This window comes from Cornus florida, unplaced genomic scaffold (assembly GCF_030987335.1).
Source record: "Cornus florida cultivar Cherokee Brave unplaced genomic scaffold, ASM3098733v1 CherokeeBrave_3.0.0_Hap2_Chr01, whole genome shotgun sequence".
Taxonomy (NCBI): domain Eukaryota; kingdom Viridiplantae; phylum Streptophyta; class Magnoliopsida; order Cornales; family Cornaceae; genus Cornus; species Cornus florida.
The window spans coordinates 74,171,361-74,243,449 of NW_026775571.1; the positions used below are offsets into that span (position 1 = coordinate 74,171,361).

At 35.6% G+C, this 72,089-nt stretch overlaps 2 protein-coding genes, 1 long non-coding RNA gene and 2 pseudogenes across 3 annotated transcripts in view; 2 read left to right on the forward strand and 3 right to left on the reverse strand.

The window, feature by feature from the left end:
- The first annotated feature begins 39,864 nt into the window (after positions 1 to 39,864).
- Positions 39,865 to 47,010, forward strand: LOC132301044 (probable methyltransferase PMT19; annotated as a pseudogene).
- Positions 47,011 to 47,213: 203 nt separating this feature from the next.
- LOC132274868 (NAC domain-containing protein 58-like) lies at positions 47,214 to 48,155 on the reverse strand. The gene has a single exon (XM_059776218.1). The coding sequence runs from the start codon at positions 48,153 to 48,155 to the stop codon at positions 47,214 to 47,216; it is 942 nt and encodes a 313-aa protein (XP_059632201.1).
- Positions 48,156 to 49,970: 1,815 nt separating this feature from the next.
- On the reverse strand, positions 49,971 to 53,118 carry LOC132301907 (uncharacterized). Its single transcript, XR_009480692.1, has 2 exons — positions 52,992 to 53,118; positions 49,971 to 50,370 (listed from the first exon to the last, which is right to left on the reverse strand). It is a non-coding gene; the product is annotated as an uncharacterized LOC132301907 (long non-coding RNA).
- A 7,672-nt stretch (positions 53,119 to 60,790) lies between these two features.
- Positions 60,791 to 67,244, forward strand: LOC132274878 (probable methyltransferase PMT19; annotated as a pseudogene).
- A 4,702-nt stretch (positions 67,245 to 71,946) lies between these two features.
- Positions 71,947 to 72,089, reverse strand: part of LOC132301052 (isoleucine--tRNA ligase, cytoplasmic-like) — a 14,003-nt gene continuing 13,860 nt past the window's right edge. Inside the window, exon 5 of the transcript XR_009480624.1 lies at positions 71,947 to 72,089. This exon is cut by the window's right edge and continues 59 nt beyond it. The gene's annotated coding sequence lies outside the window, so the exon portion shown is untranslated.

The following is a 72,089-nucleotide window of genomic DNA, read 5'->3' on the forward strand; positions in this document are numbered from 1 at the left end:
CCTTAAAGTAAATGTGTTCATGAATGTAATACCGATTTTGCATGGAAATTGTGTCTTCAATTTAGGATATTGTTTTTCGGATTTAAATTGCACAAAATCTTTAATTTCACTAGATCATGAAATTGAGACTTTTGAGTTAAAAATAACCTTATTCAAAGTACTTTTAAAGTCAGTAAAATGTTTTAATGTCCGAACAAGAAAATTCATTTTAAGTTACAAGGACAACAAGTGAGTGATGATATTTAGTCCATTTTAAGTTACAAGGATAACAAGTTACAAGGGAATGAAAGGTCACTTTGCCCAGAATGCTCTTCACCCCCCCTCCCCCCCAACTGTTTCATTCATTCTACTGTGTTAAAAACCCATCCTAGGTAAAACTTATTATTATAATAATTTTATAGATCCAAATAATCACCATAATTAAGCCATTAGCTTAATACTAATCCTATATTAATTAGAAATAGAGGAAATATTTTTGTTTTAGGAACCATAAAAAGTATATTGTTTTAGTTCATGCACACCATATAATTTAAGGAAATGTTAAACGCGTCATGCAACATCTCATGCATCAATATTAGGCCTTTCTCTAGTTTCATGCATCGAATCATCTATATCATCTTTAGGGCTTGTTACTTCAAATGCGTCATGCAACATCTCATGCACGCCATCCTATTCGTCTATGTCCTCATTCTCTATCGTTTGATTAGTAACACCATAAGATTCTCTCCCCATGAAGCACCCAATATGTGTAAATTTTAAGAAACCCGTCAACAATAATATCATCTAATGTATCTTGACGGCACTTCCACAAGCAATTGCAAAATGTAACACATGGGCACAATATCATCTTGACTATGCCTACATTGTCAAATGCAAAATCCAAAAAGATTCTAACTCCTCTTAGGTGTTCTCTGCTCACTCTATTTATCAAGCACAAAAAAATTTTAACTATTAAAGAAATGAACTAGCTAATTTCAATAGGACATCGTTAATTTTGTCAATGAAGCCAAAACTTGGTTTCATCATTATCCTGATAATCAAGCTAATAAATTGAATTGAAGAGAATGGTGAACAATTGGCTATTTAAAACTATTAAAGAAATGACCTAGCTACCAAAAAAAACTATAAAGGAAATGGGATATTAAGATGCCAAGAGACCAGCTCATCCGTAGTGTCATTAGCAAGTAAAACAATAAACAACTCTTTGAGTAAAAACTATACCATGTGTCATACTGATCATAGAAATTCATAATGGATTGTATATAATTTTCGGTAAATAAAATGGCTTATAGGACCTGAGTATCTAACCAACCACTACATGGAAGGCTTGTCTCTCCTCCCTTGGACCTAATTAACAGTAATTAAACCTGTGACATCAACTCTTTATGACTAGAACAGTGAGTCAGGAACAAGAATAAACATGTGAACCTTAACAGCAGATCGCTATAAACAAATTAAATGGAAGTTAGTTAAAGAGACCATGAGGGAATACTAATAAAAGGGGAAGTCTTTAGCAATTATTGCGAGTATGAGGTTTCCTGAGTGGAAAAACAACATTTGATGTTAGTAATTTTCTAGTATTAGATTGACAACTGATTTTGAGGTCATAGTGAAAATTTATGATGTTAACCACCTTAAGTCCTATTACTTTTGTAAATAAGCACTTATTGAAGAAAGGAACCACAAAGCAAGACTAAGTGCAACAAGGTGATGACTGAAGAGAAAAGTTAAAAGACAGCCATAATGCCAGCTATGAAAATTGTAATACCCCCTAATTTCGGAACACGGATTGATCAAGTCCGCGCACAAAATTAGGGAATATCAAAACAATTAAAGTATTTAAACAGGCACAGATTACAAAATGAAATAAAGAATAAAATAAAACGCTGAAGAAATCTAATTAATAGTAAATCCATTAATAACTTCCAAATGGTTACAGTTCGGGAATCCCGTAACTCAAGGACCCCTTAACCAAAAGTTACTATGTAGAATTCTAACCAAATAAATACTAATCTCAACTGTAACAATAATAATATCCTACTTGTAAATAAATAGAAAGAATGGATAAGTCCTCCAGCTGCGGATCCTCAACCTTGAGACTTGACCTTCTAACAACCTGAAAAATAAATCGCGGGTTAAACCCTACGAACAAGTTCCCTCTACCAAACCTCTGAAAGCCAATAAACAAATCATCTATATCAAAACAAACCCTAGTAAAGTTTAAACTTTAATATACCATGCTATAAATATATATAAATACTTTTATACAATACAATAATCCTATCTATTAATAGGTGCAATTAAATTGTTAAATCCATTTACCAACGATTAATTAATAATCAGACCTAGACCAAAACCATCAGTTATAAGTTTCCTATAAAATAAACTCCACTCACCTTAAGTCCAACCTAACCAGTAATTTAACATTTTAGCTATAAATTACATTTAAATGAATAATCCACTGAAATCCAAAACCTAGTAATACTTTTGATTGTTTAAATTACATGTTCAGAAATTTAAACTTTCACAAATCATTCATGTCTCCACCCACAATATTTTATTAATATATACCAAGTAACACACTAATATGTAACCACTAGATTAGTCTAATTTAAGAATATCTAACTTAAATCCAACTCATACCTACCGTACACATAGATGAATTTAATCATCTAACATACATAGCAATTTAATTTTGCTATAGCAATTCAACCATGCTATTATGAATATATTTATCTATATATTGGCAACTCAACCATGCCTCCTCAAGTATATATATTTATACTTTTAATTAGCAATTCATCCATGCTTTCCACGTATGTATTTTATCTATACGAATAATAAGGCAATATATTTAAGCCTTTGGCAACTCATCCATGCCTACAATTCAATCATGTACCACCCTTAAACTTAACTAATAAGCTAAATCACACATACACATCTCATGCATATAATAAGCATGTCAATAATGAATAACCCACATATTCAGATACACCAAATAAGACTTATAATAATAATTATCTTAAATGATATCCATATACAAATATATTATGTAATATATACGTATATAATATCTTCCATACTATATATACATATACAGATGTATATATATATAACTACTTCCTTCCATCCTAATCGCAAGTTAAATAAACCATATACTCATGTACGATTATAGATAAATAACTAAATAAATATATATATATATATATATATTCATTTCCTTCTATAATAATCATTAATTTATTCTGTTACACACGCTAAAGGCTACCACATATCTTAGCAACACTCTACAGCCTTTAGAAAAACTAGAACACATCGAGACTTATTCTAGAACCTCTCCGGACTTTACCGGACCTTTTTGAGACACCAAATACCTTACCACGCGCCTCTACACTCTCCGAAGCACCTTACACGCGCTTCCACACATCTTTCCACGCACGCACGCGCTCACACGCGCCCTCACACGCGCTAGAGAGTAAGCGCACGCTCACACGTGCTGCCACGCGCGCGCACGCGCGGCCACGCGCTGCCACGCACGCTGGCTATTCCTCTTGCTGACGCGGCGCGCTCCTATTGGTTAGTTGTACCGCGTCCCTGCTGGTGCGCTGCAGCGAATCAATCCACCATCATCCACCTCATCCCACGGTCTAGATCAGCGTAGCCATCAACATATTATACACCCTAATGCACTGAATCAATCTATTATGTATTTCAAAATTCAATGCCCCAGATTCACATGCACATACTTTTAGCATAGGCCGCACCACACTGGAATATCGCCTTTCTAAACTACCATCAGTGCGTAAACATATACAGTATATATATATATATAATTAATTTGCACATATATAATTATATATATATAATTCTAAATATCCGAATTTTTCTAAAAAAAAATATCAAATCAGTCCAGAAAATTCTAGGAAAAATCCACAAGCTTAATTTATTAATTTTGGCCATAACTAAATATATGTAATTATATTTTGGTCCATTTAATTTAATTAATCACGCTACATAAAGTTAAAACAAACTATAAGAAAATTTCAGAAATAATATTTAATTAACCTTCCCTCACATACAATATTTAAACTATCCGAACAATTCATACATATATTCACATGTTTAAATCTATAAAAAAAAATTTCAAAAAAATAAACATGCTCATCTAATTCGATTAATAATTTAATTCAATACAATACAATTATTATTTCAATAATCAAGGTGATAAGTTTATGAGTTCTAAGAGGAGAAGTAGAGAAGAACTCGCCTTTTCTTTTCCAGATCCGGTCTCCTCTTACGTTCTTTGATCCGGCCTCCTCCTCGTTAGCCCTTCTTCTTCTCTCTCTAATTCTCGTATTTTTCTAACGTAGAAAAACTCCTAACCCTAAAGTCTTATATCTCTATTTATACACATCCAAAAACCTAAATCCTTTTCCCATTAGGATTATCATATAAAATAAATAATATTTATCTTTTAAATAATATATATACATACATATATTTTAATATAAATATATATATATTACCTTCCATATATAACCATTAGTTAAATAAATTATATATACCTATATATATCAATATATAATTATATTGACATATATGCCCCTACACATGATTTAATGATGAATTAATATACACATGTAATTATATAGGTATAATTATGCAAAGATAATTGTTAAATATCCTCCCAACCACGGGCCTTTACCAATTAACCCAACAAGGCTTCCTTCAAGCCCAATACCACATCCGTTGGTCCAACTTCCTTTAATCCCAATCCAAATAACTTAAATACCTAAAATAATGAAATTAAATTTAATAGCTACCAATAATTAACAATAAAGTTACACCAACATAAAATCACGCAAAACAAATAAACACTTCACTAACTAGCATTCCACAAATCAAACACCATATAAATTTAACAATTAAAATTACAAAATATATAATTTAATTAAAACAATACTATTTACCTACGCACTTAATTAAATAAAACAAATCACAACTATCAAGCACCTAATTAAATAAAACAAATCACTTAAGAATAATAATAATAATATAATATAAATTAATTAAATTAATAAATCCTTTTTAAAATATCGGGGTATTACAAAAATTGTCCAATTCGCAATGCTAAAAACCAGTAAAGACAAGGATCAAAAGGCAAGTCAACTTATACCTTTTGCATTTTCCACTTTGCTGCTAAGGTACTTGTTCTTGTGTACTGTGGATTTGTTTAGATCTGGTCTACACCGCTTGAAGCCTCGCCCAGATTATGTCCTGCCAAATGCTGTCTCAAATCAAAGATTTCAAATTAAAAAACCGGATTTGATATTTTAGAAAAACAATCATATACTCTCAATTTCAGAGTAAAAAAAAAAAAAAAAAATGGGAACAATCAAGCACCTGTATTTTCTTCCATCACTTCCTAAAAACAATATCATTCAGTCTTTTTGGCAAATTTTTTAGTGAATTTCTGGTTAAAAAAAAAGGATCAGTGAAAAGTCATATTGTTGCGCCAGGAATATGACATATTTAAGAAAATAAATAAAACAATTAGTGAATAGAACAGTCTAATTCATGGGTCAAATTCAAACTAGTGGAATGTTACTAGTCAAGGGAGGGTTTGTTAATCTAGATGTCTGAAAACCCAGGTTAATTGAAGAACACAGAAGGGTAGTATTAGCATGGTAACCACAGTTCATGTGCCTAAGTTTGAAATCAGATAATTAAGCCTCAAGTTCTTTGATAGAAAGCAACAATACGACAATGCAGTAGAATTCTTGTATATTCTGTTTAAACACGTTATAGATCTAGTCTTCAAGTATTCAATACCTCCACCGCTCCACACTTGACTGCCACCATAATTTCACACCCCGAACCCAACCAATGGCAACACCAGTTTATAATAACTCAGGCCCTCAACCTTATACCATGAATAACCACACCACCTTTGCTTGGGCTAAGCACAAATTAGAGCTTCTTAGTTCATGAATGATTCACAAATTTTTCGTATTGTGGGGGGAAAAAAACAGTATAATTAGAGATTCACAATAACCTACACATTTGAATACATGAGTAACTATGAAAAGGTAAGACGATAAATATTGAACTCAATTAACAACTAAAGCATAAATAGATTTAAACAAGCAGGGAAGCACTAAATCAGAAAACCAATTTCGTCACAATATTAACATGCTATCTATTTCCTCATGCAAACAAATAGTGTTTTTTTATCAATGATATATGCAGATAAAAGAATAAAAAGGGAAATTCAACTGCAAGCAAAATAAAAATACCATATTAATCAAATCTGGCAAAGAATAAATGAAAAAATAATATGAAACAAATAAAGAAAAACGAAATGCAAGGTAGATTTTGCTAACTGGATTTCAGAGACCCAAGGAGGAGGCGCTGATCATCTTTGTTAAACAAGTTGACCCAACATGCTTAAGCTTTTAGGGTAATTGCCTCGCACATTGCACAACCAAAGCTACACCAGAGAGAGGCCACAGATGACAACTACTACATAGAAACTGTAATCTATGAAAATAGCACGTATTATTTGGTGCAACACCAAACCCATCTCCAAGACATTCACTGCTCCAGCCCAATTATGCCCATTTTCTTGAGGAAACTGACTTTCGTCGTGGAAGTCCTAAAGGATTCATCACTCTGACTATACTATAGGTGAAGAGAAGGGAATTCACTGGACAGAAACAGAAATCATAACGATTAAAATCACAGAAATAGGCGATTATAACAAGGTAACTTCGTCCTTGCTCCCTCGCTGGTAGAACTGAACAACAGTGACTGGTCGTTGGCCTTCGTCACTCCCCTCTGATCGCTGCTCGCTGTTCATCGTCTTCTTTGTCACACGAAAGTCGTCATATGGCTAGGGCGCTGTTTTACAGAGAGGCGGAGAGAGAGGGCTGTTGCACTGAACGAATGGTTATGATATTAGGGCTTGCAATTAGGTCATTATAGGAAAGGGTATTTTAGGCAACACATAAAATAGGAAGAAGGGTATTTTAGGCAACAGAAATATGAAACAGTATTTTTTCATGTGCCACCTCAGCTCTTGGGTCAAACTCATTTTAGAGAAATATGGGACTTTGACTCAGCCTCTTAGTAAATATGGAGCCCTAACCCCATTTATATGTAATAATCCCTTGTTTTAACTTGCTAATATAACATCTCTTTATTTAATTATTAAATTAAAATTTTATTAAATGGCTTATTTGATTTTTTTAAATATCTCAAAAAATTGTATGGTCATATATAGGAGCTAATATGACATCTCTTTATTTAATTATTAAATTAAAAATTTTATTAAATGGCTTATTTGATTTTTTTAAATATCTTAAAAAATTGTATGGTCATATATAGGAGCCTGTACATGAAATTTAATTTTTCAAATATCTCAAAAAATTATCTGGTCATATATAGGAGCCTGTACCCCAGAACATTTTAGAATTTTTCGTGAGGTGAGGTAAGGTGAAACTAAAAGTCTTGGGCAAAGAAATCTTCCCTCTCGGATCAATATTCTACCACATTTATCTTTCTTTGTATCTGTAACGACCCAAAAGACACCAAAATAATAATAATAAAATAAAAAATAAAAAATAAAAAAAATTCGGCATGACCTCAGCAGAAAATGTTCCTCTATAACCTGTTGAAATACATTAAAAGATGTAATAGCCTCACTGGGCCTTAAAAATAACCTATCTTGTCCCAACGCACAATACAAGTATTGCATCACATTCCCAAAATAATTACATACATATCAAAAATTCCCTTCCTCCATCTCATCCAAACAAGGAACAGTCCTGTTACAACAAGTTACAGACCATAAATGTAGCTAAAGTTTTAAAGTCCATAACTTACAACATTATACTGATTAAACTAAAGTTTCTCAAAATAGTTAAGATTACGTTTACAAAATACTAGAGTCTAATACAAAAGATAACAAAATAAAATGAGTTTTCAAACTCGTCTAAACCTGTGGTGGATTGTCGTCCTCCACCCCTTTTTCGTGTCCTGAAAAATGTTTAAAAATAATAAGGTGAGCATAAGCTCAGTAGGAAGTGTCTAAGACACACTTCTTATATCCCCGTGAATTTCACACAAAGAATGGGCAAAAAGGAACGGGGTCATACCATGAGGAAAACATAATCTCAACCACAGCAACAAGAATCTAGCAAATGTCAACAAATTACAAATTTTCCCACAATGTCATGAAGTGCAATGTTGTGCAAATGTTGCTCCCCGTTTTCGAAACAATTCCGTTTTAATAATCAAACCGTTAGTGTAATCCGATCCAAGACACCTCCAAGGCGTAACGAATGGAGAGTTGACTAACTATCCACGACCATAAGGCACCTCCAAGGTGTCGCATCCGGCCTAGTTAGCTCAACCATACTCCCTTCTAGACTACACTAACATCACGGACCACTAGGCGCCTCCTAGGCGTCCGGTTTTCGCAAACTCCTTAAAAAAAAAGATTTTTTTTCCAAGAACAAATTCATTTATTTTAAAACATTTTCCCTCCTAGTTCTTTCCTTATGGATGCATAGCTTCATGCTACATTTCATCAATTCAACCATAAAGTTTCCACATACTTTTTCAAATAAATTAATAAGTTACTAAAAATGGACAACTCATATCTCATTCCATATTTTTACTAGTAATTTAAATCAACAATTCACAAATTTATTTCCATACTTATAACATAAATATTCATAATAATTGAAATCATGAAAACAAACCAACACTAAGCATGCTTCTGTACAAGTTAAAAATCATCATACTAATAAACCCAATTAATACATAACACACATTTATCACCATCAATATAAATAACCCTAACAAACATAATCACAAAAAATTAAAATTAAGCATGCTTAAAGTCAAATTAAAGGGAAAAATTCACAAGAAATGCAAGAATTAGTGGATTAGAGCACTCCTACCTCAAATTTGAGAAGAAGTCCCAAAATTGGTCTCAAATTCAAAATCCCTAGAGAGTACTAAAGCTAAAATTGTTGGTACTCACACGTAGATCTCGCGATGCTCTTTGATTTGCCGCAAATGGCACCCAAAAATTCCAAGAATGGAAGGAGCAATCAAAGCTTGAAATTGTAAAAGAAAAAGAAAAAAGAAAAAAGAAAAGGGAAGCTTCTAGATAGAGATACGCAGAGAGAGAGAAATGGATCTGGTAATGGCCATTAGGCCTTATATGGTGTTTAAATGTTAGTGGGGTCCACTACTTATTCTTTTTTTTTTTTTCTTTTTTTTTTTTTTAATTTTTAAATAAAAACTAAATAACTTTAACATATATATATATATATATATATATATATATATATATATATATATATATATATATCCGTAAAACATTACATTCTCCCTAACTTTAAAAGATTTCGTCCCCGAAATCAAGCCATACCTGAGGGAGAAAACAACTCTGGATACTTGGAGCGAACCTCCTGTTCGAGTTCCAAAGTAGCCTCCTCAACTCCGTGATACCTCCAAAGAACCTTTACCAATGGTGTCGTCTTTTTCCTCAACACCTTCTGCTGTGTGTCAATGATCTGAACTAGTCTCTCCTCGTAAAAAACATTCTCATCAATGTCCACATCAACCCAACTTAAAACGTGAGACGGATCTGGCTTGTACTTCCGTAGCATTGATACATGGAAAACATTATGGACCATGTCCATCTGCGGTGACAATGCTAGTCTATAGGCAACCTCTCCTACACGGTCCAAGATCTCAAAAGGTCCAATGAATCATGGCGACAATTTACCACTCTTCCCGAACCTCATCAACCCTTTCCGTGGAGAAACCTGATGAAAAACATGGTCTCCCACCTCATAGGATAGCGGTCATCTCCATCTATATGCATAGCACTTCTGTCATCTCTGAGCTGTAAGCAATCTCTGCCTGATCAGCTTAATCTTCTTGGTAGTATTGAGTACAATGTTGGGTCCTAAGGCGGCTGTCTCGCCCACCTCAGTCCAACAGACAAGAGACTTACAAGGTCTACCATACAACGCCTCAAATAGAGCCATCCGAATACTCGCCTGATAATTGTTATTGTAGGCAAACTCAATAAGTGGAAGGTGATCCTCCCAACTACCACCCAAGTCAAGTACACAGTCCCGAAGCATATCTTCCAAGATCTGGATAGTACGCTCCAACTGGCCGTCCGTTTGTGAATGGAATGCCGTACTAAGGTGCAACGCTGAGCCAAACACTGCTTGAAGTCCTTCCCAGAACTTCGAGGTGAACTTAGCATCCCTGTCTAATACAATAGCTACTGGAACTCCATGCAATCTTATAATCTCTTTCACATAAAGTACACCAAGTGCCTCTGCGTCATCTGTTGCCTTAATAGGTAAGAAGTAAGCTGTCTTGGTTAATCTATCAATAATAACCCATATGGCTTCATTTTCCCTTCGTGACTTAGGAAGACCTGTCACAAAATCCATGGCAATCTCCTCCCATTTCCACTGCGTTACCGGCAATGGCTGCAATAAACCAGCTTGTCTTTGGTGCTTGGCCTTCACCTGCTGACTGGTAAGGCACTTAGCCATAAACTGTGCAACGTCCTTCTTCATTCTATTCCACCAATACTGACATTTTAGATTATGATACATTTTGGTACCATCTGGATAAACTACAAAGCAGGAAGTGTGAAACTCCCGTAAGATGTCTTCACGATAAACTGTGGGAACAACCAACAAACCCTTGAACCGTAGACCTCCATCTACATGTAAGGTCCAATCCTTCACGGTCTCACAACTGGAGATCAAGGTGTGAATGTCATCAAAATCTGAATCTTGTCTCTTTGACTCAATCACCCATCTAACAAGAGTGGGTTGAGCCACGAGACTAAACAAGAATGCTGGCTCACTGTAATACCCCTGATTCTCAAAAGGATATAACTGGAATTTATTTATTTATTTTAGGTGTATTTTAATTGATTAATTGCTTTTTGGTTTGTGTGCATTTAAATATGATTATCTGGCTTTGTGTTTAATGGTTTTATTTGCTTAATGGGGAATTGTGCTTGTTTAAATTAATTATAATTGTTTTTAATTTAATTATTGGTTAATTTAAATTTGTGATTATTAGTGATTAAATTGACGTGTAAGTTTTGGTAGTTATATCATTTATGTGTGTTGTATTTATAGTTTAGGATTAGGGTTTTATTTTCACGTGGTAGCCGATTTGTAGTTGGGCTGGAGTTAGGATTAGTGTTTTGCATGGGTCTATATATATAGAACAATATAGGTGTCTGCAAGGGTTTTAAAAAACAAAACAAACCCTTTTTCCCGTAACTAGAGGAAAAGAGAAACAGAGAGGTTGAGGGGAAAACATGAAGGGAATTGGGAAAGGTTTTTGGCTATGGATTGAAGCTCATGTCAAGGAGGAAGGTATGGTTTACTGTGAGATAGAATTGAGCAGTAGGAAGGTTGCCGGTAGTCATCCGTTCGTCGGAAACTCCATAGACGGTGTTGTAAGGTTTCAAACCGAAACCTAAAAGCAAGTTTCATTCTATCTCCTTCCTGTAAACTTGTGTTCTGTGCATTCTATATAGTCTCTAGGAATTAATTCAATTTCTAAAACTGATGTTTGATGCTTGTTTGCCGAACTGTAAACTGATTAACGTAAAAATAACTAAAGTTTGCTTTCCTTGCATAAACTATTGGATTGTGTATTAAACCTTTGTAAATTAATTTACTATGGATTGAAAAGAGTTGCTAGGATGGTTAGGAAGTTAATTAAACTTTAAAACTGAATTTTGATGCATGGGATCAGACTTTAAACTGATCATTTGTTCAGTTAACTGTGATTGGTGTTCTTGCATAAACTGTTCTGTTTCTGTTTAGATTTTTGTCAATCAATTGGTAATGGGATCAAAGGAGTTTCTAGGAGTTTTAGGGCTTAGATTGAACCTTTATAATCCTTAAGAAACTTAGAACAGACAGTTGGAATTTTCGCCGGAAGCAAAGACGAAGAACAGAGGAAGCAGAGAGGGAAAACGGAGGCTGGGGAAGTGGAGATGGCTCCACCCTTCAATGGAGGCGGCTCCATTGAAGTGGAGCCGGCTCCATAAGGGGTTAAGGTGGCTCCAATGTGGGTGAAGCTGGCTTAACGCAAAATTGGAGGCGGCTCCCTTAGTTGTTAACACCTACGGGTGTTTTCAGATGGGTTTTGGGTTTCAGGGGCTTGTAAAAGGTTTCTGGAAAGTTGTGGGAAGTTTTCAAGGTTTAAAATTGATCTATTTAAACATGGAAAACAATTAGGATAAGTTAGTGTGCTAATCTTAAAAGGTAGATCATGAAAATTAAACATGTGATTATGCATACTGTTAAGGAAGGAGGAAGGATAAAGTTGTTAATTTGTTTAGCAACCTAAACGAACTGTGAAATTTCTTACTGGATGTTATACAACGGATGTATATAACTTAATAAAGACCAAAAAGATTGGTTTAGGATATGGTTATTGACCACATGAACTTTAGATGTTGAGTTGCATGCTGCCGGGAGTTGTAGAAGCTTTTAGTTGCTAGTGTTGATATAGTGATCTAAATGGACTGGTCTGGAATTTTATATAATGTGCTCAGCTCATATTTTTTGTGTATCATTATGTTATACTCTGGGTTTATTGGAGGATGAATTGGGCGTCATGAAATTTAAATGTTTTTTTGTATGCCGTTAAAGACTGAGGAGGATTTAAATTGCTAGGTTGTTCTGGTAAGTTAAATAAACTAATATGGAAGAACTGGTTGGGAATTTTAATATAATATACTCAGGTTAAAATTTTGAATATTATTATGTCATGCTATGGATGTTAATTGAGGAACTGCTAAAATTACTGTTTATTCAATTATGTGGATATAGATGATTTAAATTGTTGATTATGCTTTAGCAATTTAAATGGAAGTTTTATGATTATGATCATATACTGGATGCATGATGGGATCTTAATAAAATCTGTTTTCTACTATGCTGGTTTCTGGATATATTTGATGTTCATTTGAATGTGCATCATCTGTGGATCATATGCATGTATGTACCGGTATGGGACGGTGACATACGGAGGGACGGATTAGATCAAAACGCTAATTCCAACCCATTTATACATAAGGAATGGATTAACTAAAACAGTTAAATCTTACATGGATGCATGTCCTGTCAACTAAAACAGTTGAACGACACAATGGTTATTTGTTTTATCTTTCTGCACTAGGAATGAATTTATTTATATATTTATGGTGCTGTGATACGAGTTTGAGTCTCCTGATCACGGTTAGGGTGCGTATATCGCCTAGGATTGATAACCAGGCTTGATGATGTTTCCCTGGTTGTTCTACTCAGGTTGAGATGGATTATGTGGGCTGGTGAACGTCCTATAGTGTGTACTTATATTTATATGGACTACTTTAGCTATTGTTGAGCTATCTAGGATGTATCTGCGTATCGGGTTTATGTATGGATTGTAGTAGTATGGAACTTGCATGTAGGCCTGACCCACCCTTCTTTTTCAGGTGTTTGACAGTACTAGGTTTAGAGCTTGTTCGTGGGGATGCAGATACAGTTACTCACTCTTCCGACTAAATAGGATTTTCTTTCTGATTATCATTTGGGATTATTAGGGGTCCACTAGTTTGATTCCCGAGTTGTACGGAATTAAAGGTTTAAACTTTATTAAACTTTTAATTGGAGTTTTTTCATATTTAGATTTCCACTCAGCTTATTATTTATTTTCTTTTATTTCATTTTGTATTCCTGCTTGTTTACATATTGACAGTTGATATCCTTCGGATTTGTGCTCGGACTTGATCACCCGTGGCTCTAGAATCAAGGGGTATCATACTCACTGCCATCATCATCATCATCAAAGCAAATCAATTCCATTTCAGCCAAATCTTCAAGCATCTTCCACTTCCGAATGACTAAACTAGCCAAAGTCCCACGAGATTTCTGGCTTAAAGCATCGGTTACTACATTTGCCTTGCCAGGATGATACTGCAATTAAAGTTATAGTCTTCTAAGAATTCAACCCATCGCCTCCGTCTGTTGTTCAAGTCCTTTTGGGAGAAAAGGTACTTGAGACTCTTGTGGTCTGAGAACACCTCAAATCTCTCACCATACAAGTAGTGTCTCCAACACTTCAAGGCAAACATGACAGCCGCTAGCTCTAAGTCATGAGTAGGGTAGTTAAGCTCGTGAGTTTTCAACTGTCGAGACCCATAAGCCACTACTCTACCATCCTATATCAGTACACAACCCAAAGCCACGCTTGGGTATCACCAACACTGGAGCCGTAGTCAACCTTATTTTTAACTCTTGAAAGGATGACTCACATGCCTCACTCCATGCAAACTTGATCTCTTTCCGGGTCAATTTGGTCATAAGAGCTGCCAAACGGGAAAAATCCTTCACAAATCTCCAATAATAACCCGCTAGGCTAAGGAAAATTCGGATCTCAAAAACATTCTTGGGTCGCTCCCAATTCAAAACTGCCTCTATTTTTGAAGGATCAATTGAAACTCCACCTTCCGAGACAACATGTCCCAAAAACTTCACATCTTGTAGCCAAAACTCACACTTTTCATATTTGGCGTACAAATGGTGCTCTCGTAGAATCTGTAACACTATACTCAAATGGACCTCTTGCTCCTCCCGAGTCCGTGAATACATAAGAATGTCATCCACGAAAACCTGCAGAGAATGTAACACGAAGACTTAGTTTCCACTTTTAGTTTTTGTTCATCCTTCAAGAAAACACAAGTTCCTTTAGTGTATGACGAGAGGAGGAGAAAGGACCCCATCCCCCGTAACTGTTAAACCATTCATTACTTAACATAAAAAGGTTATTCCAAAGAACATCCATGAGAAAGAATCAACAAAAGGCTCCAAGAACAACGAGGAAGTTCTTATTGCTTTGAAGAGTTGTAATGGGGACAAAGCCCCAGGTCCTGATGGTTTTACCATGAGATTCTTTTTGGAGTGCTGGGAGGTGGTTAGAGGGGAGGTGATGGGTTCTTTTCATGCTTTCCATGCTCAGGGCTCTTTTGAGAAGAGCTTGAATGCCACTTTCATTTTTCTCATTCCGAAGAAAGGGGGGCAATGGATATTAGGGATTTTCACCCTATTAGTTTGGTGGGGTGTTTTTACAAGTTGATTGCCATGGTCCTTGCTTTAAGGTTACGGAAAGTCCTGGATGGCGTCATTTCTGATTCTCAGAATGCTTTTGTGGAGGTCGTAAGATTTTGGACTCAGTTCTTATTGCTAGTGAGTGTGTGGACTACCGCTTACGTAGTGGGGTCCCGGGAGTTTTGTGTAAGCTTGACCTGGAGAAAGCTTACGACTATGTAAGTTGGAGCTTCCTTCTTTACCTGATGGAGATGATGGGGTTTGGTGATCGGTGGAGGAGATTGATCTATTTTTGTATTTTCGGTTCTCGCTTTTCGATTTTTGTGAATGGTGCTCCTACCCTTTTTTTCTCTAACTCGAAGGGTTTGAGACAAGGGGATCCGCTTTCCCTTTTCTTGTTCCTGTTTGTGATGGAGGCCCTTAGCAGATTGATGAGCAAGGCTATTGAGTTGGGGTTTTTGAGAGGCTTTCGAATGGGCAGGGATGTTGCTCCCCAGTTGGAGGTCTCTCATTTGATGTTTGCCGATGACACTTTGGTTCTTTGTGATGCGAATGTGTCCCAGCTCAGATATCTAAGGTGTGTCTTGATCTGGTTCTAAGTTGTTTCTGGCCTTAAGGTGAATGTGGGTAAAAACGTTTTGGTGCCGGTGGGAGAGGTTCGCGAGATGGAGTTATTTACTGATATTCTTGGTTGTCGTACTGGCTCTTTTCCCATCTCTTACTTAAGGATGCCTTTGGGGGCCCTTCAAGATGTGTTGGGGTTTAGGAGCCTGTGGTGGATAGGTTTGAGAAGAGGTTGGCGGGTTGGAAAAAGCAGTATCTCTCCAAGGGAGGTCGGGTCACTCTAATTAAGAGTACCCTTTCTTGCCTTCCTACTTATTTTATCTCTCTGTTCCAAATTCCCTATTCAGTTGCGGAAAGGACTGAGAAATTGCAGTGTAATTTTCTGTGGGGGGGGGGGGGGGGGGTAGAGGAAAAGAGTTTAAGTTTCATATGGTTTGTTGGGATCAGGTGTGTAGGCCAAAAAGTTTTGGAAGTTTGGGTCTTAGAAGACTGGTGCCTTTTAATAAGGCTCTCCTTGGTAAATGGTTGTGGAGATTTGGTGTGGAGAGGCATTGGCTTTGGAGGAGGGTCGTTGCTTGTCGTTTTGGGAAGTCTAGAGGAGGGTGGTGTTCTCTGGAGGTGCGTAGCCCTCGGGGTGTGAGGGTTTGGAAAGTCATTCGGAAGGGTTGGGATGAGTTTTCCAAACACGTTCGTTTTCGAATCAGGGATGGTAGGAGGATCATTTTTTGGGAGGATGTTTGGTATGGGGATTCTCCTCTCGCCATCTCTTTTCCTCAATTTTTCAGGATTGCTACGGATAGGCAGGCCATGGTGGTTAACTGTTATCATCTTGATAGTGGGACTCTGGTTTGGGATGTTTGATTCAAGCAGTTATTTCAGGATTAGGAGATTGAGGTGGCCATTCATTTTTTGGAGTTGTTGTATCACCAGAGGATTGTGGATGGGGTTTCTGATTGTTGGTCCTGGGTTGCAACCTCTTATGGGCGCTTTGAGGTTAGATCATTTTTCAGATGCCTCACGGATGATACTAGAATTCGTTTCCCTTGGAAGGCTATTTGGCGCTCTAAGGCTCCTCTCAAGGTAGGTTTTTTTGCTTGGACCTCTGTTCTGGGAAGGATCTTAACCCAGGATAATTTGAGAAGGAGAAATCAGGAAGTGGTCAATCGTTGCTATATGTGTCTTCGGGATAAGGAAACTGTGGTTGCACCATAGTTAGAGACTGCTGGAATTTGATGTTTGGCTTGTTTGGGATTCTTTGGGTTATGCCTGGATCCGTTAGAGGGTTGATTGAGACTTGGAGAGGTTGCCATGTGGGGGCTCACATTCTGGATGCTTGGAGGGCTACGCCTCTTTGTGTGTGGTGGTGTATTTGGTTCGAGAGGAATAGAAGATATTTTGATGAGAAGGAGTTGTCAATTTTTACTCTTAAATTCTCTATTATTTCCACCCCTTTTTGTTGGGTTTCTGGGAGAGATCATAGATCTTTAGAGGAAATTGTCGATTTTTTGGCCTCTTTGAAAGCTTAAAGGTCCTTTGTGGCCTTGTGTATTTCTTCAGGGCTTTGCTCCCCTTTTGAGCGCTTTTATAAATTTTTTCTTACTTATCAATAAAAAAAGAACAACGAGATCAAGATATATGTTCACTATACGCTGGATGGAGACACCAAAAATAATATAGCCCAATTGTGATATATTATAAATTGTGTGTATGTTTATACGTTCAATCCTATTAAACACACACACACACACAAACACTTTTTAGTACAATATATAATTCTGAGCAGCGAGGAACAATCTAGTTCCTAAATGTATAACTTAACTCGACTAAGCCTCTTTCCCAACTATTTGCCTACAAGAATCCTACTTTCCTATTCCACTCTATCCAACCACTTGTTAGCATACCCTTGCAACTCAACCAATGTTAAGTTTGTTCTTCCCCTTCCCCTACCATATTCCCTCAAAGTGGACCATATCACTCTTCCTAACTGGTGCACTCAATGGTCTTCTTTGCATATGGCCAAACCATCATAATCAATTTTCTCTAATTTTACCTCCAATTCGTGCCAATCCAACTATCTCACGCATGTGTTCATTTCTAATTCTATCATTTCTTATCTTTACCCACATCCTTCTCAGCATTCACAATTCTGCCACAATCATGTTATGCATATTTGTTACTTAGTCGCTAACATTCTGTCCCACAAAGAATAGCTGGTCTAATAACTGTTTCACAGATCATCCCTTTAAATCTTAGAGGGCACGTTGACACACAAAATGTTAGACATACTCAATTGTGCATCCAATTTTTCTCCTTCGTCATGAATTATTGAGCCTAAATACCAGAAATGCTCAATTTGTTTGTAACTCTTGACCCTTGATCTGCACTACATCTCTATCTATATTTCTAAATAAACTAAAGTTACACTCCATCGTTGTATGCCTATCTTTTCTTAATATATTTCCAGTCGTTTTGGTAGACGGAGACTGAAGTGTTAGACCCGATGTTGACATCTATAGTGTCAACAATGCAATTGAAAAAACAAAATGTGCAATTGCAAAGTGCAAGCAAAAAACAACTCCTTTTAATGCAAAAAAAGTTGGGGGATATATATATAAATATATATATATAAGAAAAAATATATTGCTCCAAACAATAGTTGCACTTAATAAAAACACGGCTATTTCCACCCAAAATAAATAAAAAAGTTACCGCCATAATGCCACAAAATAACCATCAATTAATAACAACACAAAAAGTTGGTTCGCATATATAATTTTATTTTTTGATAAATAAAATGTATTAGAAAGCGTTCAAAAGGGTGGTTCACATATATAATTGCAATATATATAACAAATTGCAATATATTAGGTGTGATCCGGCACCTTAGTCGAAAATTTCAACAAGCTACCAATGGAAAGCTTTACTTCGCTGAGGCCTAAGGAAGCATTTTCATTTTTTCCTTCCAATTCAATATCGTTATTAGATTGTTCCTAGAAGATTTAAGGACGGATTGAATTGCTGCAAGGGCTGCAGTTTCTTCAACGAAGGGCGTGATGGACTAACATTGATGTTTCCTATTCAGGCTGATTCAAGTATACCTATTGCTGGAGAGGATATCACAGCTTTTGTATCCATAAGTTACTACTTAATTAAACTAAATTCAACTCTACAAAATGGTGGGTACAACTTGTTCAAGATGCTCTTTTAGTTTAAATGAAGCTTTAGTTCTTTCCAAATTGCTCAGACTATAAGTAATATGTTTATCTTGGGGGGGAACTTTCCTAAACATCTATGACAAAGTTGCTTTCGCCACTTTTGGCTACCTTAAACAAAATCAATTGCAAAACCTTAGCAGTTGACATTTGATGCCAAATTTGACTTGCCTATTCCAACTTCCGTTTATTCTTTTCCATTTAAGCAAGTTTTTACACACTTGTATGTCCTTGTTTTGATAAACCAAAAGATTCCACTCCAATAAATCCTGACAGTTTTGTTTGAAATAGCATCAAGATACCAAGGTTGTATAAAAATCACAGAATACATAAAAAAGAAAAAAAGAAGAAGATGATATTGGATATGTAAGCAAAAAAGTGCTATATTGTCCGGGCAACACAACTATGCCGTTGGTGTTCTTTCGATCTCTACACATTTCACCGCTATACTGGAAATTCCCTCTACCCCTACCGTACTCAAGTTGGTAGTTTCCACCACGTATCCAAAGTAAACGTCACATACAAAGAACACAAAGATTTACGTGGTTCGGCGCAACCCTACTCCATGGTGAAACATTAAGTACATGACATACATAGGTGGGAGCCTCATGCACTGAGCTAGCCCTTTTATATCCAGCCATTATTAGGTAAAACAATAAGTACATGACAGACATAGGCCCCCATAAAAATGCTACAATTTGTTAAGAGTAGCAAAATCTGGATTAATTGTTGAACTCGGTTCAGTGACATAAGAAGTAGGCTTGTCCTGTTACCAACTTGAGTCTTGGTCAAGCTCAATGCAAAAATCTTATGACCCACAAGGGCCACAATGAAGAAATGTAACTCAGTAGCGAAGGAAAAAAAAAAAAAACAAAACAAACCTCAATGGGTGGGTCCATCTTTTCCATATTGAATTTTTCGTCACATAAAAAAGGCCCAATAGAAGCCTCCAATCCTTCATCAGAAACCAAGAAGATAAGAATGTTGGAGAACAACAGCTCTGAAAACCAAAATAATAATATGCTATGGAGGAGCCAACCTCATAACAACTGCCCTCACCCATTTTTGAAGCAACTCCCTTCCGAGAGGAAGGGGAAGCAGAAACAAAAAAATAAAATAAAAGTAATGACTCTACTTAGGACTAATTTAATAGAGTCATGGTTATACCAAAACATCTTTTTGTCAGGTCTCCACCAACAATACCAGCCATCAATCCATCAATGCGACAGGATATCGATAGTTGCATGCCATGTTATCCTATTTGGTCCAAAAAATTGCTTCTAAATAAAACAAACTAAATTTAGGGAAAAAAGGAAAGGAAAAAAAAGGAAATCGAAAGAGCATGCATGTGATGCCAATGGAAGATAATCGACATGCAAAATGAGGTAAATATTGCAAAAAGATCAACATAACTGTGCACTGATGTTATCTTTCATTTTTTATCTTACAATCTGTTGAGACAATATTTTATGTTTTCTTTAAGTCAGATTATTGTTGCTTCAGATTCATTAATATTTTTCCACGTTAACCAGGGTATTTGATGATTATTAGACTTTTTAGACATGTAGTGACCATGGGATTTAATTTGCTAGTAGATGGGTTATCTAGTTGTGATCTTAGTAGTTCGAAGATAGGTCTTACCAATGAAATTTTGTACTTCATAAAATTGGAGTCCAGGACCTGCTAGAATAAGAAGTGGTTGTTAAAGCCTATAGACTGCTATGTGATTCTCTTAATGCAGTGTAGCACTTAAAAGCTCTTGGGATAGTGTGAATCTGCTATGCTTGAGGGAATCCTGCTAGAATAAGTAGTAGTTAATACCTATAGACTTCTACACAATTCCGTCAATCCAATGTAGCACTTAAAAGCTCTTTGGATAGAGTGAACTTGTAATGTTAGAGGAAATCAAGATGGGACACAAGCTTTTTCTACTTCTCGGTTTTAACTTTTCTGCACTTTTTGAGCCTTCAAAAAAGCAGCCAATATCTTAATTTCTATTCGAACCTTGAAAATCCCACTCAACAAGCCCAACTCCTTCCCTGATATATCAATTTTTGTATCAGAGCTCATAGAGAAGTGTTTTTGTGAGTTGTACGCAGTGAAAATTACTTAGAAAGTTTTAGTTTGTTCAAGAAAACAGATCTGTGTCCTTAACAACTTTGCTTATTTTATGTTTTAACAATTAAACAGTTAATCACAAGCAAATAAAATAATGCGAAGTATAAAGTTAGAGATGACACCAGGATTTTAGCGAGGAAACCTCAGTTGATAAAATACGTTAACTGTTATGGGAAAAACCTCGTGGACTGTGCAGTCCAAAGTAAACCAATTCACTATATTTGAAACAAAGTATACCGAACTTTGACTCTGCCTCACACCCTATCGTTCTACACCATACCAACCGCTGACGATCCTCTGGCTTTGCGACTTCTCGTCTAACAATAACTTGATCTCAGACTGACACATGATATTTGTAGAAGAGTAGTATGTAGATCAGACAACACTCCACGAATGCTTTAACCCTTTCAAAAGTGTAATTACATTTACCTCTGTTCTTTAACTGTCTGAATGATTTAGAAGAAGATCTGCTTTGTCTGATCGATGTTGATACAACTGTATGATCACAATCAGGATTCAAACTCCACAACTCTAACCTAACTAGGTGAATATGTGTTTGTTTAAGGAAGACTACAGAAAAATCAACTTTGATTTTCTGAGAGGGATTAACTTCCTAAGGCTTTAAAAATATTGAATCTGTATAACAAAAGCCGTTTTTTATAAACCTTGTGTATGACATGGTTTATATAGAGGTTTGCAAAGTCCTATTCCTTCATAAAATAAAGAAAATCTCGTGCATAGGACTTTAGAAAGAAAGTGGAATCAAAAAGGGATTCAGTAAAACAGGAAACTGAAAGTTCGAATGCTGTCAGGACTCTTGCTACCGGTTCCCAAATTTGCTACCGGTTCAAGAGCTACCGGTTCCCAAATTGGCTACCGGTTCAAGTAGGTCAGAAGATTTCCGACGTACTTTGCTACTGGTTCCCATTTCTCCAACCGGTTCCCACTAGACAGAATCCAACTGAAACTTGGATTTTCTGTATTTTGGTAACTCTGAACATATACCATATAGGTAATTGTGTCCTAAGTGGGAAACGATGTCCTAATGTGTTGTTCTTTCCTTTTTGATGATCAACAGTATTAGCCTCTTCTGTTCAACCTCTGAATTCCGCCGTCGATGTCAAGTCTGATATGGTAACTGAAATTACAACTCCACTAAGACTTATTTTGTTACCGAAATATGCCAATTTACAAAAATATATCTCACAATCTCCCCCTTTGGCAATTTTGTGACAAAACCCTAAAAACAATTTATAATCTACCCAAAGCAGAAAAATAAATTACAATTGTTTAACGAAACACGGAATTTGATTAACTCTGTTCTCTTCCGCACTTGACAATATTTCACCTGAATTCCTGCACATGGATCAAGCAAAACTACCAATGAAACCTTAATAAACCAATTAAAAACTCCCCCTGAATTAAAAACTTCTCCCCCTTAATGTAACCCTTGTTCTCCCCCTTTTTGGAACAAAATTGACAAAGTAATAACACAAAAATCAGAGAGAAATAACAGGAAAACAGAGTAAACAAAGTAAGAGTTTCATACATGTCAGAGAGCAAAAAAAAACATCCAAAAATATCGAGTCATGACAATGTATAAACTAAGCAAGAACGATATGTCATGATGTAGGACAAAATATCAGGCATTAGTATCTCCAGAAATAATGTCAGAAAGAAAATCAATGCTCTCCACCATCATTCTTATCATCATCCTCATCAGACTCTGCATCCATTGTGTTATCACACATCCATCATGATGACAATACTAGTTCTAGCTTGCTTGGGAGCTTCCAAAATCTCAATTCCTTTACCTTTGGCTTCTTTGAGTAATTAAGATGCCATGTTTTTCACATAATTCTTCACTTTGAAGCCTCCAACTTCTCTTGGGAATTCTATCAAACACTCAGTGTGAATTTCAACACTTGTTTTTAGACAAGCTTGATTTAATTCTTCAAAACCCCAACAATCAACCCAATATCAAAGCAAGCAATGCTTCAATCATAACCCAAACAAGTCTCAATCTCTAATTTTCTCAAACTCCTAAACTCCACAAATTCTCTTCAACGTCCAAGCTTCAATCTTCAATTCTTGATGTGGATACAAAGATCATAATATATTATTGAATGTAAGCAACAATATTATGAGAATAATGCATTTGAAGATGTGAATATATGTGAGCAATATAGAGAGAGAAAGTGGGTACTCTAGAAAGAGAATGGGTTTATGCAATATAACCCAACAAAGAACAAAATGGGTTTTATTTATGCATATCCTCGCTGCCAGGAACCGGTAGCCAAAATGGGAACCAGTTCCCACTAGGCAGTTAACAAATCCAAAGCATGAACCACTTTGGAACCGGTACCAACATTGAGGTACCAGTAGCCATGCTCCAGAAACTTAAACCTCGAAGATTTTAACTGAGAGCTGGTAGGAGCCATGGGGACCAGTAGGTAATGAATAGTATGGTTTCTTAACTTGAAAATTTTCGGAACTTTTTCCTTTGACTTTGTGAAACACTCAATGATCAAACCAAACCTTAACAAAACTAATCTAAAAACAAAAAAACTTTTTTTTTAAAATTTTTTTTCGAATTTTTTTTTTTTATTTTTCCTTTTTAAAAAAAAACAAAAATCATTGAGCAATTTAACCAAAGTTTTTCGAGTCCATACCTGATCCAATTTCCCAGAGAATTATAGAGATATCTATGAACACAAATTCTTGACACCACAGAGTAGTTAGTCAATTTGAATTCTCAGGAAGTAATCACAACATGAATTTTCACTTGCAAATATTAATAAAACAGTTAGAAATCAATCTAGCAAGTTCATGTGTGTGTGTGCAATCCATCTTGTCAATTTCCAATCAATTATCAATAAATCATTGTCTAAACCATATTGATCGAAAAACATTAGGATAAAATTGTCTTTGAGCAATTTTTCTAAGTTAGGTGACTTTCACTCTAAAGAGCAGACAATAATTCCCCAATTCAACTTGTCTCCGCCTTTCTTTTTACTCATTTAGCTCCTCTTCAAAGTCTAATGAGGGCTTTCGAACACATCTCAATAGGTAGCCTTTTCCTAAACAGAGAATTCAACATTTTTTCCTTTTTCTTTTTCAAGCTGAATTTTTCCATTTTGTTTTTAAAGCTCCTTTATTATTATTATTATTATTATTTTTTAAACAATAACCTTTATAGCTTTTATGATCAATATACCCTAGTCAACAAATTAAAGATTTTCAATCAAATTTTTTAGATTTGGACTAGTGCACAAAAGGTTATGAACTTAAGAGATTTAAATCTAAACATCCCTTAATCAATGCAAATGAACTTTCATTGTATAGATTACAAGCCAAGAATCTATTTTTAATCAAAAATTATGTGTCCAAATTTGCATTCAAGAGAGATCATAAATTCAATGAAAGAATTTTCACAGATATTTCATGAAGACTATGATCAGAAACTCAAAACCCTAACCAAACCCTAGCAAGTGATCCAATGGCAACAAAAATTTCTTTTAACCACAAGCCATGATCACTGAATTTCATAGGACTTAGTTTAAAGGTGAAGTCCGATTGGAAACTAGTTCCACGAACTCAACAGGCACATAATTGATCAAATCAAACTTTTTGATCCACATAACTTTCACTCTTACTTCCTGAAATTCTCTTTCATCCTTTACCTCTTTCTTAGGCAAATTTTCAACTTTAGAAAACTTAGGTGACTCAAAATCTTTTTTCTTTTTAGAAAACACCTTTTTCTTAGCATGAACATCATGAGAATGAATTTTAGAAAAATCTTTCTTTTTCTTGTGTGAATTCCTTTTAGCACAAAAATTTCTAGGTTTATTCCAATTTTGCTTTCTAGAATGAAACCTATTTTGTGCAAAGGAATTATAACCATGAAAATCATAAAAAGAATTATCCCTTTTCTTTTTATAACAATAGTGTTGACTGTGTCTAGTTCTACCACAATAAGAATAATAAAGCACCTTGGACACATTCTTAGCATGCACAGGCTCAACAAAAACTTTAGACTTAATAATAGGCACATTCAAGTTCATAGGTTTAACAAAAACAGTTTGACCCTTTTTACTAGATAAAGCCTCACTAAAACTTAATCCAGTTTTATCACCTATATGCTTACTGACACTAATAATCTTATCAAGCTCAATCTGCCCAGAAGTAAAAGCGATTAATTTCTCTTGAGATTTTTTCAATTCAAGTTCAAGAAAATTAAATTTGGCAATAATAGATTCTCTAGCAGAATTAGCTTGACTTACCTCGCTCTCAAGGAATTTTACCTTGTCATGAAGATTTTGAATTTCAGATTTGTTCTCCTCAAGCAATTTCTGTTTTTGCTCATCGTCATTCTTCAAGGATTCATTCTCCATCTTCAAGGTATCTCTTTCCTTTTTCAAGGCATCATTCATGCTTTCTATTTCTCTTAACTTCTTAGATTGCTCCTTGACATCCTTGCTCAATTACTCAAGTTGGGTAAGTTTTCCTACACACAAAGAAGAATTATTAGCAGTATCATTATCAACATGAGCAATAAAAGCAATAGAAGCATCTTTATTGTTTTCTTTATCTTTCAAATTAGAAGGATCTCCTTTATTACAATTTATATTATTTCTAGTTTTAAGGAACCTTCTAGAATTTTTAGACATGATGTTGAAAACAAATTTTGAAAAACACAACAAAACTAAACTTTCCAACAAGGATCAACTCAGTGTATAGAGATCTGCTCTGATACCAAATTGTGAGTTGTACGTAGCGGAAATTACTTAGAAAGTTTTAGTTTGTTCTAGAAAACAGATCTGTGTCCTTAACGACTTTGCTTATTTTATATTTTAACTATTAAACAGTTAATCACAAGCAAATAAAATAATGCAAAGTATAAAGTTAGAGATGACACCAGGATTTTAGCGAGGAAACCCCAGTTGATAAAATACGTCAACTGTTATGGGAAAACCTCGTAGACTGTGCAGTCCAAAGTAAACCAATCCACTATGCTTGAAACAAAGTATACCGAACTTTGACTCTGGCTCACACCCTATCGTTCTACACCATATTAATCGCTGACGATCCTCTGGCTTTGCGACTCCTCTTCCAACAGCAACTTGATCTCAGACTGACACTTGATATTTGTAGAAGAGTAGCATATAGATCAGACAACACTCCACGAATGCTCCAACCCTTTCAAAAGTGTGATTGTATTTACCTCTGTTCTTCAACTTTCTGAATGATTTAGAAGAAGATCTGCTTCGTCTGATCGATGTTGATACAACTGTATGATCATGATCAGGATTTGAACTCCACAACTCTAACCTAACTAGGTGAATATGTGTATGTTTAAGGAAGACTACAGAAAAATCAACTTTGATTTTCTGAGAGGGATTAACTTCCTAAGGCTTTAAAAATATTGAATCTGTATAACAAAAGCCGTTTTTTATAAACCTTGTGTATGACATGGTTTATATAGAGGTTTGCAAAGTCCTATTCCTTCATAAAATAAAGAAAATCTCGTGCATAGGACTTTAGAAGGAAAGTGGAATCAAAAAGGGATTCAGTAGAACAGGAAACTGAAAGTTCAAATACTGTCAGGGCTCTTGCTGCCGGTTCCCAAATTGGCTACCGGTTCAAGAAAGTCAGAAGATTTCTAACGTACTTTGCTACTGGTTCCCATTTCTCCAACCGGTTCCCACTAGACAGAATCCAACTGAAACTTGGATTTTCTGTATTTTGGTAACTCTGAACATATACATATAGGTAATTGTGTCCTAAGTGGGCAACGATGTCCTAATGTGTTGTTCTTTCCTTTTTGATGATCAACAGTACTTTCCTGTTCTGTTCAACCTCTGAATTCCGCAGTCGATGTCAAGTCTGATATGGTAACTGAAATTACAACTCAACTAGGACTTGTTTTGTTACCGAAATATGCCAATTTACAAAAATATATCTCACAGTTTTCACACCCTTGTCCCGTATCAAAGTTTCACATATGGATGATTCGTTATCGAATGGATATGAGACAACGGGAGTGGGTTCTGGTTATCCGAGACCACATTGGAGCTTTCGTAAAAGCAACTAAGAGAGTAGTGTTCAACATTTAGCAAGCAAATGAGAAGCTTATAAGATAGGGATGAGTATAAAATCAGACATACATTTGGTGGTTGAAATATAGTTCAAGGAGATCCTCTGAAAAGGCTTTAAAATCCCTTACTCCAGAAATTCCTCTAACATGTCGTCTCATTAAACACATCCATAATTTTAGCGTCCATTTTGATATATTGTGGGGAGCATTTTCCTATAAGAGTTATAAGGCAATGCATTCCATCTAGTGCATCCTCATGCAAATGTTAAGAATGATGTAAAAAGGTTGGATGGAAGAGATGCGCCCTCTCTCTCTCTCTCATAATCACAAGCACACAACACTCGGATTGGACCAAAACAGAAAATTCTTACTGTTGATGTTTTCATAGCCCCAAACCAAGACCGACAAAATGTCTTCTTGGTCCACATTTCCTTAAAATTCATCATAATTTCAGTTTCTTTCTAAAATTTGAACAAATCTAATTAATACCTAATTCAAATAATAGCACCAAACACTCAGAAACCCAATCACAGAACACCCATTATTGTCCAAGTCCTCAATCTTCCACAAATCGTATCAGAGTCGTAAATACTGAAGACCCACTAAAGATTTATGTAAAAGGGTATACATGAATAAAAATGAAAGTGACAATGAAAAGGAGAGTTAAATCTGACACCCTCAGTGAAAATCAATGGCTATGAGGAGTTCCCAGATTCTTTAGGGTTGTGTGTGCATTCTCAATCCGTTGAAATTGGAAAGTGAATAACATAAACTACATTATTTGTAGCTTTTGTCTCAGCCGTTGGGTAGTCAGATGACGGCAACAATTAAAAGCAAAAGCGTACAAATATTCTATGTGTACATAGTGTGTGTGTCTGTGTGTGTCTGCATCATGCATGTATTATTTTATTAGGTTTACAAGGGGAGATAACCAGAGAGGATCGCAGCATTTTTCTTTCCTGCGTTGGACTCGCAACTGTAAGGAGAGAGTGAGGTGGAAAGTGAAAATGACCAATAAAATAAGAATTTATCAGAATAATTTTTTTTTTTCCTTTAAATAAGGAGAATCACTTCTAACTTTGTTAACTTATATACTACTCACATAATATTCATCTATTTTTTAGAGATATTGTGAGAATGGAATTCAAAATGTCCACTCGTTATAGAAGATATGGATTCATTAGTAAAAGATTAAAAGAAAGGATTAACTCTATTTTGACTAAAAAATTTGTTGGACACTATCTATTAGAATTGTCTAAAAAAAAAAAAAAATTACTCTAATTAAAATTATAGTTTAAATTTACTTATGATTGGTAAGATTTTAAAAATTATAACATAAAAGAAATACTTGCTAAAAAAAAAGGAAATAATAAATACAATAAAAATGAAAAATGAATACATAAAAATTGGAAAAGTTGGAATTTAGGAGGGTAAGGTTTTTGTTAAAAAAAAAAAAATATTGCCCTATGAAAAATTTATGGAGTCAACTCATGCACCCATTCTACATCCAAATTTATCACTAAGAGTTAGGTCCTATTGAACAGAATTTTCAACTTTCTCATAAACTAATGAGTGATACTTAGTAATTAAAGTATGCCACAATCCAGTGTGGATGGCACTACATATTCAGTTAAGTACACCAATGGTATTATGTTAAAGTATAAGCAAATCCTTCTCCCACATGACATGGTGTGATGCCATTGGTCCAGCCTGCATCAGCAGGCGGCGCCTTTCACACAATACAAGCACTCACTTGTGTAAGGTTTATGTCAGCCACATAGTGTGGTATAATCCTTTTTATCCTTTTGACCTTTTGATTTATTGCGTTTTGTTCTTTTTATTTTTAACAAAAGAATGGTTTTGACCTAAATTGATTAATTAATAATTTGACAAATTCCAATGTTAGTTTGACCCTTCACAAAAAGCTAAGTTGAATGGATGCCGGACGCGATCGTACTTGTGGAATTTTCTTTTTTTTTGGGCAAACAGGCAAATTTCATAAAACCAAACAACATTACAATCCTCCTTGAGGGCATCCAACAATCAAAGGGGCCAAACATCCCAATCAAAATTCTCTTTCCTACATTGAGCAGCCCATTTGCTCAAACCATAGGCTACCTCATTACATTCTCTAGGACACCAATACAAAATGCATTGAGAGAATTGTTGCATTAGGAACTGAATATCACTACACACAGGAGCCGAAAAACCATTAGTGTGATTTAGAGACATTATCTGTTTACAGTCTCCTTCAATCTTAACTAAATCAGTGTAGCCCCATTTTTTTTTTTTTTTTTTTTTTTCCCTAATTGGGACTCAAACACACTGCTTCCACTGAGGTTCGAACCCCTGACCTCCCTTTGGGAAGTAGGAGTCTGGTACCACTAGACCACAAACATATTGGTTAGTGTAGCCCCATTTTAGCATGAGCTTCAAACCTTCCTTAAGAATAATGGCTTCCGTAGCTTCAACATTACCAATATTGTGGAAACAAATAGTAACGACTTTTAAAGCTCGCCTACCATAATCTCGTAACACCATACCACCCCCACGTACTTTAGACATTGGGCAATAAGATGTATCCACATTAAGCTTCAAAACACCCTTAGCAGGAGTTTTTCAATGCCCAAGAACCGGTTGAATAGCAAGATTAGTCAATTGGATAAAAGTTTCTGTATCACTAAGCACTAAAATTCATAATATTGTATCATAACTTTGTCCAAAATTGCAGAAGGGTTCCATGTTTTCCTGCTGTAATACTAATCATTCCTACACGTCCACGACTGCCAACAAATGAAAGATCCCAAAGAGAAATGGTCAGCGACATTCTCTAACCCGACCCACAAGTCATAGAAGAAAATCCATACCTGCTGCATTGTAAGTTGCCTATCACACCCGAAATCAACCTGTAATGGACATGTTTTCCATACAAATCTAGCAGTGGGACAAAAGTACAGCAAATGAGAAATCGATTCTGCTCGACCACCACAAAACGGGCACCAATCATTTGCAACCACACTTCTCACCTTTAAATTACTAAGAACCGGCAATCTTTTATGGCAGCACTGCCATATAAACAGTTGAATCTTCCTTGGGACTTTAAGCTTCCAAATAGTCTTCCATAAAGTAGAGAACTCTTGATCACAATTAACAGAAGTCTCCTCGGAAGCTAACGAAAGGCAATGATGCGTTTGCATTGCCAATCTGTAAGCACTTCGCACTGTGAATTTTCCATTAGGGGTAGCACCTTAGACTTTTTGGTCACCATCCATGAATTCTGAAATAGGAATCTATAAAATTAAATCAGTATCGCAATGGTTAAAAATACTTTTAATCAAAGGCTGATTCCAAGTCTTGTTGGATGAGATAATCAAATCAGAATCTTGCGGACACTATTACGATAACTGGGGGTGGTAACTCTAACGACCTACTTCACCACATGGTATGATATTGTCTGCTTTGGGCCAGAGCCTGCACGGTTTTGCTCTTGAGCTTGACCCCAAAAGGCCTCATACCAATTGAAGATGACACACTTACATATAAGCACTTTACCTTTCCTCTATCTAGGCGATGTGGGACTATGCACCCGTAGCTCGCTAGTGTGGTAGCTTGACAGTGTCTCTCGCACCCGCCCACGACACACCCGCCCACAGGGTCATCACAATCCACTACCCTTGGAGGCCCGACGTCCACGTCGGCACACTTCTGGCTGGGTCAGGCTCTGATACCATTTGTAACGACCCACTTCACCACATGGTATGATATTGTCCACTTTGGGTCTTAGCCCGTATGGTTTTGCTCTTGAGCTTTACCCCAAAAGGCCTCATACCAATTGAAGATGACACACTTATATATAAACACTTAACCTTTCCTCTACCCAGGTGATGTAGGACTATACACCCGTAGCTCGCCAATGTGGTAGCCTAACAGTGTCTCTCGCACCCGCCCACGACACACCCACCCACAGGGTCATCATAATATTTAATAACCAACCTATCCAAATAAATTAATCCTCCATAAGTCATTCAACTTGTTCAGCTGACCTGACTTGAATATAAGTAGGACTTAACATTTTAGTTAATCTATTCCCTTATATAATAAATTAATCCTCCATAAGTCATTCAACTTGTTCAGCTGACCTGACTTGAATATAAACAAATATATTCATAATGGCATGGTTGAATTGCTAAAGCATAATTAAATTGCTATTTGCTAGATGATATTGTGATGACCTTGTGGGCGGGTGTGTTGTGGGCGGGTGCGAGAGACACTAACAGGCTACCACACTGGCGAGCTACGGGTACACAGTCCCACATCGTTTGGGTAGAGGAAATGTGAAGTGCTTATATCTAAGTGTGTCATCTCTAATTGGTATGAGGCTTTTTGGGGTGAAGCTCAAGAGCAAAACCGTTCGGGCTTATGCCCAAAATGGACAATATCATACCATGTGGTAGAATGGATCGTTACAAATGGTATCAGAGCCTGACCCAGCCGGAAGTGTGCCGACGGGGACGTCTGGCCTCCAAGGGGGGTGGATTGTGATGACCTTGTGAGCGGGCGGTGTCGTGGGCGGGTGCGAGAGACACTGACAGGCTACCACACTGGCGAGTTACGGGTGCACAGTCCCACATCACCTGGGTAGAGGAAAGATGAAGTGCTTATATGTAAGTGTGTCATTTCCAATTGGTATGAGGCCTTTTGGGGTGAAGCCCATGAGCAAAACCGTACGGGCTCAGGCCCAAAGCGGACAATATCATACCATATGATGGAGTGGATTGTTACAGTAACGCTACAATTAAAAGGATCATGAAGCCAATTATGAGTCCAAACATTGATGTTTTACCCATTACCTATATGCCAACTTAAACCCTTGACAATAAGCTCCTTGGTTGACACAATACTTTGCCAAACCCAATTGGACCGAGAAGGAATCAAGGAAATCCACATAAGGAAAATATTTCTGTTTAAAAATCTTCACAAATAAAGAATCATCACCCATGTTTAATCGCTAAGCAATTTTTGTTAAGAATGCCAAATTGAACACCTCCAAATTTCTCAACCCCAAACCTCCATCATTCTTATGAGTGTTAATCCGATCCCATCTAATCTAGCAGATTTTCAACTTCTCCACTGAACCACTCCACCAAAATTTAATAAATTGGCTCCAAATCTATTCGCAAATATTTACTGGTAACTTGAAAAAATGCGCTGCATATAAAAGCAGCGAAGACAAAATAAATTTCAACAAAACTTCTCTACCTCCTTTGGAAAGGAGTTCTCTTTTAAGTGTCTGCATTTTGGCGCCAATTTTCTCAGACAAGAATTTCAGAGAGGTTGATTTAGATTAGTCAAAAACAGCAGGCACCCCCAAAAATTTATCCACCCATGCTAATTCTTGAATGTGTAGAATACTCCTTAGAGTCTCCTTTAGTGCTGGGTCAACATTAGAACTAAAAAGCAAACCCGATTTACCAAAATTCACCATTTGACCAGACAATTGTTCATACAGTGTTAGAATTGATTTCAGATGTGATGCTTCCCCTTGGTTAGCGATGCAAAAAAGTATGGCGTCATTTGCAAAAATAAATGAGTAAGTGGACTAACTCTTTGGCTAATACGGATACCATGGATATGCCTATAGGCGACTGCTTTCTGATGAGCACTGAATATTGCATATTTGATCCTCTGAATATACGTATGTTAAGGCCTAAAGTGAAACTTCTATCCATTGTTAGACTGATCGATTTATGTTTATTGTGTGTTTATAGGTACTTTTCCAGAGAAACGGTTAAAACCGGGACCCTATGATGAAAAGACTGATATCGAAGCTTACAAAATCGTTGCTGGTCATTTAAAGCAAGCCGAGAGCTTAAATGGTGAAGTTTGGAAGAATACAAGTCCCAAAGCTCGATCTTAAGTCATGAGACTTGAGTCTGCAAGAAGTAAAAGAAGAAAATCAACAAGGCATTAAAAGCTTGAGCCTTTTACCTTCAAAACTTAAGCCCTATTTCAATAGTGCTCGAGCCTTACCTCAGGGTGCTAGAGCCTTGGCCCTCAAGCTCGACCACATGAGGCGTTGAAATTTGAAGAGTTGATTTTAAAGAAGAACCAAGCTTCCAGGGCCTCGTGCCAGACCTTAAGGATCGAGCACTGTAATACCCCTAATTTTAAAAGGATAGTCCTGGCATTTATTTAATTGTTTAATCCTTTATTTAATTGTTTAATTGCATTTTTATTTTATTTGATTGGTTATTTTAATTGTGTGTTTATTTCATGGTTATTTAAATTTGATTTTGTTTTACTTTAATTGATTAATTGCTTAATTATTTTATTTTAATTGATGGATTATGTTAGTTAATTATTTTTTATTAATTATTTCAATTTTCGTGGGTTATTTTAATTGGATTAAGTTAAAGGTTTTATTTATTACATTAGGTTTTATTTAGCACATTAGGTTATAATGTTAACTATATAATGGAGTTCACAAGTGTAGCCGACACTGTTTTAAGACGTAGGTTTTGTTATGGGCCAACAAGGATTAGGATTAGGGCTCTGTCTCTACACCTACAAGGAATAGGGGTTTATTTTACGTCTCTATATAAATAGAACAGTGTGTGGATTTAGGGTTTTGGGAATACGAGAGCTCTATTTATGTCTTAAGTTTACAGAGTGAAAACAGAGAGGGGTTTTGTAAGAAAAGAGCATTGTAAGGTCTGTCAAGGGAAGAATAGAGAGGACCAAGGAGGTGTGGTGGTGAACTAACTAGAAGCAGAGGAGGCTTGACAGTGGTTTGTATTGCCGGAACAAGCAAAGTTTGAACAGGCAAGTTCTTTTCTTTTTTCTTTCCTTTGCCTGTGTTCTGTGTACCTAAATAGCCTTTAGGATTTAATTAAACATTTAACTGAGTTTCTTATGTATAATAGATGTTATATCGATGTTCTGTATGTGTAAAAATTTGTTCAATTACAGTTCGTACGTATCTGTTATCAGTTTGTTTCTTAAAGCATGAAAAATCTGTAGAACTTGTAGCCTCTGTTTTTGTATTCAACTGCTATAAACACATCTTGGGAATTATACTGGACTTAGATGGGACTTTTAGGATCATTTTAAAACCAACTAAACAGGTTGTGAATGGCCGAAAACACTGCAGAAAGTCGCATGAGTAACAGAGGTTGAAGGAGGCTCAAGGAGGAGGAGAGAGCCGGCTCTGGAATGCAAAGAGCCGGCTCCCCCATTGAAGAGCTGGCTCTAGGAGAGGTAGAGCCAGCTCTACCCTCCTAACAGGCAGCTCTAGGATTTCCAAGAGCCTACTCTTTCAGAATTAGAGCAGGCTCTCTCTCAAACTACTTCCTGAAGGTGAATTTAACGAGCTGTTTGGAGTTTTTGAGTGTCTGAACTATGTTTAAAAATTCTGGGACTTTCCAGTGTGACTAAGAAGCTAATTTTAAGTGTTAATAGGATCCTTGATTGATCAAAGCTTGCCCCTGAATTAACGGAACAAATTGTAGAAAAGTTATGCACATTGTACACGGTTGGATGGAAGGAGATTTGGTTGCTTAGGCTAAAGTTTGAGAATCCAGTGAATATTATGTGTTTATTAACTGATTTTAAATGCACGGTGAAGTCTTTTAATTAACAAATTGGACTTGCGGCATAGTACATGGCTCTGTGCTAAAAGATAAAACATAATACAAGTAAACAACTTAATACGCTATTACCGGATGGAAAGAACTAAATTGTTTAAATTAATTTAGCAATTTATTGGACTATAATATGATTATAGAATTTATTTTGAATGTAAAAAAGAGTCATTGATATATTAGATTTGGTCTATACATGCTTTGGATGCTAGTTGTTGAACTATTAAACCGTTTCCTTCAATTACAAGGTTTGACTCTTGGATTTAAATTGCTGAAACTTTAAACACTTTTCTTCAATTATTTGGATATTTGGTTTTGGACTATAAATTACTTGTTTATTATATATATGTTGTAATTTACATGGATTTGGAGGATTGTATGTACTGGTATGGGACGGTGACATACTAGGAATGGTTTAACTCAAAATGCTTAAACCTACCCTAATGGATTAAAGGAATGGATTGAACAATATTGAATCCTAATTGTGAATAAGTCAGATCAACTGCGACTAAGTTGAATGGCTTCCGGGATTGATGGATGGTAGTTAAGTCATATCAACTGAATAAGTTGAGTGATTAACTAGTTTGTATATAGTATGTCATCTAAATAGATAATTGGATGACATACCATGGTTTCTGACAGACTTTAGATATATGATTATGGTACCACGATATGAGCTTGAGTCTCAGAGTCGTTGGTTAGGGTGCGTATATGTAGTGGATGCGTAGCTGGATATAGTAAGTAGGTTTACTCTGTTAGGTCTAAGTACTCATGCCCACCTTTGGGTACGTTTTCGCATGTTGCCTTCTATTCAGGTTGAAACCTCTACTATAGTCCTGTGAATGTCCTTAGTGTGGATATATATGTATATTTATGGATTATCTAGTTATGTTGAGGGTATCTAGGGTGTATCTGCGTATCGGGCACTATATGGATTACAGTTGGATTAGGACTAGCATATGGGCCTGACCCACTCTTTTATTTTTCAGGTGCTCGTCAGTTCCAGGGTTAAAGCTTGGTCGTGCAGAGCGGATACGGACTTCCATTCCACCGACTACGTAGGATTCTCTCCATAGCTTATTCTCTGGATGTTTCTTTCAGTTGTTTTTAGTTTTCAGTATGGATTATTATTAGGGGTCCTCTAGAGATGGATTCCCGAGTTGTAATCATGGAGGTTTTAGTAATTGGATTTTATTAAGTTTTATCAGTTGAGGATTTTATATTAGTATTCTTTTCAGCTTTTAATATTTATTCTTATTTCGTTTTTGTAATCTGTATTCGTTATAAAATATTAATTGTTTGATATTTCCCTCGGGTTTGGGCCTAGGCCCGATCAACCCTTGTCTCGGATCCGAGGGGTATCACAAGCACCATCATTCAAAGCTCGAGCCTTGAGTACCAAAAGCTTGAGCTCAAGACCAAAAGCTCGAGCCCTATGAAGCTGAGATTGAGCAATGTTAAAAGAAGAGGTCCCCAAAATATTCTAAGTGTTGAAGGAAAAGACGCTTTGAAAAATAGTTGAAAAAATTTGACTAAATACAAAATTGAAGATCGAGCACCATCTTTTGAAGCTCGAGCAATAATTCCAGAAAGCTCGAGCTTTACTCTTAAAGCTCAAGCCTGAGCCCCAAAAGCTCAAACTCCACTTCTTAAGCTCGAGCTTTCCATGACAGATAAGATTTAAAGTTACGGAATTATTCTTTCTAAGTTGTATTTCACTCCATATGGGCCAGAAGACCTAAAAGCCCACAAGACCTTTATTTTCTTCTATAAAATAAAGGCATATGCCTTGATAAAAGGGGTTCTAAGTTCCTTGTTCTCGTATTATTCAGAAGGCAGTTATTGTGGTGGCAGCTTTTAGGGTTTCCATAACCTTAGAAGGTGAAGATCCTGAGAAGAGAAGTGTCATCCGTGACGATGAAGACGACAACGACACAGATGATATTCTATGTCGTCATGAATAGCTAATTCCTCTTTTAGGGCACTGATGTAGCCTATCTGATTACTATGGTTTGATTGTTTTAACTCTTGAATAATTTAAAATATATTATATTTCTTGATTATATGATTATGAGCAATTGAGACAACTCAATTGGTTCTTTACAGTTTTAATAGTTATTGAATTGTTATTAGCTTGTCTTAGATATAACTGATTCATTAACTATGCTCAACCCATTCTTATCGGATGGTATCTGGCGGAGCCCTGCCGAACATAAGAATGGAGATCATGTAATGGTGTTCCAATGTTTTTTATATATGAATGTTTTCATAGTTTATGCTTACGAAAGATGGATTGTTTACAAAATTAGTTAAAGTAAATAGATGGATAGTCCATGCTAACCATATATACGTTATAGTTAACTGCAATTTATAAAACTTCTTTCTTTAAAAACTCGAATTGAACGAATGTTATTGAGTTCAATTCATTTGAAATATAATTTGTTAAATTCCCAGAGTCGAAATAGTTAACCATAGTATGAAAGTTGTGGTGAAATCAAAGTCCTAAGACCTCTCTCTCTGATCACTTTAGTTTAATTTTATTTTATGTTCGTGACAACCAAAATCAATCAATTCAACTAAGTTACCTGTAAACCAAATATTAGTTAAAAACAAAGCAAAGAAAACTCTTATCCCTGTGAGATCGACACCCTCTATATAGTACTATCTTACAATGATTCGTGCTATTGCGAGTGGTAATAATCTGAGGACACGTCACTCTTTTCAATAACAAAGAAATCCTTCAGTGTAGAATAAGAAAAGATAGGGAGACTAAGGATCTCCTTGTCATAAGCCCTGAGAAGGAAAAATAAGGCCTCCGCTGTCACCATTGATAAGAATGGAGTATGAAACAGATCTCACACACCCCATAATAACTTTAATCCACCCTCTTGCAAACCCCAAATGCTCTATTATACCATGAATCAAATCCCATTCCACTCTGTCATATGCCTTAGCCATATCTAATTTGAGAGCCATAAAACTAGTATCTCATTTTTTCTTCTTCTTTAAATAATAGAGAACTTCTTGAGCCAACAAAACATTATCATGAATAAGTCTGTTAGGAACAAATGCACTATGATTTTCAGAAATCAGTGAAGAAAGTAAAGGCTTTAGCCTATTTGCAAGAACTTTAAAGTAAATCTAATATATGACATTATATAATGAAATAGGCCTGAATTGAGTCATCTTTAAAGGATTCCGCACTTTTGGAATAAGTGTGATATTGGTATGGTTGAGACTCTTTGTCAAGAAACCAGTTTATAAGAATAAATTAAAACCCTTTACCAAATCATTTTTCACCAAATCCCAGTTGCTTTAAAAGAAAAGGGGGGGTGAAGCCATCCGGCCCTGGAGCTTCGAAAGGACCCATACCTTGAACAACCGCCTTTAATTAGTCCATAGTGCTTGGCCGCATTAGAGACACATTTTCTTCATCTAACACTGAAGAATGAATTAAATCCCAAAAATCAGAGGTGAAGCCACCACTAGTTGATGTGAATAAAGATCTGAAATACTGTTTGACCACTAATCTGACTTCAGGTTTGGAATCCCTCTAAATCCCCTTAGCCACTATTTGTAGCTTTTGTTTTAGCTGTTGGGTAGTCAGATGACAACAACAATTAAAAGAGTACAAATATTATGTGTGTACATAGTGTGTATGTGTTCGTGTGTGTCCGCATATTTTATTAGGTTTACAAGGGGAGATAACTAGGGTTGGGCAAATAAGTCAAATTCACGAATTTGATCTGATTCAATCCGATTTATGTGGATCGGATCGAATTGCTGTACCCACAGATTAACGGCAAATTCAAAAAAATTGAATCCGTAACTCACGGATCGGATCACAAATTAAGCTGTTAAAAATTCAATCCGATCCGCGAGTCCGACCCATAAAATTTATATTTATATTCAAAGAATATATTAGGTAATTTAATTAATTGATGATCATTTAATGAACCCTAATAATGTATTAGTTAATGATTATTTAAATATATGAATTAATGGTGATAAAATGAAATTTTATCTATTGGGTTATGGCTAAAAAAATAAATAATATTGGACTAATTAGGAAAACTCGACCACGTGTCCAATAAAACACTAGGAAGTGAGAGAAGATTAAGGGTATTTTAAGGTTCTTATAAAATATTTTTTTACACATTTTTTTATATAATACTCCATAGTTGTGTGTGTGTTTTTTTTTTTTTCACATTACCCTATTAAAAAATGTAAAAATCGTTGTCAACACTCTCGATTAACAAAAAGCATAATGAATAGTTTCCTAACTTTATGAAAGAAAAAGAAAAACTGGGGATCTCTCTCTCTCTTTTTATTTTATTTTTTATTTTTATTAGTGAAAGATTGATATGGAGATTTAGGAAAAGAACATGATTAAGGAAGACTAGGAATTGAAATTTTGTTCCATATATGAGGACAATTATGATATTAAAAAGGATAAGTTGTTAAAAAAAATATATATTATATATTGAATGTGCAACTATTCCAGTGTTTTTAAAAAATAAATCCTGCATTTTTAATATTGAACAAATGGGGACATTTTGTTAATTTGAAGATTGAAATACCTAAACCACTCTTTAAACAAAAAATAAATATAAAACACTGATTTTAGGAAGTGAGAGATGAGAGATATTATTAAGGGTATTTTAGGGTTTTTATAATATTTTTATTCAAAATTGACAATTAACATATATTAGGAGGCAATTTGTACATACTTTCATATATGAAGAGTTTATAAGCACATACTAAATAACATATTTTTTTACACATTATATATATATATATATATATATATATATATTTGCACATTACCCTATTAAAAAAATGTAAAAATCGTTGTCAATTTTAGAAATGTTTTTAATTGATTTTAAAAGAAAAAACTAAAGCAATTGAAAATATCTTTGAAGCAACAAATAACAGCTTGCCTAAATAAAGTTTTCTGCACTCAAAATTTGTCTTATTTTAACTAGGAAATGCATTTCAAAGTGTAACACTGAATGATTACACGTGCCTTTAAATGTGTCAAACGTTCTAATGACCCAAATGTCCATGAAAGATAGCGAGAGGTTGTGGAATGATTCACATTTATGATAGATTTTTCAGCTACAGGGATCAGAGCACTGTGCTTTGGTTTTGGTACAAGGACAACAATCAATGCTTCCATTCGATAGAGAGAGAGAGTACTATCACTGAACCGCTCCCTGCAATGCAAACCTCACCAAAGAACACAAAATGGCAACACCACCACACCAACCACCCCCTTTAAACCCTCTGAGAAAACCCTTGATTAGGGTTTTTCTCATCACTATCCTCTGCTCACTCTCCTACACTCTGGGCTTCCACAAAAACAATTCCTTCAATCCAACCTCCACACACTCCCTCCAAGTCCCAAACTGTCTCCAACTCCAAAACCTCATAACCCACCAAAACCCTCCTCAGACCCTCCATTTTGAAACCCACCACACACTCTCTCTCTCTCTACCACCAGAACCCCCCAAAACCATCCAATTCTTCCCATATTGCCCCAAGAACTTCACAGACTACTGCCCCTGTCAAGACCCAAAAAGGGAAACTTTGTTCGTAACTGAAAATCGCTTCCACAGGGAGCGGCACTGCCCGGACGCCGCGGAGGGGCTCCGGTGTTTGGTCCCGAGGCCGGTCGGGTACCGGAGGCCAGTTCCATGGCCGAAGAGCAGAGACTATGCTTGGTTCAACAATGTACGGTTTAAAAGACTCACTGTGTCAAAGAAAGCCCAGAATTGGGTTCGATTGGAAGGCGACCGGCTAGTTTTTCCGGGCCGTGGCACTTCATTTACGACGGGGATTTAGGGTTATATCGACGAATTGGAGAGGGTTGTGCCATTGAAGTCATGGGAGATAAGGACAGTCCTTGATGTTGGTTGTGGGGTGAGTGTCACTGCAATGTGCTTCTTTTAGTTGGGTATTCGTTAAAGTTCTTGATATTCTTAATTTTTGTATTTGTTTTATGTGGAGTAAGTTATTGTTATATATAATGTTTTGTGTCAGAGGCTTTTCAGGTTTTATAATTTAGTATTCTAATTGCTTTGTTTAGTTAGCTAGCAATACATAAAATGTTTGTGTCTAAGGTTTTCAGCTTTTTCAATTTATTTTTGAAAGTGGTCTGTTTAGTTAGTTTCTTGTTGCCAACTATATATTTATTACTCCCTTATTATTTTTTTGGGTTAATCAATTCAATATATATATAGTTCTGTTAGGTCTTTAAAAGTAATGATACTAATGTATGCTACAAGTGGTTGTCGAAGAACCATTTACAAACATTGTCAAAGAATTTTCCTTTTAACTTAACCGGTCCCAAATAATTGGGATTGTATGACTATTTTCCAACATTAGGTCAGGTGTTTGCCTTTTTGTGTACCTAAACCCAGGTAGTTGGGACAAGGTTTATAGAGTTGAGTATCAAAATGTATGTCTTCTATATATATACATACATATATATATATATATATATATATATATATATATATATTTATTCCATGTAGAAAAAGGTTTCCTTTTCTTTTCCCAATGATGTTTGATATACTCTATTCACTTCACCGGAAATAGACAGAAACTTGGGAAGGGTATTTTGAGGAAATCGTCCTTCATTCCCAGCTTATCTATCTTATATTAAGCAAATGCAACAATAGCATAAAATAATCAAACCACAATATCTCATGTAAAGACTTGTTACCCTCATCCAAGATTTCGTTTTCTTTCAAAATTGAGCCTTATCTTTGTCTTGTGTTTTTGTTTCTTTCTTAAGGCACACTCGCACATTCCAACTGAGACTTGAATTTTGCGTCATTTCTTTTGTGGGTGGCAAGAGATACCACTGAAGCTAACTGCTGGTGGTATTTCTATATGACAAAGTACTAGAGATTGCCAGAATATCATCACTCAGCTCATCCTGTTTTACTGTCAAGGGTTCTTTTAAGGCTTAATACTACTTAAAATACAGAGCAAGAGAGGGAAAGTCGACAAGAATATGAGATGAGATCAGTTTGTTGTGTTTTTTGGTATAAGCAATTCTACTTTCAGTATTGATAGCTTTGATCAAATATGGTGTACTTAAGCACATGCAATAATGGTAGGGATAAATGACATATGTTCACACGGTCTGTGCTTCACATCCTCTCAACAATTTATTTTGAGTTTTTAATTTTCATGCCCTCTTCACTCAACTGACTTGTGTTCCCTGGTTCTATATGATATCCAGTATTATAGTCCATTCTCAACTTCTGGTTTCTTTATAAAATGCTAGTAACTTTAGTTAACTCTGTTTTTGTTGGTGTTAAGATGATAATTAGATTAGGACTAAAAGGTAATGTTATTATATTTGTGATTCAGAGTTATCTTAAAACTAAACAATAGATGTATAACATGTTTTCTCTTCTTTTGGTTTTAACAATACCACAAACGCCACTGAATGAACTCACACACACAATAAATTAACTTTTAAATTTAATTTTAAGCATTTTATGGACTTTTTTATTTTTTATTTCATGATTTCATCAGCTGGCCAAATGAGATGATTTCTGATTTTGGCCAAGACCTGGCAAGAAAATAGGTTGTTCCGTTTATCATCCTTCACCTCCTCAGCTGTCAAAGAGATATGTATAGTCAGCGATGTGTAGTCATGAACTCGAATTGTATAATTGATTTTTATACTCATGCTTAATGGAAATTTTGGTGTTAATTACATTTTTCTCAGGTTGCAAGCTTTGGGGCCTCACTCATAGACTGTAACATTTTGACAATGTCTGTAGCACCGAGAGATATTCACGTGGCTCAAGTACAGTTTGCCTTGGAAAGAGGACTTCCTGCAATGCTTGGTGTACTTAGCACCTACAGGTTACCATACCCATCGATATCTTTTGACATGGCTCACTGTTCACAATGACTTGTACAATGGATTGGTGACGGTACTTGAATTTTCAAATTCTTTTTGGCACATATTACCACCACTATAAAATGATTTCATCTCTTTTCCTTTTTTATAGTCAGAAATCTATTATATTATTATAGATCCTCGTACTTTTTCTGTTAAGGCATTCCTAGGGAGTATTGTTGAATATGTTCCGTACTCCTAATTCAAATTGAATACCATGACAAATAACCACTCATATCAATACAACATAAAATTTAATGAATAGGTTTGTGTTGGGAGGTGTCTGTTTGCTCTGCACATATTTATCTGCATTACATTCATATAATCTGATAATTTTTTCCTTAATATGTGTGCCAGGTGGACTATATCTGATGGAAATTGATCATATTTTGCGCCTTCGTGGCTATTGGGTTTTGTCTGGGCCACCTATAAATTGGAAGGTAAACTGCAAGGGCTGGGAGAGAACGGTGCAAGACCTACAAAAAGAGCAAAATAGTTTGGAAGATTTTGCAAGGCGACTCTGCTGGAAGAAGATTAAAGAAAGGGGAGCAATTGCAGTGTGGCAAAAGCCTACTAATCACATTCACTGCAGCCAAAAGTTAAAGACTTGGAAATCTCACCATTTTTATGCTAATACTGATCCTGATACTGGTTGGTAAGTTTATTCTTCACTTTTTTGCATTTAGACTGTGTAACAAGGATGAGGGCGTAATTGTTAGTGCCCAAAGTGAATTAAAGTTTCAAATCCTTTGCATCAGAACAAAGTGTGAGCACTGGTGTTTCTGCTCAACATTTCTCCTACCACACAAGCAAGTTGACTTGTCCAATTGGAGTAAAAGAAATGCCAACACAAAAGCATCCTTCTACACAGCTCTTGCATGTGCTGTTTCCTGTAAATCTAAATTTCCATTACCAAAAGTCTTTTATGAGCAGAACTCCTTTTAGAATCCAAGCTATCATTCATCTTTTGTCAGTTAATTTCCTAAGGTTTAGTTTTACCTTTTTAGTCTCTTCCTTATTTCTTTGTTTCCTTTTCCCCCCCTAAAAGAGCTAGAATGTGCGACACAAAACGTTTGCGGTGCGATGCATTTACCATACTTTTGTCTACGATCTAGTTCCTTTTTAAATGCTATGCTGACTGAGGAGTGGGAAAGGAGAGAACGTTTGAAATATTACAACATGTAACTGTTTTTCTAAAATATAAAATTATCTCTTTTCCATCTCCATCAGCATCCAACTGAGCATAAGTCAATTTTGAGACGACGTAATTGCACAATTTCTAGGTAAGTTTATTTTTCGGTATGTAGTCTCTAGCTACTTTCTATGTAATTTCACAATGTTGTAAATGATATGTAAAAAGCAAGCTATAAATAAAATTATCTAAAAGGCCATTACATAATGTTGCTCCCACCTAGGTAGACTAGAAACAAACTTAACATTTGCATTATTTTGCAAAAAGTGGCTGCTCTTGCACTCAAACTGGATTTTTGACACTTGTCAACCCAAGCTTCTACTTTTGCATGAAGCAGTTAAGAAAAATTCATCATTTTGAAAATATTAACTTTTTTTCTTTAGGTGCAAGAAGATAGCGGCATGTATTACTCCTCTTCCAAGGGTGACAGATATCCATGATACCGCTGGGGGTGCTCTTGAAAAATGGCCTCAAAGGTTGATGACTGTTCCACCTAGAATTAGAAGCAGCATGGTGGAAGGGACTACCGTCAAGACCTTTAATGAAGATAATCAATTATGGAAAAGGAGAGCTCTGTACCATGGAAGTATTCCCAAATCTCTCTTTGCTGGTAGATATAGAAATATCATGGACATGAATGCTGGCTTTAGGGGGTTTTGCAGCTGCACTTTCCAAGTGCCCAGTTTGGGTTATGAATGTGGTTCCTTTTGATGCAAATAACAATACCCTTGGTGTGATCTATGAACGTGGCCTTCTTGGAACTTGCATGAACTGGTGAGACTAAAGCTTTTTTCTTTATTATTAGTATTTTTTTTTTTTTTTTTTTTTCTTTTCTGATGATGATATGTACGTTTATTGTCTTTTGTTATAGACTAACTTATATGCTTTTGTGCATTATAAACAGTCATACTTAATGATTGTTTAGTCTTTTTTTTTGTCGAAACTTAGTGAAATGGTTGTTGTTATTGCTTGTAAATGTTGGAATTTTGCTGCTTATTAAAGTATCTGAGTCTAACCTGGAGTAGCATTGTTGGATAGCTATGCTAGTAACTTAATTGAAATAAGATCTTTAAATACATCCGACATTTGCTAAAAGTATGTACAGGGCCTCACCATGTGTGCCTAAAAAATAACGATTTTCTTAACCCACTGTTTATGTGTTATATGTTATTTTTTTTTTTTTTTTGATTAGTATGAATTTATTAAAAATGCTCAAAAAGGGGACCGGAAACCAAAGAGTGTTATATGTTAAATTCATTACCACCACAGAGCATAGTATTTTATATTAGAAGTTGAACTATAACAAGGAAAATGACTTCTTTGCTGCTGGAACTACCGATTCTCCACAAAGTAAGCAATTACAAATTTTGGAGGACATACGAAAATGTCGTCCAAGGATTTGAATTGGATTTCTCTGGCTTCTCTATTTTCTAGTTTTGTGTGTTCCTGATTTTTCACTCTATGCATCAAAGAGTGGTGTCTCCACCAATGTGCATTTTCCTCGTCTTTTCCACCACTTGGCTTCCATATTTGGTTTCATCGCTCTTTGATATCATTAGATTAATCCACTTTAATGTGCTCTATGGATTTAGAAAACTGTAGCAAATTTGTTAATTATGAAATCTTGTGTTTTTCCTTTTAAACTGCGGACTTTACAAGATACTCTTGCTTGCAGGTGTGAGCCCTTCTCAGCATACCCTTGAACATATGATTTGATACATGCTGATGGTTTATTTAGCATGTGCATGAATGAGTTAGTTTTTGAATTCCTAGCATTTTTCTAGGAGCTGTTTAGATGTCTTGTGGGAATTTTACCATTTCTTTGTGTTTTGCTTGGCATTTGAACCGCAAATTGGTCTATCAAATTGATAAAAAGTATAATTTTCAAGAAGAAATGAATTAAGGTATTGGAAAATTTTCTGTCTTCTATTAAATGCAATAACTAACTGGTATTCAAATATTTGATAAAACCCAATAGATAGGGTGCTATTTCAGTGAGTCATCCAAATGCTACAAAGAGAGTACTTAGTTTGACCAAAAAAAATAGTTACTCTTCTTCATATGCATTTATTTAGCTTAAAATTGTGTCGGAAAGTGAAAGTTGTTTTTTAAGCTTACTTGACGGCGGAAGGGGAGGCAAAGAAAGTCTGTAGATTCCTTGAATGCTTTTAAGTTTCCATAGATTTTGCAGTAGATTATATATAACTCTGTCCAATTAAATGGGCTCTTAACTTTAATGATATTGCTCTCTTAGAGAAGGTCGAGGATTTTCTTTTTCATATGCGACTATAATACTATAATATCACTTGATAGACTTAAAGATCATCGCTCAATTTCTACTCTCTCTAGCAGTACTTGGTTTGGATTGTTGAATTCCTGCACTATGTGGGCAGAGGGCCCATTAATTAGAAAATACAAGTTCATGTTGAAATGTTATTTATCTCAACTCATCTGTTGTCTATGTAGGTGTGACATTACTGGAATTCTTTTTGAAATGTGTTGGATTCTTCGCCCTGAAGGGGCAGTTGTAGTAAGAGATCATGTTGATGTCATTGTGAAAGTAAAAAGCATCACGGACTGGATGAGTTGGAATGGCCAAGTTACACAGAGTCTGCGTGGCCCTCTCCATCCGGAGAAGATACTCTTCATTGACAACTCCAAATGAGCTCAATTTCACTGACCGTGCTACATGTTAAGTCTCTGGCTACGCACTTCCAGTGGCTCGCAGCATCTACAAAGATCATGTCATGGTCAGATATCAATCATGGTTTGGGCGAGGCTAGAATGGCGATGCCTCTATTCTTCCACGAGCTTGCTGTTTAATCTGGTGTACTTTATATGATATACATGCTTGATTATAGGACCTGTGGGTTAGCTTACATACAAAAATTTCCTCTTCCAAGGGAATACCGTATGAATGTATTTAGCAAGGAAATCATGTCAATAATAGAGTTTACTCGTTGATTTATATTTCACTCAAACTGTATCGTCTTCAAGTGTAGAAATGCAAGCACACTCTTAAAACTATAAGCCCTACATCGCAAAGGTAACAACAAAGTTCTGCAGTTGGAGGGCAATTGCAATTGTTCTGTTGCACAAGATTAACTGCACTCAATGAACCATTAATTGTGAGTTTATCATTTAGGGCAAAATCTTGCGAGGGATCAACGTACTTTTATAACTAGATGGAGAATCAATTACAACATAGAAGTTACAACAATGAACAATGAAATTAAAAGAATCAAAAAGGAAAAACTAGCTACCAACTATATATACAAGATCATCATCATCTTAAAGCAGTTCTAAAGAAATGAGTGATCAAACATAAGACTTTTAGAAAAAGCGTTGAGGCGTGTCTCCATATCTGAATCAAAGAAATCTGTTTCGAAATCACAGTTGTCAAAAAATGCCTCAATATGCTGCAGGTCTTCGTATGAGTTCATTGTTGTACTGATATCATCATGATGTGGTAGTAGCAACGGCTGAAAATCGGAACACGGCGTTAGAAGCAACTCATGTTGGTCTTGGTATGAGTTTATTGTTGTACTGATATCATCGTGATGTGGTAGCAGCAACGGCTGAAAATCAGAACATGGTGTTGGAAGCAACTCATGTTGATCCTTTAGAGTCAGAGTGTTATGTGCAGTAATTGTAGAGGCCTGATCATATCGCTCTTTCTTCTTCTTCTTCGGACTAGGATTTTCTTCTTTGGATAATTCACGAACATGCTTTGGTGCTCTCCTTAGAAATTTAGAATCATCTCGTTTGATCTTGCAAACAACATAATCACCATCACTTTCTAACCCATTCAAATTCACACCTCCTAAGGAATACTCGTGCATGATCCAGTGCCCTCGTGGCATGATGGAGTACTCATCGTTCTCCACATTTGCTTCAAAATCCAACATCCTTTTGAAACCAATAAGTTGTTTCTGTCCATTATAAATTTCATGAGTTTTGGTTTTGCCATCCCAAGTCCCACACCCCGCTCTCCTTACCACTCTCTTCTTATTGCCAATTTTCTTCAACTTAGTGAAGACGTAGATAATGAATTCCTTGTTACTCGTATGCCGCCATTGATCTTCGAATTCTTTTCTGAATATGTTCCATGGGGCATTCACATAAAGATCAATATCCAATATTATACCCTCAGGCAAGCTCTCTCCCGTCACTTTACTTCTCAGGTAATGGAGGATTTCATCTTCATTGGGGGCGAAGCGAAACCCTATCGGCGGTATAAACATCTCTCTGTCAACTGGGTTAAAAGCAAGCAAGGATGTAGATTTTTCTGTTCTTTTTCTGATACCAAGCAAGTACGTGTAAAGGGAGGAAGACTGATAGTCGGGGTCTACTTATGGTAGGAAATCGTGTTCGTCGTGAGAGTCGGCTCAATCAACGATGGAAGCCAAAAAGAGGGGCCGAGACCAATGAAGATGTTGATCTCGGCTGATTGACGGCGCGATCAGAGGAAAATTGGCGACCACGAAACTGAACCGGTCAAGGCGGCAAAAAAGAACAACCCGGGGAGAAGTGGAACACTTCCAATTACAGAAGAAGCAGCAAGAGTGGAATCAATAACAGAACTGGCGACAGCAAGGAAGAGCCCACCGGCGAGAAAGTGACAGTGGCAAAGACACCGGCAGTTGATTACGCCAACGAACGATGGCGTTTATCAGAGTCGCTATTTCGGCGAGCTTTGTACTCGTTCAGAATAGTAGTGATTACACCTGCGGCAGAGAATAATGATGAGCTCGGAACTGCCGACGATAACAGAGCAAGAGTGGCCGGCTGAATGAAAACGGCGACCTCGAACTTGAACCGGTCAGTGCTTCAAGGCGGCAAAAAAGAACAACCCGGGGAGAAGTGGGTCTGTACCGTAGCGGTTGATCTCGGACCAATGAAGATGTTGATCTCGGCTGATTGACGGCGCAATCAGAGGAAACCGGTGATGATTGGCAGTGATGGGTCTGTTATGGAAAGTGGATGGGGTTTGTTGTCTGTTTCCTCTGGAAGACTTGCAAGAACAGAGTGATTGAGGCGGAAAAGACTTGCAAGAACAGAGTGATTGAGGCGGAATGCTCTGGAATGGAAATAGCGGCTCTTAAATAGGTTTTCTTTGGAAGACTTGCAAGAAAAGAAAGGGGTTGATTTCAATATTTACAATTGGTATTCAAAAAAGGAAACTAAATTGTAAATTAGGAATTTAGGATTACAATTTCAAAAAAGGAAACTAAATTGTTAATTACCATACATATCCTTAAATTGTTAAATTTAGGGATTTAAATTCTAATTACCTATATAATTTGTTTTAACTTGCTAATATGGCATTTCTTTATTTAATTCTTAAATGACTTATTTGATTTTTTTAAATATCTCAAAAAATTGTATGGTTATATATAGGAGCCTGTACAGGGAATTTGATTTTTCAAATATCTCAAAAAATTATATGCTCGTATATAGGAGCCTATACCCCAGGTCATTCTAGAATTTTTTGTGAGGTGACGTGAGGTGAAACTAGAAGTCTTGGGCAAAGAAATTTTTTCTCCGAATCAATATTCTACCACGTTTATCTTTCTTTGTATCTATTATAGAGTATAATAGAAATCATTTCATTATTTAAAAAATAAAAATGCCATTCATTTTTTCAACAATTCCCCACAAATTCTTCTAAATAACTCACTGGATCCCATTAAACATATGATCTGCACTAAACAAGAAATATATGTTATTTTGCACTACCTTCTTCTGCATACACAGAAAATATCTTTATTATACATTTAACAAAGTTACATCACTCCCTAAAAAAGGAGAAACCAGAAGAAAGGATAAAAAAAAAAAAAACAAATGAGTTGATTTGCAACTGCCTCTGGCCATCTTTGAAATAAATAAATATCAGCCAATAACGCAACCAATTCAAGAATCCCAACAAGTAAATAGGCATGAACTATGTACAATAGACCACACAGTGGCACCCCCCAACACACGAGACAAAAGGTGTGGCCACTCTTTCCTCATTTCTTCCTCTCTTATATTTTTCACTTCCTTCACTTTCTTCCATGCATCAAACAGCCTCAACTAACCTTTTATGCCCAGGAATGCCTTCTTAAATTCCACTTTTCTCATTCTTGCTTCAACAAGTATTATTATGTCCATGTGAGACCCATCAGTGCGAGGTAAACCGAGTATTTCGTCAATGCTGATGACACACCTGGCAAGTGGTTGCACTCCTAACATTCCGATAAGTGCAATGATCAAATGACCAACCGCCTGAATCGTCCACGTTTCTTGTTGGCCCACCAGATCGGGAAGAAGCACCCTTTCCTCTCCCACCTTTCCCCTTGCCGGGGCCTCCTGTGCTTTTGGAAGTGGTTGTCTTGCTGCAAGCCCCCTCAGAATCCACATTAGCGAGCCCATTTTCTAACGCTCTAACCAGGTACTCAAAAGTAATTTCGATTCACACTGAAATTGCATATACATGGCATAATTAAATCAGAATTCTGGCATTTACTGTTAACATACTTGCATCTTATACGATGATATATCAATCAAGGACTCCAATATGTGTGACAAAAATTCATAAATTCTCAGTTGCTCAAAACAATTACATCTACCTTTGATAAGCAACAGACACAAAAGAAATAAGGAAAAAATTCTTCATTTAGAGAAAATACAAAAGTACAGGGAGTATTATGGAACCATCTGTGAAATAGTCAATGTTGATAACCTCAAAGAAGTACATTGGAATAAGAGGGTAAAAACATGCCATTATATCTGAGGTTTAAACCTCAATTCAGTGAATCTCTCTCCCATATGTCATCAAAAGCCAACTACATATTTTAGTCCTGTTTTCTCGGTAATAAAGAATGAAACAAAAATCCTGTTTTCTCTGTAATAAAGGAGAAAGGAACCACCTAAAAGAAATTGGAGTTATAGATATACTTAGTAACATAAGAAGAGAAAATCCAATAACCTACGTTATATGTACAAAATTATGCTTGTTGGCTGAGGGTATGTTTTTAGCTGCCAGACCAATAAAAACTCAAACCCTACAACATAGTAGCATCAAATTTTCAATATTCTAGCGAATAACAAACGCCAAAATATGGTGTTAGGTACAGTAACATAGAAGCTTCACCAAATTTGAAAGGCTTACTTTTTGTTACGTTTGGGGATTCAGTGGGTTATGCGCCCATCTCCAAGGGGTATGATTGAGGCTTGGAGAGGTTGTTCATTGGGTTCCCAAGCCCACGACTTTTGGAGGGAGGCAGTGGCACCATTGTGTGTTTGGTGGTGCTTGTGGACAGAGCGGAGGGTAGAGCCCTTCAATTACAATTTTACTTATAGAAAAATAAAAAATAAAAAATGTCCATCTCTTCCTCCCATGGATATATGTGGTATGGAGAGTAGTCAACAATTGGCACAAAACATAAAGCAGTAAATGAGATAGACACAACTTTTAACATGGAAAACAGAAAAGCAACCCATGTGAACTGAAAAAACACAACATTTCTAGACAGTTATAGAATCCACCTCTGAATCAGCCGTTAATGGCAAGTAGGTTTTCTGAGACATAACATGTTTTTTTGAGAGGTTTGGTAGAAGCATGGAGAGGATGTATAGTGGGGGCCCAAGTCCATGACTTATGGAGGGTAGCGCCTTTGTGTTGTCTGGTGGTGTCCATGGCTTGGAAAAAACAGCAGATCCTTTGAAGGAAAGGAGACACCCATTGGGGCGCTGGAGTTCTCCATTCTTAATACTCTTTTTTGTGGGGTCTAACGAGAAAGTATAAATACATGGGGTGATAGTTGAATTTTTGGACTATTCGAGGGTCAAGAGGCCCTATTTGGTCTTCTGTAGCTTTTGAGTTTTGAGGGATGCATTCCCCTTTTGAGCGCTTTCTATTGCAATCCTACTTATCAAAAAATAAATAAATAAATCAACCCAAAAAAACATCTTAAATTCTAGATAAATGGTTCTAAGCCATTCAATAATTTGACAATCCTCAACAAGCTATCAATGTAGCAAAAACACGACTTCACAAAAGTCTTGTCCACCTTTGAAATGCCATGGACACATCCATTATTTACAAACATTTCTTTTAACCAAAATACAAAATAATAATAATAATACTAATAATAAAATAAAAAACCAAAATAAAAAAGGAAAAATTAAAATGAAGACGCATGGCTGCCACAATTGCAATTTTTAAAATTGTAAGGCAGAGTGTACAATAATATAATTGTGTCTACAATAATTGCCAAGTACTGTATTTCTGAATTATGCAATTATTGACATACAAACATAAAAAATAAATAAAAGATTTATCACGATCATATACAATATATATGTCTATCTATGAAAACATCCTTATACCACTTTGTCCATGCTGTCTACTTGATTACAGTTTTAGATCCTGTCACGTTCACATATCCATGTCTCTATGTTCATGTAATGCTTCCAAGTCACCACTGTGCTTTTTAGTTCAATGCGATGACGAATGTTATCATAAAAAGCAAATAAATAATGCAAACAGTAGTGCTACTGCAACACATCAAGAAACTTATGCAGTGTTAGGGAGTCGTATTTTTATATACTTATCTGTATTTATTAGAGCTAACTGTCCTTTCATCTTCTAGTTAGGCTTTATATTAAATCTCATCTTTTGTAACTTTATTATTCTGTAATGCAATATATGAAGTTTTTTCTTCTCTCCTTTCCTGTGCAAATTTACAGAAAACTTATAGACCGCACCTGATAGCTCATACCTAAATGAGCTACCGGGTGACTCTTTAGGCCAGGCAATCTAACACCCGTAAATTGCATCATCAATAAATTATGCTGCTACAACAAAGGACATGAGGCTCATACATATACCATCTCTTCACCACATGAGCCATATACTTAATGAGAATCCTATAAAAGCTATATTAATCATTTGACAGGCAAGGAGATTTCAAGCCTGTTTTTCTTGCTATATAATACTAGAGTATTTCAATCATCTAAAGGCTTCACATCTTCTAACTACAATGTATTTCTTTAAAAAGTAATAAATATGCAATAATGTCTAGCAGAAATCTAACCGTATACATTCGATATGCATCCATTTCTTTGCAGACAAAACGAACTAGACTCTGAGTGGCCGAGTTGATCCACTGATCAAGAACATTAGATGACTTTTGAATAGTGTACTGTTCAATAGGAATAAATGGTCTAAATCCCTCAATCTCAAGTATTTTTGCATGCTGAACAAGGAACCTGTACATGCATTGTACCACGGCAGAAAAACATCCTTGACCTGCATTGACATCATTATCTGGTATTAATACAAGCAATTGGAGATCAACCAAGATAAAAAGGAAAATATAAAAAAGGAGGAGGAATACTAAAAATCAGCAAACCAGAAGAATAGATCAAATCAAACAAAAATCTGAATATGAAAGAAGAAAATAAAACTTTGGAAAATCACTTACAAAACCATAAATTTGAAACAAAAAGGCTCTGCACGAACAACTGGTGAATTAATAAGGTACAGTCGTAGTGCATCCTGTATAACAGTATAACAGACAAGTAAAATTTGTCAGTAGTTTAAAATACAAATAAACGAAAAAGACAAGCAAGATCATGAAATGCAAGAAAACAACCAAAAAGAAGAGAGATTTGAACAAGAATACTCAAACACCAACAAAAGCAGCAGCAATAATATATTACAGAATAGAACACAGAACAATAAAAATAATTAAATGACACGAACAATAAGACTTACAGCCCTGTATTCATTAATGACTTCCATACATCGAGGATAGTTCTTCAATCTTTTACTCATCTTTTTACCATCCTCGGCAAGGATAAGCCCATTGCAAATGCAATTCGTAAATGCTGGTTCCCATATAATGCAGTAGACAAGACCATGAGAGTATAGAACCTGCAGAGAATGTAACACGAAGACTTAGTTTCCACTTTTAGTTTTTGTTCATCCTTCAAGACAACACGAGTTCCTCTAGTGTACGACGAGAGAAGGAGAAAGGACCCCATACCCCAAAACGGTTAAAACATTCATTACTTAACATAAAAAGGTTGCTCCAAAGAACATCCATGAGAAAGAATCAACAAAAGGCTCCAAGAACAATGAGATCAAGATATATGTTCACTATACGCTGGATGGAGACACCAAAAATAATATAGCCCAATTGTGATATATTATAAATTGTGTGTATGTGTATATGTTCAATCCTATTAAACACACACACACAAACACTTTTTAGTACAATATATAATTCTGAGCAGCGAGGAACAATCTATTTCCTAAATTTACAACTCAAGTCGACTAAGCCTCTTTCCCAACTACTTGCCTACAAGAATCTTATTTTCCCATTCCACTCTATCCAACCACATGTTAGCATACCCTTGCAACTCAACCAACGTTAAGTTTGTTCTTCCCCTTATTCCCTCAAAGTGGACCATGACACTCTTCCTAATTGGTGCACTCAATGGTCTTCTTTGCACATGGCCAAACCATCATAATCAATTTTCTATAATTTTACCTCCAATTAGTGCTAGTCCAACTATCTCACTAATGTGTTCATTTCTAATTCTATCCTTTCTTATCTTTACCCACATCCTTCTCAGCATTCACAATTCTGCCACAATCATGTTATGGATATTTTGTTACTTAGTCGCCAACATTCTGTCCTGCAAAGAATAGCTGGTCTAATAACTGTTTTACAGATCATCCCTTTAAATCTTAGAGGGCACGTTGACACAGAAAATGTTAGACATACTCAATATTACCCATTGTGCATCCAATTTTTCTCCTTCGTTAAGAATTATTGAGCCTAAATACCAGAAATGCTCAATTTGTTTGTAACTCATGACCCTTGATCTGCACTACATCTCTATCTATATTTCTAAATTAACTAAAGTTACACTCCATTCGTCGTATGCCTACCTTTTCTTAAAATATTTCCAGTCGTTTTGGTAGACGGAGACGGAAGTGTTAGACTCGATGTTGACATCTATAGTGTCAACAATGCAATTTAAAAAACAAAATGTGCAATTGCAAAGTGCAAGCGAAAAACAACTCCTTTAATGCAAAAAAAGTTGGGGGATATATATATAAGAAAACATATATTGCCCTAAACAATAGTTGCACTTAATAAAAACACGGCTATTTCCACCCAAAATAAATAAAAAAGTTATCGCCATAATGCCATAAAATAACCATCAATTAATAACAACACAAAAAGTTGGTTCACATGTATAAATTTTATTTTTTGATAAATAAAATGTATTAGAAAGTGTTCAAAAGGTGTGATCCAGCACCTTAGTCGAAAATTTCAACAAGCTACCAATGGGAAGCTTTACTTTGCTGAGGCCTAAGGAAGCATTTTCATTTTTTCCTTCCAATTCAATATCGTTATCAGATTGTTACTAGAAGATTTAAGGACGGATTGAATTGCTGCAAGGGCTGCAGTTTCTTCAACGAAGGGCGTGGTGGACTAACATTGATGTTTCCTATTCAGGCAGATTCAAGTATACCTATTGCTGGAGAGGATATCACAGCCTTTGTATCCATAAGTTGCTACTTAATTAAACTAAATTCAACTCTACAAAATGGTGGGTACAACTCGTTCAAGATGCTCTTTTAGTTTAAATGAATCTTTGGTTCTTTCCAAATTGCTCAGACTATAAGTAATATGTTTATCTTGGGGGGGAACTTTCCTAAACATCTATGACAAAGTTGCTTTCGCCACTTTTGGCTACCATGAACAAAATCAATTGCAAAACCTTAGCAGTTGACATTTGATGCCAAATTTGAGTTGCCTATTCCAACTTCCGTTTATTCTTTTCCATTTAAGCAAGTTCTTACAAACTTATATATCCTTGTTTTGATAAACCAAAAGATTCCGCTCCAACAAATCCTGACAGTTTTGTTTGAAATAGCATCAAGATACCAAGGTTGTATAAAAATCACAGAATACATAAATAAAAATAAAAAATAAGATGATATTGGATATGTAAAGAAAAAAAGTGCTATATTGTCCAGGCAACACAACTATGCCGTTGGTGTTCTTTCGATCTCTACACATTTCACCGCTCTACCGGAAATTCCCTCTGCCCCTACAGTACTCCAGCTTGGTAGTTTCCACCATGTGTCCAAAGTAAACGCCACATACAAAGAACACAAATATTGACGTGGTTCGGCGCAAGCCTACACCATGGTAAAACAATAAGTACATGACAGATAAAGGTGGGAGCCTCATGCACTGAGCTAGCCCTTTTATATCCAGCCATTATTAGGTAAAACAATAAGTACACGACAGACATAGGCCCCCATAAAAATGCCACAATTTGTTAAGAGTAGCAAAATCTGGATTAATTGTTGAACTCAGTTCAATGATATAAGAAGTAGGCTTGTCCTGTTACCAACTTGAGTCTCGGTCAAGCTCAATGCAAAAATCTTATGACCCACAAGGGCCACAATGAAGAAATGTAACTCAGTAGTGAAGGAAAAAAACACAAAAAAAACCTCAATGGGTGGGTCCATCTTTTCCATATTGAATTTTTCGCCACATAAAAAGGGCCCTATAGAAGCCTTCCAATCCTTCATCACAAACCAAGATGATAAGAATGTTGGAGAACGACAGCTCTGAAAACCAAAATAATAATATGCTATGGAGGAGCCAACCTCACAACAACTGCCCTCGCCCATTTTTGAAGCAACTCCCTTCCAAGAGGAAGGGGAAGCAGAAACAAAAAAATAAAATAAAAGTAATGACTCTACTTACGACTAATTTAGTTGGGTCATGGTTATACCAAAACATCATGGTTATACCAAAACATCTTTTTGTTAGGTCTCCACCAACAATACCAGCCATCAATCGATCAATGCGACAGGATATCGATAGTCGCATGCCATGTTATCCTATTTGGTCCAAAAATTTGCTTCTAAATAAAACAAACTAAATTTAGGTAAAAAAGGGAAGGAAAAAAAAGGTAATCGAAAGAGTATGCATGTGATGCCAATGGAAGATAATCGACATGCAAAATGAGGTAAATATTGCAAAAAGATCAACATAACTGTGCACTGATGTTATCTTTCATTTTTTATCTAACAATATGTTGAGACAATATTTTATGTTTTCTTTAAGTCAGATTATTGTTGCTTCAGATTCATTAATATTTTTCCATGTTAAACCAGGGTATTTGATGATTATTAGACTTTTTAGACGTGTAGTGACCGTGGGATTTAATTTGTCAGTAGATGGGTTATCTAGTTGTGATCTTAGTAGTTCGAAGTTGGGTCTTACCAATGAAACTTTGTACTTCTTAAAATTGGAGTCCTGGACCTGCTAGAATAAGAAGTGGTCGTTAAAGCCTATAGACTGCTATGTGATTCTCTTAATGCAGTGTAGCACTTAAAAGCTCTTGGGATAGTGTGAATCTGCTATGCTTGAGGGAATCCTGCTAGAATAAGTAGTAGTTAATACCTATAGACTTCTATATAATTCCGTCAATCCAATGTAGCTAATTCCTCTCTTAAGGCACAGATGTAGCCCATCTGATTACTATGGTTTGATTGTTTTAACTCTTGAATATTTTTAATATATATTATATTTCTTGATTACATGATTATGAGCAATTGAGACAACTCAATTGGTTCTTTACTGTTTTAATAGTTATTGAATTGTTATTAGCTTATCTTAGATATAACTGATTCATTAACTATGCTCAACCCATTCTTATCGGACGGTATCTGGCGGAGCCCTGTCGGACATAAGAATGGAGATCATGTAATGGTGTTCCAATTTTTTTTATATATGAATGTTTTCATAGTTTATGTTTAGGAAAGATGGATTGTTTACAAAATTAGTTAAAGTAGATAGATGGATAGTCCATGCTAATCGTATATAGGTTATAGTTAACTGCAATTTATAAAACTTCTTTCTTTAAAAACTCGAATTGAACGAATGTTATTGAGTTCAATTCATTTGAAATATAATTTGTTAAATTCCCAGAGTTGAAATAGTTAACCATAGTATGAAAGTTGTGGTGAAATCAAAGTCCTAAGACCTCTATCTATGATCACTTTAGTTTAATTTTATTTTATATTCGTGACAACCAAAATCAATCAATTCAACTAAGTTACCTGTAAACCAAATATTAGTTAAAAACAAAGCGAAGAAAACTCCTATCCCTGTGAGATCGACACCCTCTATATAGTACTATCTTACAAAGATTCGTGCTATTACGAGTGGTAATAATCTGAGGACACGTCACTCTCTTCAGTAACAAAGAAATCCTTCAGTGTAGAATAAGAAAAGATAGGGAGACAAAGGATCTCCTTGTCATAAGCCCCGAGAAGGAAAAATAAGGCCTTCGCTTTCACCATTGATAAGAATTGAGTATGAAACAGATCTCACACCCCATAATAACTTTAATCCACCCTCTTGCAAACCCCAAATGCTCCATTATACCATGAATAAAATCCCATTCCACTCTGTCATATGCCTTAGCCATATCTAATTTGAGAGCCATAAAACTGGTATCTCATTTTTTCTTCTTCTTCTTAAATAATAGAGAACTTCTTGAGCCAACAAAACATTATCATGAATAAGTCTGTTAGGAACAAATGCAATATGATTTTTAGAAATCAGTGGAGAAAGTAAAGGCTTTAGCCTATTTGCAAGAACTTTAAAGTAAATCTTATATAATGAAATGGGCCTGAATTGAGTCATCTTTAAAGGATTCCGCACTTTTGGAATAAGTGTGATATTGTTATGGTTGAGACTCTTTGTCAAGAAACCAGTTTATAAGAATAAATTAAAACCCTTTACCAAATCATTTTTCACCAAATCCCAGTTGCTTTAAAAGAAAAGGGGGGTGAAGCCATCCGGCCCTGGAGCTTTGAAAGGACCCATACCTTGAACAACCGCCTTTTATTAGTCCGTAGTGCTTGGCCGCATTAGAGACACATTTTCTTCATCTAACACTGAAGAATGAATTAAATCCCAAAAATCAGAGGTGAAGCCACCACTAGTTGATGTGAATAAAGATCTGAAATACTGTTTGACCACTAATCTGACTTCAGGTTTGGAATCCCTCTAAATCCCCTCAGCCACTATTTGTAGCTTTTGTTTTAGCTGTTGGGTAGTCAGATGACAACAACAATTAAAAGAGTACAAATATTCTGTGTGTACATAGTGTGTATGTGTTCGTGTGTGTCTGCATATTTTATTAGGTTTACAAGGGGAGATAACTAGGGTTGGGCAAATAAGTCGAATTCACGAATTCGATCTGATTTGATCCGATTTATATGGATCGGATCGAATTGCTATACCCACAGATTAACGGCAAATTCAAAAAAATTGAATCCGTAACTCACAGATCGGATCACAGATTAAGCTGTTAAAAATCCAATCCGATCCGCGAGTTCGATCCGTAAAATTTATATTTATATTCAAAGAACATATTAGTTAATTTAATTAATTGATGATCATTTAATGAACTCTAATAATGTATTAGTTAATGATTATTTAAATATATGAATTAATGGTGATAAAATGAAATTTTATCTATTGGGTTATGGCTTAAAAAAAAATTAATAATATTGGACTAATTAGGAAAACTCCACCACGTGTCCAATAAAACACTAGGAAGTGAGAGAAGATTAAGGGTATTTTAGGGTTCTTATAACATATTTTTTTACACATTTTTTTATATAATACTCCATAGTTGTGTGTGTGTGTGTTTTTTTTTTTTTTTTTTTTTTTTTTTTTTTTTTTTTTTCACATTACCCTATTAAAAAATGTAAAAATCGTTGTCAACACCCTCAATTAACAAAAAGCATAATGAATAGTTTCTTAACTTTATGAAAGAAAAAGAAAAACTGGGGATCTCTCTCTCTCTCTCTCTCTTTATTTTATTTTTTATTTTTTTAGTGAAAGAATGATATGGAGATTTAGGAAAAGAACATGATTAAGGATGACTAGGAATTGGAATTTTCTTCCATATATGAGGACAATTATGATATTAAAAAGGATAAGTTGTTATAAAAAAAAAAAAAAATTATATATTGAATGCGCAACTATTCCAGTGTTTTTAAAAAATAAATCCTGCATTTTTAATATTGAACGACATTTTGTTAATTTGAAGATTGAAATACCTAAACCACTCTTTAAACAAAAAACAAATATAAAACACTGATTTTAGGAAGTAAGAGATGAGAGATATTATTAAGGGTATTTTAGTGTTTTTATAATTTTTTTATTCAAAATTGACAATTAACATATATTAGGAGGCAATTTGTACATATTTTCATATATTAAGAGTTTATATGCACATACTAAATAACATATTTTTTTACACATTTTATATATATATATATATATATATTTGCACATTACCCTATTAAAAATATGTAAATATCGTTGTCAATTTTAGAAATGTTTTTAATTAATTTTAAAAGAAAAAACTAAAGCAATTGAAAATATCTTTGAAGCAACAAATAACAGCTTGCCCTAAATAAAGTTTTCTGCACTCAAAATTTGTCTTCTTTTAACTACACTGAATGATTACACGTGGCTTTAAATGTGTCAAACGTTCTAATGACCCAAATGTCCATGAAAGATACTGAGAGGCTGTGGAATTAGGATTCACATTTATGATAGATTTTTCAGTCTACAGGGATCAGAGCACTGTGCTTTGGTTTCGGAACAAGGACTACAATCATGCTTCCATTCGATAGAGAGAGAGAGAGAGAGAGAGAGAGAGAGAGTACAATCACTGAACCGCTCCCTGCAATGCAAACCTCACCAAAGAACACAAAATGGCAACACCACCACACCAACCATCCCCTTTAAACCCTCTGAGAAAACCTTGATTAGGGTTTTTCTCATCACCATCCTCTGCTCACTCTCCTACACTCTGGGCTTCCACAAAAATAATTCCTTCAATCCAACCTCCACACACTCCCTCCAAGGCCCAAACTGTCTCCAACCCCAAAACCTCACAACCCACCACAACACTCTTCAGACCCTCCATTTTGAAACCCACCACTCTCTCTCTCTCTCTCCCACCAGAACCCCCCAAAACCATCCAATTCTTCCCATATTGCCCCAAGAACTTCACAGACTACTGCCCCTGTCAAGACCCAAAAAGGGAAACTTTGTTCGTAACTGAAAATCGCTTCCACAGGGAGCGGCACTGCCCGGACGCCGCGGAGGGGCTCCGGTGTTTGGTCCCGAGGCTGGTCGGGTACCGGAGGCCAGTTCCATGGCCGAAGAGCAGAGACTATGCTTGGTTCAACAATGTACGGTTTAAAAGACTCACTGTGTCAAAGAAAGCCCAGAATTGGGTTCGATTGGAAGGCGACCGGCTAGTTTTTCCGGGCCGTGGCACTTCATTTACGACGGGGATTTAGGGTTATATCGACGAATTGGAGAGGGTTGTGCCATTGAAGTCATGGGAGATAAGGACAGTCCTTGATATTGGTTGTGGGGTGAGTGTCACTGCAATGTGCTTCTTTTAGTTGGGTATTTGTTAAAGTTCTTGATATTCTTAATTTTTGTATTTGTTTTATGTGAAGTAAGTTATTGTTATATATAATGTTTTGTGTCAGAGGATTTTCAGGTTTTATAATCTAGTATTCTAATTGCTTTGTTTAGTTAGCTAGCAATACATAAAATGTTTGTGTCTAAGGTTTTCAGCTTTTTCAATTTATTTTTGAAAGTGGTCTGTTTAGTTAGTTTCTTGTTGCCAACTATATATTTATTCCTCCCTTATTCTTTTTTTGGGTTAATCAATTCAATATATATATAGTTCTGTTAGGTCTTTAAAAGTAATGATACTAATGTATGCAACAAGTGGTTGTCGAAGAACCATTTACAAACATTGTCAAAGAATTTTCCTTTTAACTTAACCGGCCCCAAATAATTGGGATTGTATGACTATTTTCCAACATTAGGTCAGGTGTTTGCCTTTTTGTGTACCTAAACCCAGGTAGTTGGGACGAGGTTTATAGAGTTGAGTATCAAAATGTATGTCTTCTATATATATATATATATATATATATCTTTTTTTTTTTTCCATGTAGAAAAAGGTTTCCTTTTCTTTTCCCAATGATGTTTGATATACTCTATTCACTTCACCGGAAATAGACAGAAACTTGGGAAGGGTATTTTGAGGAAATCGTCCTTCATTCCCAGCTTATCTATCTTATATTAAGCAAATGCAACAATAGCATAAAATAACCAAACCACAATATCTCATATAAAGACTTGTTACCCTCATCCAAGATTTCGTTTTCTTTCAAAATTGAGCCTTATCTTTGTCTTGTGTTTTTGTTTCTTTCTTAAGGCACACTTGCACATTCCAACTGAGACTTGAATTTTGCGTCATTTCTTTTGTGGGTGGCAAGAGATACCACTCAAGCTAACTGCTGGTGGTATTTCTATATGACAAAGTACTAGAGATTGCCAGAATATCATCACTCAGCTCATCCTGCTTTACTGTCAAGGGTTCTTTTAAGGCTTAATACTACTTAAAATACAGAGCAAGAGAGGGAAAGTCGACAAGAATATGAGATGAGATCAGTTTGTTGTGTTTTTTGGTATAAGCAATTCTACTTTCTGTATTGATAGCTTTGATCAAATATGGTGTACTTAAGCACATGCAATAATGGTAGGGATAAATGACATATGTTCACACGGTCTGTGCGTCACATCCTCTCAACAATTTATTTTGAGTTTTTAATTTTCATGCCCTCTTCACTCAACTGACTTGTGTTCCCTGGTTCTATATGATATCCAATATTATAGTCCATTCTCAACTTCTGGTTTCTTTATAAAATGCTAGTAACTTTAGTTAACTCTGTTTTTGTTGGTGTTAAGATGATAATTAGATTAGGACTAGAAGGTAATGTTATTATATTTGTGATTCAGAGTTATCTTAAAACTAAACAATAGATGTATAACATGTTTTCTCTTCTTTTGGTTTTAACAATACCACAAACGCCACTGAATGAACTCACACACACAATAAATTAACTATTAAATTTAATTTTAAGCATTTTATGGACTTTTTTATTTTTTATTTCATGATTTCATCAGCTGGCCAAATGAGATGATTTCTGATTTTGGCCAAGACCTGGCAAGAAAATAGGTTGTTCCGTTTATCATCCTTCACCTCCTCAGCTGTCAAAGAGATATGTATAGTCAGCGATGTGTAGTCATGAACTCAAATTGTATAATTGATTTTTATACTCATGCTTAATGGAAATTTTGGTGTTAATTACATTTTTCTCAGGTTGCAAGCTTTGGGGCCTCACTCATAGACTATAACATTTTGACAATGTCTGTAGCACCGAGAGATATTCACGAGGCTCAAGTACAGTTTGCCTTGGAAAGAGGACTTCCTGCAATGCTTGGTGTACTTAGCACCTACAGGTTACCATACCCATCGAGATCTTTTGACATGGCTCACTGTTCACAATGACTTGTACAATGGATTGGTGACGGTACTTGAATTTTCAAATTCTTTTTGGCACATATTACCACCACTATAAAATGATTTCATCTCTTTTCCTTTTTTATAGTCAGAAATCTATTATATTATTATAGATCCTCGTACTTTTTCTGTTAAGGCATTCCTAGGGAGTATTGTTGAATATGTTCCGTACTCCTAATTCAAATTGAATACCATGACAAATAACCACTCATACCAATACAACATAAAATTTAATGAATAGGTTTGTGTTGGGAGGTGTCTGTTTGCTCTGCACATATTTATCTGCATTACATTCATATAATCTGATAATTTTTTCCTTAATATCTGTGCCAGGTGGACTATATCTGATGGAAATTGATCATATTTTGCGCCTTCGTGGCTATTGGGTTTTGTCTGGGCCACCTATAAATTGGAAGGTAAACTGCAAGGGCTGGGAGAGAACGGCGCAAGACCTACAAAAAGAGCAAAATAGTTTGGAAGATTTTGCTAGGCGACTCTGCTGGAAGAAGATTAAAGAAAGGGGAGGAATTGCAGTATGGCAAAAGCCTACTAATCACATTCACTGCAGCCAAAAGTTAAAGACTTGGAAATCTCGCCATTTTTATGCTAATACTGATCCTGATACTGGTTGGTAAGTTTATTCTTCACTTTTTTGCATTTAGACTGTGTAACAAGGATGAGGGCGTAATTGTTAGTGCACAAAGTGAATTAAAGTTTCAAATCCTTTGCATCAGAACAAAGTGTGAGCACTGGTGTTTCTGCTCAACATTTCTCCTACCACACAAGCAAGTTGACTTGTCCAATTGGAGTAAAAGAAATGCCAAAACAAAAGCATCCTCTTACACAGCTCTTGCATGTGCTGTTTCCTGTAAATCTAAATTTCCATTACCAAAAGTCTTTTATGAGCAGAACTCCTTTTAGAATCCAAGCTATTATTCATCTTTTGTCAGTTAATTTCCTAAGGTTTAGTTTTACCTTTTTAGTCTCTTCCTTATTTCTTTGTTTCCTTTTCCCCCCCTAAAAGAGCTAGAATGTGCGACACAAAACGTTGGCGGTGCGATGCATTTACCATACTTTTGTCTACGATCTAGTTCCTTTTTAAATGCTATGCTGACTGAGGAGTGGGAAAGGAGAGAACGTTTGAAATATTACAACATGTAACTGTTTTTCTAAAATATAAAATTATCTCTTTTCCCCGTCCATCAGCATCCAACTGAGCATAAGTCAATTTTGAGACGACGTAATTGCACAATTTCTAGGTAAGTTTATTTTTCGGTATGTAGTCTCTAGCTACTTTCTATGTAATTTCACAATGTTGTAAATGATATGTAAAAAGCAAGCTATAAATAAAATTATCTAAAAGGCCATTACATAATGTTGCTCCCACCTAGGTAGACTAGAAACAAACTTAACATTTGCATTATTTTGCAAAAAGTGGCTGCTCTTGCACTCAAACTGGATTTTTGACGCTTGTCAACCCAAGCTTCTACTTTTGCATGAAGCAGTTAAGAAAAATTCATCATTTTTGAAAATATTAACTTTTTTTCTTTAGGTACAAGAAGATAGCGGCATGTATTACTCCTCTTCCAAGGGTGACAGATATCCATGATACCGCTGGGGGTGCTCTTGAAAAATGGCCTCAAAGGTTGATGACTGTTCCACCTAGAATTAGAAGCGGCATGGTGGAAGGGACTACCGTCAAGACCTTAAATGAAGATAATCAATTATGGAAAAGGAGAGTTCTGTACTATGGAAGTATTCCCAAATCTCTCTTTGCTGGTAGATATAGAAATATCATGGACATGAATGCTGGCTTTAGGGGGTTTTGCAGCTGCACTTTCCAAGTGCCCAGTTTGGGTTATGAATGTGGTTCCTTTTGATGCAAATAACAATACCCTTGGTGTGATCTATGAACGTGGCCTTCTTGGAACTTGCATGAACTGGTGAGACTAAAGCTTTTTTCTTTATTATTAGTATTTTTTTTTTTTTTCTTTTCTGATGATGATATGTACGTTTATTGTCTTTTGTTATAGACTAACTTATATGCTTTTGTGCATTATAAACAGTCATACTTAATGATTGTTTAGTCTTTTTTTTTGTCGAAACTTAGTGAAATGGTTGTTGTTATTGCTTGTAAATGTTGGAATTTTGCTGCTTATTAAATTATCTGAGTCTAACCTGGAGTAGCATTGTTGGATAGCTATGCTAGTAACTTAATTGAAATAAGATCTTTAAATACATCCGACATTTGCTAAAAGTATGTACAGGGCCTCACCATGTGTGCCTAAAAAATAACGATATTCTTAACCAACTGTTGTGTTATATGTTAAATTTTTTTTTTTTTTTTTTTGATAAGTAAGAATTTATTAAAAACGCTCAAAAAGGGGAGCGGAAACCAAAGAGTGTTATATGTTAAATTTATTACCACCACAGAGCATAGTATTTTATATTAGAAGTTGAACTATAACAAGGAAAATGACTTCTTTGCAGCTGGAACTACCGATTCTCCACAAAGTAAGCAATTACAAATTTTGGAGGACATACGAAAATGTCGTCCAAGGATTTGAATTGGATTTCTCTGGCTTCTCTATTTTCTAGTTTTGTGTGTTCCTGATTTTTCACTCTATGCATCAAAGAGTGGTGTCTCCACCAGTGTGCATTTTCCTCGTCTTTTCCACCACTTGGCTTCCATATTTGGTTTCATCACTCTTTGATATCATTAGATTAATCCACTTTAATGTGCTCTATGGATTTAGAAAACCGTAGCAAATTTGTTAATTATGAAATCTTGTGCTTTTCCTTTTAAACTGCGGACTTTACAAGATACTGTTGCTTGCAGGTGTGAGCCCTTCTCAGCATACCCTTGAACATATGATTTGATACATGCTGATGGTTTATTTAGCATGTGCATGAACGAGTTAGTTTTTGAATTCCTAGCATTTTTCTAGGAGCTGTTTAGATGTCTTGTGGGAATTTTACCATTTCTTTATGTTTTGCTTGGCATTTGAACCGCAAATTGGTCTATCAAATTGATAAAAAGTATAATTTTCAAGAAGAAATGAATTAAGGTATTGGAAAATTTTCTGTCTTCTATTAAATGCAATAACTAACTGGTATTGAAATATTTGATAAAACCCAATAGATAGGGTGCTATTTCAGTGAGTCATCCAAATGCTACAAAGAGAGTACTTAGTTTGACCAAAAAAAATTGTTAACTCTTCTTCATATGCATTTATTTAGCTTAAAATTGTGTCGGAAAGTGAAAGTTGTTTTTTAAGCTTACTTGATGGCGGAAGGGGAGGCAAAGAAAGTCTGTAGATTCCTTGAATGCTTTTAAGTTTCTATAGATTTTGCAGTAGATTATTTATAACTTGGTCCAATTAAATGGGCTCTTAACTTTAATGATATTGCTCTCTTAGAGAAGGTCGAGGATTTTCTTTTTCATATGCGACTATAATACTATAATATCACTTGATAGACTTAAAGATCATCTCTCAATTTCTACTCTCTCTAGCAGTACTTGGTTTGGATTGTTGAATTCCTGCACTATGTGGGCAGAGGGCCCATTAATTAGAAAATACAAGTTCATGTTGAAATGTTATTTATCTCAACTTATCTGGTGTCTATGTAGGTGTGACATTACTGGAATTCTTTTTGAAATGTGTTGGATTCTTCGCCCTGAAGGGGCAGTTGTAGTAAGAGATCATGTTGATGTCATTGTGAAAGAAAAAAGCATCACGGACCGGATGAGTTGGAATGGCCAAGTTACACACAGTCTGCGTGGCCCTTTCCATCCGGAGAAGATACTCTTCATTGACAACTCCAAATGAGCTCAATTTCACTGACCGTGCTACATGTTAAGTCTCTGGCTACGCACTTCCAGTGGCTCGCAGCATCTACAAAGATCATGTCATGGTCAGATATCAATCACGGTTTGGGCGAGGCTAGAATGGCGATGCCTCTATTCTTCCACGAGCTTGCTGTTTAATCTGGTGTACTTTATATGATATACATGCTTGATTATAGGACCTGTGGGTTAGCTTACGTACAAAAATTTCCTCTTCCAAGGGAATACCGTATGAATGTATTTAGCAAGGAAATCATGTCAATAATAGAGTTTACTCGTTGATTTATATTTCACTCAAACTGTATCGTCTTCAAGTGTAGAAATGCAAGCACACTCTTAAAACTATAAGCCCTACATCGCAAAGGTAACAACAAAGTTCTGCAGTTGGAGGGCAATTGCAATTGTTCTGTTGCACAAGATTAACTGCACTCAATGAACCATTAATTGTGAGTTTACCATTTAGGGCAAAATCTTGCGAGGGATCAACGTACTTTTATAACTAGATGGAGAATCAATTACAACATAGAAGTTACAACAATGAACAATGAAATTAAAAGAATCAGAAAGGAAAAACTAGCTACCAACTATATATACAAGATCATCATCATCTTAAAGTAGTTCTAAAGAAATGAGTGATCAAACATAAGACTTTTAGAAAAAGCGTTGAGGCGTGTCTCCATATCTGAATCAAAGAAATCTGTTTCGAAATCACAGTTGTCAAAAAATGCCTCAATATGTTGCAAGTCTTCGTATGAGTTCATTGTTGTACTGATATCATCATGATGTGGGAGTAGCAACGGCTGAAAATCGGAACACGGCGTTGGAAGCAACTCATGTTGGTCTTGGTATGAGTTTATTGTTGTACTGATATCATCGTGATGTGGTAGCAGTAACGGCTGAAAATCAGAACACGGCGTTGGAAGCCACTCATGTTGATCCTTTAGAGTCGGAGTGTTCTGTGCAGTAATTGTAGAGGCCTCATCATGATCATATCGCTCTTTCTTCTTCTTCTTCGGACTAGGATTTTCTTCTTTAGATAATTCACGAACATGTTTTGGTGCTCTCCTTAGAAATTTAGAATCATCTCGTTTGATCTTGCAAACAACATAATCACCATCACTTTCTAACCCATTCAAATTCACACCTCCTAAGGAATACTCGTGCATGATCCAGTGCCCTCGTGGCATGATGGAGTACTCATCGTTCTTCACATTTGCTTCAAAATCCAACATCCTTTTGAAACCAATAAGTTGTTTCTGTCCATTATAAATTTCATGAGTTTTGGTTTTGCCATCCCAAGTCCCACACCCCGCTCTCCTTACCACTCTCTTCTTATTGCCAATTTTCTTCAACTTAGTGAAGACATAGATAACGAATTCTTTGTTACTCGTATGCCGCCATTGATCTTCGAATTCTTTTCTGAATATGTCCCATGGGGCTTTCACATAAAGATCAATATCCAATATTATACCCTCAGGCAAGCTCTCTCCCGTCACTTTTCTTCTCAGGTAATGGAGGATTTCATCTTCTTTGGGGGCAAAGCGAAACCCTAACGGCGGTATAAACATCTCTATCTGAACTGGGTTAATAGCAAGCAAGGACGTAGATTGTTCTGTTCTTTTTCTGATACCAAGCGAGGACGTCAATCTTCGTCGTGAGAGTCGGCTCAATCAACGATAGAAGAGAAAAAGAGGGGCCGCCCACTTGATTAGATTTAGAACAATATTTGTGTTAGAACTGCTATCTTCCCGACTTCTTCAAATACAGAAGATTAGGTTCTAATTTGTTTCGCGCCGATAGATATACATACACTCTGCCTGTTTATATAGAGAATCTAAGGATGCCAGAAGTGGATTAAAAATAGGAAAGAGAGGCGGCTCATATATTTGTTGCCTTAAATGAGTTGCGATTAGGCTTGCCTAAAAAGTTACTTAGGAAGGAAGGAAGGAACGTTTTTGGAAACTGGGGAAAGAATTATAATTATTTGTTTAATTTTTGTATCTAAAATCACAATTAATACCATAAATATACACTATTAATATTTCCTACTACCCCCCTGTGTATATATATTGTATGTGATCATATACGTGAAATAACTATCTACCTTTTTTTCTCAAAAAAAAAAAAAAAAATTCCTACAACATTTACTCATGCAATGGTCAATTTAACATGCAATGGTCAATTTAATTTTAGTCGTTAAAATCGGATATTGTAAGTCAAATTTCCTCCTAAGTTCTAAATTTGAATATAAATTAATTACGCTTTTAACTTTATAATTTTCTTTTTTTATTTCTAACTAAAAACACACGTCATGGTTTTTTATCTGAAATAAACACTGTTTTTTTTAATTAATTTTTTTTTTAAATTTCTATTAATCATTATTAATGTTACCCCAATGAAATGAAAAAAAGAAGAAGATAAATTCTTGTGTGAATTATCTGTTTTAAAACTAGTATTATCAGTTTAAAAGTCGGCTCTTTATAAAGTAAATTTCCATTTACATAAACCACAGTAAATTCTTAATTAGTCAGCATGAAATCAATAATCTAAAAGTATTTTAAAGCTACTGAAATTAGCTGAAATTTATATAATCTGATTGTACTCCCTTCTTTTTTGAAAAAAAAAACTCATTAAATTTCGTTCCATGTTTTTCATTTTATAATTTTTTACAGAAAAAATAGTAAGGCACCTAAGTCATACAAATCTTCTAAAAGGGTGCTGGTCTTACTTTTTGCGCTACCCTTGCTTCCATTCTTACTCTATATGGCTTAATTTTTGCTTTCGCACTCCCGCACCCGTTGACTTAGAACAACACTCTATTATCCAATCCGAAGCAATCCAATTTGTGCAGAATGGTTTGATTTTGAAGGCACATGCATGAGTTCGATTTGGATTTGAAGTAAAAAAATCCAATCTAATTTAATTAAATCCCTAATGCACATATATATGTTCCAATATATACCCACAACCAAAAAAAAATTCATTTCGTTCCACTATATTGAATCTACTAACTCTAGAATTTATTTATTCAAGTAAAATTTTAAAACCGAGCCTTGGTAATTTTATTTTTTAAAGCCGATAAATTTGCAATCTAATAATTGAAAGAATTTATTTATTTAATTTGGTGATCTTAACAAGAATTATTGGTATAATGGTATGTTCACATAAACCCAATTTATAAGACCATTCACATCCAATATGGTGTTTTGCGGATTGTATCGGTGTGAGTTTTATTTGGTTTAGTTTTATTTGGTTTCAGTTTCATAAGTTTGGATTAGTTTTAATTTTATGTCTAAATCACATCAATTCAATTCGTGTGCACCTCTGAACCACAATTAACATTAAAACCCTTTAACCCTTTGAAATGTAGTTTTTATTAGAAAATGGAAAAATTTTAAGAGAAAAATGTTTCCAATACCCTGTGTGTTCCTAGAGGGTGGTGAATGAGAATACACCGGGGCATCACACGTACAAAATGATGTATATAATGTAAATGTTCCAAAACATAACTTTTTTTTCTTTATATATGTATGTGTATATATATATATATATGATTTCTTAGTCCAAATGTAAAGAAAATAGCATTTGCTACGATCATTTAGCACCAAAACACGTCAATACACCCTGGGACGGATCTTGAAATTCATATTGGAATTTAGGGATAAAAAATGCAATAATATAAAATTTCAGTGTGGGGATGCCCCCACTGAGCCCTTCACAAATCCGTGCCCGAAGACACCCACAAACTCCCTCAAAGTCCAAGGCATAACCCACTGAATCCAAGATCTTCACAAGACATACTCAAGTATCAGTGCAGCAGCAATTAAGTAAATGGTGACTGATTTTGGCTTGTATACTTGTAAGATTTTGACTTGTATACTTGTAAAGTATGCCTTGTCTAGATATTCCCAACTTGGAGACATCAAATTGAGCTAGAATCCTCAACCTTGTAACGACGAATCTCAGCTCACACACGTGTGGGTCTCCACACATATAAAGGCCGGGATCCGTTGGATGTGGTATAACTACCAAAGAAGATCCCTGCTTCATCAAATTGCCTGCCACTAGGACTTCAAATCATTTTCTGCCAAATAAATCTAAATCTACAAAACAATTTATTGAGATACCACTGTAGTAGATGTGTCCCTATGATAATTTGAAATGGCATTGAAGCAACAGAAGACAATGCTGGCTACGGTGGACTTTCAACCTAATTAACACCGAAAAGCATGAACATGGTGAAGCCTTTTTGTTGAAATATCAGTGACCTAACCATCAATGTCGAGAGGGGAGTTGAGATACAAAGCTCTGTTCACATAAAAGGCAGCAAACAAAGAAAACATCTCTTCCTAGGTCTAAATTTGAAGGCAAAACGAAGAACGTTATATATTTGATGCATCAGGAGAAGTGCTATTTTGAGCCTCCCTCCATCATTGATGAATCAAGACAAAACCTAAGTCAACATGGATTCAAATACTAACAATCTCCCGTGGCATATAATCCAGCTGAAACCCACACTAAGTCGTGGAAACTTTTTATTTGTGCAAGTTTTTTTCTTCTTGAGAAATAGAACCTTAGAATCCTCTTGGGAAAAGCAAAGTAGGTTTATTTGTTTATGTTTTTTTCTTCAGCTTCGATAATATGATGCAAAAATTAATTAAAAAAATCAATTATTAATTGACGCAAAGCAAAGTAATCATATACCTAGCCACTAGTTATGTTTCCAATATGATTATATTGCAGGTGGACACAGAATAAAAGTTTGATGAAGCAAGGAAAACTTGATTCAAAACAGAATGCAACTCATCACTTCAGCAAATTTATTTGA

Excerpts from the sequence above, each read along its gene's own strand:
- LOC132274868 (XM_059776218.1), bottom strand. The coding sequence starts at position 48,155 with ATGTTTATACCGCCGATAGGGTTTCGCTTCGCCCCCAATGAAGATGAA.